We start from the raw sequence: 72089 nt of genomic DNA, 5'->3' as shown, positions 1-72089 counted from the left end.
GACCCAAAAAGAATTGGGTACCTAAAGATGAATAGTCTAAAATGCAGGTGAACCTGAGATGCGTGGAGAAATCAAAACTGTGGTATATAGACAGCGCATGCTCGAGGCACATGACTGGTGATGAAACTCAGTTCATCACACTAGAGCTTAAACGAGGTGAAGTTTAAGCTTTGGAGACAATAAGAAGGGTAAGATAGTCAGCTCAGGTACTAGCGGAGGTAACCCAACTATTGAGTCAGTCTCCTTAGTTAAAGGTCTAAAATACAATCTGCTGAGTGTAGCTCAGCTTTGCAAGAGTGGCAGAAAGGTTGTATTTGATGATACTCAGTGTCAAATACTCGAGGGAAAAACAAACAAATTGATTTTAACTGCCCCTCGTGTAGACAATGTATACATGCTGAGTTTAGAAAAACAGTTTTCTAAAAATATATGCTTAGTGTCTAAAGAGGATAACTCCTGGCTATGGCATAAAAGACTTGGTCATGTAAGCATGGACCTTCTTGCCAAATTAGCTAGAAAGCAACTAGTTGAGGGATTGCCCAAACTTAAATTTGAAAAAGATCAATGGTGTAATGCTTGTCAGCAAGGCAAACAAACTAAGAAGTCATTTCAAAGTAAAAATATTGTCTCAACCAAGAGACCATTGGAATTACTACACTTGGATCTTTTCGGACCTGTCCAGCCACTCAGCTTGGGAGGTAAGAAATTTTCCTTAGTCATTATAGACGATTTCTCTCGGTACACTTGGATCATCTTGCTGAGTAGCAAGGATGAAACATTTGAGATGATCACAACATTGATTAAGAAACTTGAAAATGACAAAGACCTAAAAGTAGCTCATATTAGAAGTGACAATGGTGGAGAATTCAAAAACCAACAGTTTGATGAATTCTGTGAAGCTAGTGGTATTGACCACAATTTCTCTGCTCCTAGAACACCTCAATAGAATGGGGTTGTTGAAAGGAAGAACAGAACAATTGTCGAAATAGCTAGGACAATGCTGAGTGAAAATAGGCTTCCGAAGTATTTATGGGGTGAAGTTGTCCACACAGCATGCTACATTCTCAATAGGGCTTTAGTTAGACCTATTCTTAAGAAAACCCCATATGAACTTTGGAAAGGACGAAAGCCCAACATTGGCTACTTTCGTGCCTTTGGGTGTAAATGTTTTATACTCAACACAAAAGATAATCTTGCAAAATTTGATGCCAATGAAGCGATCTTTTTAGGGTACTCAACTAACAGCAAAGCATATAGGGTGTATAATAAACGAACTCAGGTTGTAGAAGAGTCTGTCCATATTGAGTTCGATGAAGCTGACCCTGTAGGAAAGTCAACTCAGCTCGATGAAGATGAACCAAGCTCAGCTTCCGCTGATCAAAATGGAGCCTCTGAGTCATCAATACAAGGGCTGACCAAAGGTAAGCAAGAAATTGAAATAACCTTTGCTGACCAATCTATTCCTGCAGAGATTGTAGAAACACCTGTTCCAAACAACTCAACATTGCCCAAAGAAATAAAAATTCCAAGAGGACATTCGAAGAAGTCCATTCTTGATGCTGCTGACAACAAGCTGATGACAAGAGATAAGCTTAGAAAGTATCTCAGCAATGTTGCCTTCGTCTCAATGCATGAGCCAAAGAATTTCGCTGATGCTGAGCACGATGAATATTGGATCAACGCTATGCAAGAAGAGCTTGATCAATTCACAAGAAATGAGGTATGGGATTTAGTACCTAAACCTAGGAATCAAAAGACCATAGGAACTAAGTGGGTCTTTAGAAATAAATTAGATGAGCAAGGCAACGTAGTCAGAAATAAAGCCCGACTTGTAGCCCAAGGCTATAGTCAGCAAGAGGGCATTGACTACGGTGAAACCTTTGCACCCGTTGCTAGGTTAAAAGCTATATGAATACTGTGTGCCTATGCTAGTTTTATGGACTTTAAATTATATCAAATGGATGTTAAAAGTGCATTTCTTAATGGCTTTATAAACGAAGAGGTATATGTTAGTCAGCCTCCAGGGTTTGAAGATCCAAAACTTCCAAACCACGTTTATAAACTCAAAAAGGCCCTATATGGCCTAAAGCAAGCTCCAAGAGCTTGGTATGAGAGGTTGACCAAGTTCCTGCTGACCAGGAACTATGTCAGAGGCAAAGCTGACACAACCTTGTTCATTAAGAAGAAGGGTAAAAATACCCTACTTGCACAAATTTACGTAGATGACATAATTTTTGGTGCTACTGGCGATTCTATGTGCAAAGAGTTTAGTAAACAGATGCAAACTGAGTTCAAGATGTCTATGATGGGCGAACTCAACTTCTTCCTTGGACTTCAAATCAAGCAAGGTAAGAATGGGATCTTCATTAGTCAGTCTAAGTACGCCAAAGAAATGCTAAAGAAGTTTGATATGGAAGAATGTAAACCCATATCAACCCCAATGGGTACTGACACTGTCCTTTGTGCTGACGAAAAAGGTAAGTCTGTGGATAGCAAGTTATATCGAGGTATGATAGGCTCTCTACTCTATCTTACTGCTAGTAGACCTGACATTCAGTACTCAGTATGTTATTGCGCAAGATATCAAGCTGACCCCAGGGAATCTCATTTAATAGCTGTAAAAAGAATTTTCAGATATTTGCAGAGCTCAGTTAATGCAGGTTTATGGTATCCAAATAGAAATGACTTCACACTGATTGGATATACTGATGCTGACTATGGGCGAGATAAGCTAGAACGAAAAAGCACTTCAGGAGGATGTCATTTTCTAGGAAGCTGTCTGGTTTCGTGGTTTAGTAAGAAGCAGTCATCAGTAGCCTTGTCTACAACTGAAACTGAGTACATTGCTGCTGGAAGCTGTGTGGCCCAAGTCCTATGGATTAAGCAATAGCTTGAGGATTATGGCGTCAAAACAGAAACAATAGAGGTCAAATGTGACAACAAGAGTACCATTGAATTATCTAAGAATCCAATCCAGCACAGCAGGATGAAGCATGTCAGCATAAGACATCACTTCATCAGAGATCATGTACTCAAGGGTGAGATCAAGCTGACCTACGTATCAATAAATGAACAGCTTGCGGATATCTTTATGAAGCCCTTGGCTCGTGAGCAATTTAACATATTAAGGGAAGCTATCGGTATGTCTAATCCTCTTCAATAATTCTATGTGCTTAATTGAATGTTGAGTGATTACCATGCTGAGTGATTTGTGATAAATTAGTAACTGTTACATGCTGAGTTAACAATGACATGATATCACCATATGCTGAGTAAACATACATGCTGGGTGATTATCCTCAACTGAGTTACTAAGCCCACAAACAACTATCCTACGTAAAACTGACTACTCAGAATCTCAAACGTTTGACACTCTTAATGCTGAGTAAAACATATTTAAAACATTAAATGCTAGCACACGTATTAATAGCCACCTAGGATAACGTAAGCAATAATGAGAAAACCCATGCGCCGAACGTGTCATAAATGCCAGAATCTCTGTCGGTTGATCATCTCGAGGTTAAACGGCTAGTTCAACGAATAAGATCAATTCGCACCTCTATAAATAGTGGAAGTATCCCCACTTATCACTCTTTACATTCAAAATCCTTGGCATTCAAATCCCTCTCTCTCTCTGAATCCCAAAATCCTCTCAAAGAATTCGTAATCATGACGAAATCCCAAAATCTTTCCAGTGGCGGTTACAACGACGACCACATCGACGAAAACCCTAAGTCTCCTCCTCAACAAGGTCAGCATGACCTAACTCCAAACAAGAACCCTAAAACTGACCTCGCAACCTCTTCAAAGAAGAAGAAGAAGGACAAGCAGCCGAATGAGAAATTCTTTGTTAAAGTGTACCCGAGCGTAAAGAATCATGAGGTTATTAGATGTCGATGGTTCTCTCCGAGCTTCATAATAGATGAGCAACCGTTCTGTGAATGGATTGAGAAAAATGAGTGGGCTGGACTCTTTTCACTTGCTGGTAGAACCTACCCTAGGTTAGTACGGGAATTTTACTCCAACCTCTGCGTTGATGGAAATGATGCTGACCACCTGGTAACCCACGTTAAAGGTAAGAAGCTAACGATTACCCCATCCTATCTCGCAACTTTGCTCAATCTGCCAAACATCGGAACGGAATTCAAGACTACTAAGGAAAAGCTTGACCACATTACAACGTTCTGTAAACCAGCGATACACAAAGGAGAAATACCCAGTACATGAATGGGTCAAAATCAAAAGATGGCTCACTATCTCCTCACTAACTTCATTTTCCCAAAAACCAACTCAGCATCATCAGCTTCAAATTTCGAGCAGTGCTTCATTTGGCACATGCCGACCTATAGCCCTCTGAACATGCCCGTATTTTTGATAGAAGCACTTCAACGGAGTACTATCAAGCTCAGGCTGGGTTCTCTTATTACCAGAATCCTCGAGGATCATCAAATCGACTTGATTAATGAAACAGAAACCTGGGGAACTGAAATCACAGTTGCCTTGTTGTTTGGGTTAGTATATGACCAAGCCATCAAGCCCAAGAAGGGAAAAGGGGTCATCGAGGAAGCTCAGGAGGAAGCTGATGATGAGCAACCTCAGGAAGAGAACATCGATGTAGCCGAAACTGCTGACCAAACCAAGCGAGAAAAGAAACGCAAAGCAATCCAAACCAGCTCAAAAGATGTTAATGCTGTCCCCAAGAAAATCCGGGTTGTCTCAAAGGGGAAGAAAGTTGATGCTGATCAGGGTAAGTCAGCAGAGAAAAGAAAGAGGCAAGATGAGCTTGATGATCTGAAAAGTGAGGAAACCCCTCTGAAGAAGAAGAAGAAAACTTCTGATCTGAGTCCAGTTGAAGCTGTCCCTCTTGGCTTTGCAGTTCCTGATGATTCCCACTTCATAAGAAGCCAAGAGATTGAACTTGAGCAAATTCCTGCTGATCAAGAAGTAGAAGAACTGAGCAATAATGAAGGTCAGCATGATACTGATAAGGATGTTGAGCAACATCAAGGAGCTCATGCTAGGCAAGAACAAATAGGAAATATTGAGCAAGTTGAAAGTCCAGCTATACAGAATAAGACAGTTGATGCTGAGCTCACAGAGCAAGAAATGGAGATGGAAGGCCTCAACACTGATCTCGGGGTAGAATCATCTCTTGATTCCATTCCTGTTGAGCCTTCTCCTCCAAAGACCAAAAAGATGAAAAGGCTTAAGAAAAAGGCCTACAGATCTCCAGTCATTGATCTCCTAGATGATTCGCCTCTGAGGGATCAAATCACTGACCTCACCGATACTCAATTTAAGTTCTTCTCAACGCATCCTGAGCCCTCTACACAGGAAAAACAAGCCTCTGTTACTCATACCGAGCAACACGCCAAGACTCCAGAAAATCCAAACCAAGCCGAGCAAGAGCTCGAAGTCCTAGCTGCTCAAGGAGACAAGCAAGCTAAGGAAAATCCTGCTCAACTTGAGGTGCCTCCTCCTGCACCAACTCAAGTCCATGTTGAGCAGGTCAATATCTCTGCAAATCCACCTCCTTCCCATCACATTTCGCAGAATATTGAGCAGTCAGTTCCTGCTGCTAATCAAAATCAAAGTCCAGCTGCTGACCATACTAGCACTTCCACTCAAGGACAGCACCAAACCCCTCCTCAATCAGGTGCTACTAGAATCCCGGCCACTGAGCTAAATCCTGAGGCACAATTTGCCTATCTTCATGCAACTGAGTTTGGACGTCGCATCATTGACTCGGCTCAAAATCTTCTCTAGGATTTAAACACTTCTCATGCCAATGATGCTGGGTCTGCCAATGCTGAATCACAAGAATTCTCGTCTGTCACTCAGCTTCTCAATGAGATCAAGAATCTCAAAGATTTAGTAAGTGTCATGACCTCGGTCCAAACACAGCAACCCAAGCAAGAATCATTTGTCAAGCTGACCGAGCTAATATTGATGATGGTGAATCACATGAATTCACTTCAGGGACAAATCAACGCTCTACCTACAGTCAACATGGGCTATGCTACCTTTGCTGAGTTAGGTCATTATTTTACCAAGTTGTCTTCTGAGCTGACTGGTACTCGTGAACTTCTCTCCTCATCTTTCCAATGTTTGATGGATGAAATTAGCGAAGCTGTCCGTCTTCTAAACCTGAGTAAAGAGGAAATGGAAACTGACTTGGTGAAAACCAATACTATCCTCCAGACTACTCAGAGCTTATTTAGACATGTGCGTCATACAAACGCTCAGCGTGATATCTACGACAAGTCTGTACTTTGAATGTACCATCAATCGTATGCCCAGCTAACTGACGTAATATCTTGGCTAACTAAGTCACAGGAATACATACTTAGCATGATCAGCGCATCTATTCACGTCCATGGTTCAGTTCTGGATGATGGAGTCCCAATGCTTGATGGGTTATTTGAAAGCACGAAACGTCTCAAGGCATATTCGGTCAAGCTAACTCGTGCTGCTCTCAATGATACCTTCATCCCTCCTCTGTCTGATGGTGGCAAAACGGGGGAGAAAGCACAAGCTGATGGAACTCAGCCATCGGCAGGAGAAACTTCAGGTAGTCAGCAAAAGAGGAAAGCCAAAGACAAAGGCAAAGGGATAGCTCAAGTCAATAGAAAATAGATTAGCCTTTAGCTTTAAAATTGACTTGTGTATTTTGTGCTGACCATTTATATCATATTAAGCATCTTTTCATTCGTACTGTTTTGTTGATAAGTGATGCTTACTATTATACTATATGCTGATCTGTCGAAAATTGAACAAACAAATAAATTCTAAATAAAAATATACTCAGTACATATTAACACTGATACATCCACACATAAACTCTGATACCAAAACTATTCATATATCAAACTGAGTAAACATTGAACTCTTCTGAAAGTTGACCTAGGCGAATTAGATCTTAGAAAGTCTAGGATTGAACTAAGTCAGTATAAACATGTCTTCCCTTATTACTCAATTAAATCTTAGAAGGTTTAGAGTTAAGTTAAGACAATGTATGCAACCCTTATGGGGGAGTAATTTCAGAAGAATAAAATGTAATTCAATCATGGGGAATTTCAGTACTGAGTTCCATAAAGTAAATATTTTGCCAACATCAAAATGGGGGAGTTTGTTGAAACACCTTTCCATAAGATTTTGATTTGACAAAATCATTTAAGTTTAATCCATGATTAAGAGACAATTAAATTTAAGTGCTTTGATTTAATTGTACTAATCCGTTTGTTCAATATTGAGTATAAACACAAATGCAAAAGGAAATAAAAATTAAGACAGGACAAAGTCAGCATGAGAACACAAAACAAGCTGAGTGAAGAACAACTCAGCATAAGAGAAGATAAGTCATCTTCAAAACAACAGCTTAAGGATGAAGCTGATCAAAGAAGCTGAGTGGAATGAAACTCAGTATGAGAATTGGTGACAATCAAAGACAATGACTAGCGAAGTGAAGCTGAGTGATCTTCAGGACAGCATGAATGATCCGTTAGCTAAAAGACAAATCCGACAATTGTCTGCACCAATAATTGAAGCCTTGGAATTACGCAAAAGCCAATTTTCGAGATGCATGGGTCAACTTTTCGTTGCTATAAGACAAACTGCCGCAAGAAGACAAAGCCTGTAGGAAGAAGACAAGCCTGACATCTGAAGAAATCAGAAAACAAGATTGGCCTGCACATCTGAAGCTGACCAAAAGCTTGTCCCCCAAAAGAGTCGTTTTGGATTCAACGGACAAATCAAATTCAAATCATTTGATCCTCAAAGTTCAACTATAAAAGGACAAGCAATCCTCTTGGATCATTGCCGAATTACAGAAAATACAAGAGAGAAAAATACAAGCTCAAAGCACTCAAAAACAAGAAAGAAATCTTACACCAACTTTCTATTCCTGTGTAAATGCTAGATTGATTGTTTTGTAATCATCTAAAGTGTTCTTTATCTGAAAAAGAGCAAGTTGTATCAATTGTGAATTGAGAGTGTTGTGCTGAGTATTTGGTTGTAAATACTCAGTGGTAGAGAAATCTAGGTGCTGGGTTGTAGCACTTAGTAGGAGTTGAGTAGACGAATAGAGGAAGGTACTCTTGCATATTCAACTGCCTTGTAACCGGTTTGTGCTCTACCTATAAAGAGCTCAGTATTGGATTCTAAAATCCCGGAGAAGTCTGGGGACTGGACGTAGGCGGAGAGGCCGAACCAGGATAAGTGATACTGAGTAATTTCTAACTCTCTTAAAATATATATATGTGCATGTGTTGCTTGTTATATTTACTCAGCATATATACTGTTTAAAGCTGACACTGAGTAAATTAGAGTGCTGAGTTGGAAGCTGACCACTAACGTGTCAATTCCCAACTCACAAGTGAAACAGTCTTAGTCAACATCTGACTAAAGCTGTCTTACACTAATATCGGCCAAGCTGAGCAAAGCTGAGTTAATAAACTCACCAAAATCATCAAATCAGCAAGATTAATTAGCGAAAAAGTTACATTAGTTCCTAACCCCCCCTTTGGAACTAATCACACGGGACCAACACTTTGTTCAACATTGTTGATGACTCTCCACCTAGCGAGGATATTGTCGACCTCACTGATATTGACTTTGCTTTCATCACTGATCCCCCTCTCACTGAACAAAAAGTTGATGGAAAACAAGCCTATGTTTCTGGCACTCAGGAACATGCCATCTCTGAACCCAACTTGGGCAATCCACCTTCCGACACTGTTGCTGCCACAATCCACACTGAGCAAGTGATCATGCCACCCTTGCTCAACGGAACACTGAGCAAGTAAATGCAACACCTGCTCAGCAACCAGCTGCCACTAAGCAAGTGACTACCGAAACTGATGCTCCAACCACTTCCCAATCTGAGCAGTTAGTAAACAAGCCTGCTAATTCTGCTGCTGCTGAACATAATGAAACCTTGAACTCTGAGCAAGCATGGAATGATATCCAAATCACTGTCCAACAAACTCCAATTCAGAAACCATTATCGGACAAGGAGAAGCAAAAGGCCGATGAGACTTCTTCTGGGCATTATGAAGCTGACCCGCTATCATTTCTGAATGCCAATGCATCCGGGCAGAAGGTCCTCTTCTCGGCTTTTGCCTTAATGACTGACTTGGAAAAGTCTCAAGCCAACACTTCTGCTGCCCCCTCTACTAAGCCTTCCTCACTGACCACTGTCATGCATCTGCTCTATGAAATCAAAAATCTCAAGGAGTTGATGAATGTACTGACTGCCTTGGTCTCTTAGCAGAAATCGAAGGAATTCACTGATAGAATGGCCGACTTGCAATTCCACATGGTCAAGCATATGGATTCTCTTGAAGGGAAAATCAATGCCATTGCTGCTGCTAATTCTAATGTTGCCACATCTACTGAGGTAACTCAACACTTCCAGCAGATGACTTCTGAGTTGTCCAAGGCTCAAGATTCTATCACGTCATCATCCTAGTGCACGATTGAGCAAGTTGCTGAAGTCGTGCGACTACTCAACATCAATCGTGAAGAGATGGAGACAGAACACAAAAAGACCTCTGCTATCTACACTTACTCAAAGAACACATATGAGCATGTCAAATACTAGACTTAGCAGCATCACATTTATGACACCTCTATGCTGAAAGTGCAGCACCAAACCCTTGCCAAGCTCACTGACACTGTCTCTTGGCTCGGGAAGGCACTTGAGTTCATACTCAGCAGCATGAGTATCACATGCAAACTTCCTACACCAACTATGACTGCTGGTCTACAATTCTTCAAAGGACTTAAGGAAAGTACAAGTGCTCTCCAGTAGTTCTCAAATAAACTAACTCATGATGTTAACGCTAGTCAATTCTATACTTCTATTCCTCAACCCAATGATGTTGGCAAAAAAGGGGAGAACAAAGAGAAACTCAAGGGAAAGCAAACTGACGAACAAACAACCCAACAACAACAAGGAACAACCTCACATCCAACTCAATCACAATCACAACAAAAATCTAACCAAGTCCAAATCAACACAAAATAGATAGACTGTTTATTTTGTTAGGCTCTTGTGTTAGTTTTTAAATATTTTCTGATGTTGTGTTCCTTTATTTGCTATATTGAGTATGAGAACGTATCTTGTTCATACTTTGTCTATATTTAATTGCTTATGTTTTGAACTGCTGTGTTGAACTTATATTGACCTTTCTCATAATGTCTCTTACTGTATAATCAATTGAACAAACAACTAAACTTATGAACATAAATTTTTTACAAGTATTGGCCACTGAATAACATTACTCAGCAACCACTAACTTACTCAGTAACTCTTCAACACTGATAATTGAACTTACCCTCTATACAACAAGTATCAGTAGTAAGTAAAGTAAATATGTTCTAAGTGCTGACCTACTTTTGACATTGACCTTAGACTTACTTGATTAAGCCTTGAAATGTTTAAAGTAAAGCTAAGTCAGTGATTCAACCCTTATGGGGGAGAAATTCAGAAGTTAAGAAATGGTCATCTATCATGGGGGAGCTCAACACTGAGTTCCTACTTTAATATTTTTGCCAACATCAAAATGGGGGAGTTTGTTGAAACACATTTCCACAATGATTTTGATTTGACAAAATTATTTAAGTTAGATTTAAATTCCCATGATAAATTATTCTAACACATTAAATTTAAATGCTTTGATTTATTTCATACCGTTTGTTCAATCTTGAGTTATTTAATTTATAAGAACAAAAGACAATAAAAGATTAAGGCCCAAAAGCCCACAAGATAAGGTCAAAGCCCAAGTCAACAGATTAAAGCCACACGGCCCAGCAGGAAGAAACCAAGCCCAGCAGCGAGAAGGATCGAGAAGCCTTCTCAATTGCTTCATGCTGAAACTGCTGAGTTGAACGGATAGAAGACAGGTCAGCAGTTGACCTGAGTAACTTCCAGACAAAGTTGTTCCACTTCGGGAAAGTTTCAGAAGACGCAGGAAGCTGTCGGGGAGACTTTGCCAAAAGAAGAGGGACAATCTGACACCTGCCGACCATACGTACCTGGCAACTGAAGAAGGTAGAAGATGCAACGCTCTCATTGGCCGAAGGCACTGAGCACTGACCAAGCGAAAGCGACTGTGTGTCGTTTCCCTCCAACGGTTATTTCGAAATTTGAAATAACAGGTGCCTCAGATGTCACTATAAATAGGCCTCTCAAATGCTTCATTCGATGCAGATCTTCACCAAGTCGAAACGCTGACCAAATAGCAACTTGAAGTTTCTGTCTTGAAAAGTAAAGCAAATCTTACACCAATTCTTATTCTTTGTGTAAAAGCCTAGATTGTTAATTCATCTAAAGTTTTCTTCAATTTGTTAGAACAAACACTTTATCAATTCTAGAGTTTAGAAGGAGACGCTGAGTTGCTCGGTTATAACACTCAGCAGTAGAGATAGTATTGAGTAGAAGAATATATGAAGGTACTCTTGTATACTCAGTGACTATTGTAAGAGGTTTGTGCTCTACCTAAAAGAGCTGAGTAGTGGATTCAAAAACCTCGGAAGGACTCCGGGGCCTGGACGTAGGCAATGAGGCCGAACCAGGATAAGACTGCTGAGTATTATTTTCCTAACCCTTAATCCTTATTTACTTGCTTTGTATTGTGCCTAGTAAACTCTAAAACACATTTACTGAGTTCAGGAATAGTCTTAATAGTTATCTCCTGACTCTCGGCAGAAGCAGTTTAGTTACCAGTTAACTAAACTTGCCTCTCATCTTACTTAGCACCACTGTGCTAAAAGACTTAGTAATAGTCTTAAACAAAAAGAAGTCAGCCTTAACGTGAATTTTTTTAAAATAGTTCCTAACCCCCCCTTTGGAACTAACTTTGTCACGTCACACGGGACCAACATCATATACATAAGATATTAAGCTAAACAGCTTATGTGCCTATTACAAAAAAAAACTAGAACCTACTTAGACTATTTCGGAGGTCTAATATTGAATTTAGGTGGGTTATGGTTCTTAGGTTTGCTTGGAGGTGCTTCTGGTTGCTTATTCTTCTCTGTAGCTTTCTTCCCCTTTTTGTTAGCAGAAGAAGAGGGCGGAGAGGAAAAGCTATGAGGGATATGACTTGCGTTCAACTAAGTTGTATATTGCTGAAGACGTTCAATGCTCTGATGTAAGCTAGTATAGATTTCTTTACTCATGCGTTGGCCATCAGGAGAGAATGATCCATTCTTACTCATCTCAACAAGAATAAGCTGAATTAGCTTAGTATTCTAGATGGCAGTATCAGAAAGAGTAGAAGTGTACTTCTGATGGATACGTATAAGAGCATGATCCAAAGTCGGATGTTGATTGGCAATAGATTGCACGTTTTGGTGCAAAGTTTGATGATGAGCTTATATGGCGATGACTTTTTGATCTAGAGTCTCCATTACAGTTCTATTGATATTCAAATGATGAAGAGCATCTGAAAAAGATTCAACAATGTGTTGGTCTTTAGATTGTTCAAGATGACCATTCATTTTTCCAAGTTCAGTGGCAATCTTTCAAAACTCAAAGGAGAAACGATTTGATACTTCTTGAGCAGTGGCAGAGCCAGAAGGAATAAACTGTATGGCGTTTTCAAGAGCTAGCACATGTTGAATCATGTTGCGTTGTATAGAAGCCATTCTATCAGCATAGGTGTGAATTTCTTGTTTAGAGACCAGAGTCGCGACTATATGTAGCAGACTTTTGATGCTGGCCAAATCATTCAATAGATACACGAGAATCACTGGAAAATTTTTTTGTTTGGGTTTTATTAGACCTGATGTATCTTTTTTAACCCAATAATTAAGTAAGTACTTAAATGCTCTAACAGAACTTCACATGACAATTGCCATTCATGTTCTTAGATACTTAAAGGGTACTGCTTCTTTGAAGTTGTTTTATCCTGCATATAATGATCTAAAGCTCACTAGTTATTGTTATGTAGATTGGGGGAGGTGTAGGCAAACTTGTAGCTCCGTTACATGCTATTGCATTTTTCTAAGAAATCCTCTCATTTCTTGGAAATCTAAAAAGCAAACTACAGTTAGTACATCTTTAATTGAGGCTGAATATCAAAACATGGATACCACGGGTTGTGAGCTTAAGTGGTTAAATTATTGGTCCCTAATGAGGTTAGATTAGTTCCAATGGGGGGAGGGGGGGTGAATGGAACTATTGGTTAATTTTAACCTTTAATAATTTTTCTCTTTTGGTTCAATAGCAAGCACAGAGGCAAGTTCAGTTTACTGAGCTTGATTCTGCTTCTAACTTGTGCGCTCAGAGGACTGCTCTTTTAGTAAAGCTTCTGAAGATTCTTAAGATAGATAATAGTTAATGTGCGCACAATATTCTAAGTTTATATATGAGATAAATAGTTAGAGCAACCAATATTCAGAAGTAATAAAGGCAGAGTTAGGAGAGAATATACTTAGCGGATTTATACTGGTTCGGTCTCTTGTCTACGTTCAGTCCTCAACATTCTATCTTCTGAGCTTTGATCCATTATTGAACTCTTTCACAGGTAGAGCATAACCTTTTTTACAATAGTTAGAGCTTAAGTAAAGTACATTCCTTTACAACAACACTTAGGTATCTACTCTTTTGTTACTTGCTTATAACCAAAGCAATAACAGAGCTTCTAATTTACAATAAAAAAGGTTCTAATATAGATATCAACTGAACTACTCTATCTCTACTGAGTTGCACAAATATGAAAATGATTGTGTATAGAAATTTGCTCTAGTTTTTCACTTGAAAGCTTTATCTCTTTTTCGCGTGAAGATCAGTAGTGAAAATGAACTTTGGAGTTGGCTTTTATAGTAGAGCATTTGGAGAAGACCGTTTGAATTTCAAAAGGTCCGTTTGGAGGGAAACATCTTTTGTCTTTTATCTTCCTTCTGACCACTGTGCCAATTTATCCATATAAAGAAAGTTGTTGTTTCCGAAATCAGACTTCTACCGATCGTTGAGCCATGCGTCAATAATCGCCTTCTGACTTCGCATATTTTCAGTCTGTGTCTTTCCTCATTTGGTTGATAGAGAGACGTTTGACTAACATGGTCTTCTATATTTTTACTACTTTTGGAACATCTTGAGTTATATATGTCAAAAGCTTCTAATCTTGGGTTCTGAGCCAGACTTAAGACTTGATCTTTAATTGATTTAAGGCCTTTTAACTTGTCTTTATTTTATGCTCCAGGTTATAATAAATATTTAACAAACACATTAACATAAAAACAACTTAATTTAATTCTGAAATTAAATATCTTGAGGATCTACTTCCTTAATTGTTATTTTTGTCATAATAAAAAATTGTATTTCAACATAAACAACTTGTCGGCAGAGTTTTTGATTAAAGTACCTTTGTCTATTTCACTAAAATGTGATAACCAAGCTACTATCAATATTGCAACTAACCTTGTATTTCATGAACAAACAAAACATATTGACATTGATTGTCATGCAGTTCGAAATCTTTACACAGAAGGTTCAAACTCGTTTTGTTCCCACAGATGAACAATTGCTGATTTTTTTACTAAACCACTATTAACTTCTCAAATGATGCATATTCTATGCAAGCTATAGTCAACATAGTTAAAGGTAAAGTTGTAACAAACATTATTTGAGTTGTAAGGTTTAGTAACTAGTATAAATAGCGTGTATTGTATCATCAGTCAATAAGAGAAATAACAAAAGCTTTTCCTCTAAATATATGTGCTATTACCCTCCCCTAAACATTTAACACGCCATGGTTCTTGGTGAGAAATTAAGCACCAAATTGCTTCAACAACCATTTCTTCAGGAAATCCCATTCCATGAAAATAAGCCATCACCTTGCAGATGTAGATACAAAATGCACAATGCCCAATTTTGATCATAGAGTGTTTGGGGAAATTCCATAGTAGGATGCTGCAGAACTGCAAGAGAAAAGGGTTTGATTGAAACCATGTCTAATAGCTGAATTTGAACAAAAGAAAAAAATTGGATTGTCATTTTCCTATTAGATAAATATGACTTTTTAAATGGATTGTCATTTTTACGTGAATCTTTCTTGGAGGAGAAACATTTTCCGATGGAATAAAATCAAAATTCATAACTTACTGGGGAGTGCCCTTGCACTGAAAAACTAAATTATATTTCACACTAGTTGTGTCGTGGGTGGTTCAACCAGCAAATGCTCAGAGTGAGTATCATTAGGAGAGACAATAATGATAACAGAATGTTGCAAAGTTTTTCTCATATTTAAATAGAATCCACACCTCGGAATCATCTTCAACACTTGCAAAGAAAGACACACCAAGTACCCACAAAATTCAATCATTCTCCGATCACAACATAACAAACCGTCTCAACTTCAATCATTCGAGCAGTTTGCAACAAAATTCGCAGCAGTATTTTAGATGACCGTTGGCTAATTTGGACCACTAGAATTAACTCAACTGGTCAATTTAGTAACTATAGTTAGTTATACAGGCAAGGAAGCCATCATTGATTTGTCATTTTAGAACAAATGATAAATAAAACTCGGAAATAACAATTACTCCTAAAATCATACACCCCACCAATCAAAAGAGATATGTATACTACTAACTCATAAAATATGATCCATGTTACATCAAATGATTTATAGGCTAATGCAGATTCAAATATGTGCAGTGCACCGAGAAACTTGCATGCCAAATGCTGATGAAAATATGGAATCAAAACCTCTATTTTCAACCACATTTTTCTCCCTTCCCTATATAGTCAACTTTCTTCCCAAGTACCAAGTAAAGCCCTGAACACAAAAATTAAGGCTCAACATACATTGCTACAAAACAAGGTCAAAATTGATGTACATTTACATCCCAATTCTAGATTCTAATCAGACCTCCAACAAAAAAAAAAATTACTATTTCAATGGCCTGTGATTGAATCAAAACTCATGTTAACCTCAGTAAGCTTCATTTGACTCCGGTACCTTCTAGAGATTTCGCCAGTGATCTTCTAACAGTACAGTGACAATTGCACTCTGTGTGATTGCAAGTTGAAACTGGAAACCAGAGATGGAAGGAGGATTGATCACAATCAAGCCAGAGTAGTCTCCACATATTCCATTGCTTTTTGCTTCACTGACTCTATTTTTTCTTCATCACCAAGAGACTTCTCATACTCGAGATATTTCTTGAATAGGAACTGCATAGGCCGATAATGAATGTATAAGAACATAGTGACAGCAAAAACAAGAACATCATGCGTAGGAATGGAACATACTTTCATCTTTTTAGGTGGGAGGCTCAGACTAATGGCCCTCTCAAAGAGAGCACGGGTAACATCTGCATCTCCTAGTTTGATCTCCTGTTATCCTCAGAATAAGTAATAGAGCCAAATAAGATTTATTTCAAAGGTACACATAGTTGAATAACCAACCAAAGTAGATGATCTTACTTGATCGATATACACACTCCATAAATCTGTTCTTTTCGGGTACTCGCGCAAAATTCCTTCAAACATGGACCTCCCTCTATCAGGAACCCCACATTTGAATTCAAGGATGGCTGTCTGTGAGATGAATTTGATGTGTTTATGGCGGGGAAGGCTTAACAGAGCACGCTGAATAACAGCCTGAATACCTTCTTGCTCTTGCTTCAAAAGTCTATGTACCCGCCTCAGCCATATCTGGAATTTCAAGGAAAGCTTTGGTCAAATGATCTGCCAGACAATCCTCAATGGAGGAAACACTTACAAATAAAACCACATGTTACCTTGCATGAAGTTCTGAACTTTTTGACCATTCTGTCAAGAAGTTCATCAGCCAATTTATGCTGCTCGGTCCTTTCATACATTCCCAAAAGTGCTAGATGGACCTTTTTGGGATCACAATACTGTAGTGCTCTTTGAAAAACTTTTTTAACATCTTCCTAAAAAAATAACTAATATAATTATGTTTTTTTATTAATATCAGTGAATAACTTAAGGTAGTTTACGCACCTCTGGAGGATTTCCATGTTCATTTTCCAAATTGAAGTAGGCTAGCCAAATGTTAAGCTTCTCATGTTCTTCCCGGACATTTATTGTTCTCAAAGCCCTTCATAAGTAAAAGAAACAAATATTGGAAGTTAATTATCAATCCAGGACAAATGAAAAAATTGAAGCCTCCCATAATGCATGCATTCCGTAATGACCTGATATTCTGATCGAACAACAATTTTCAGGACTGTTACAGAGCTTTAAAAAAAATAAGATTAAAAAAAAATAAAGGTGCAGAGGAGGAAGAAGGCCAGCACTTTGCATACCGTTCAGCAATTGAGCGAGCTTTCTCAATGTCAGCCAACTTAAGCAAGAAATCCAAGTAGTTTATCCAAATAAAACTGTTATTAGGAGAGCTGCGGATCAGTTTCTCAAAATCATCAGCAGTACTTGGTTTATCGTTTTCCAGCACTCTGTCTTCAGCAGCACTAATTTCTTTCTCCCTGCAGGGATAGTTTTCAGGATCAGAATTACCAAGTCAAGATGGAAAAAGAAGAGAAGTCTAAAATATATCCAGACTAAATAACTCATCACATAAAGAAACAACCAAGCCTTAATCCATTAGATGGAGTCAGCTGTACGGGTTCCTCCTTTTCGTCCATCTCTGCCTAAATAACCCATCTCATAAGAGAACTTTAGACTTGTAACTATGAGATTAGAAAAAAAAAATGACCTTTCTTCCTTTGCTTTCTTCTTTGCCCATCTATTGTTCTTCTCCTCATCAATATGCTCTTGATTTTGATCAACTACGTCATCTGTGTCAGACTGCTCCACATCATCAAGGGTGACATCAAGTGGAGGAACTGAAGCCCTTGATTCTGCTTGTATGAAAACTGAAGGTTCTTCATTTTCAAGTTCGAAGTCCATGATTTCTACACCATGTGAACTGCTATCAAGTGGCTTATTACCACCATCATCATCAGTACCACCATCTTCATTAATGGCCAGACTAGTCTCTTTTTCTGAAGGGAGAATTCCAACATAATTCCCATTTTCCAACTCTTTCATTCCAAGAGATATTCTATGTCTTTCTTCGTCCACCTATGAAACGGCATTGATGAATCAGTGAAAATACTCAGCACATGCCAAAAATTTCTGATAAGAAATACAGGTCAAATTTCATTCCACATATAGCATACAATTGCCCTTTTATTTTACCTACCCAACCACCCCCCACCCCACAACCCAACAAAATTATCAGATTGTTACAACCAATCTAAACAGAGTGATATAATCTGCTGATGATGGAGAACCAGACCATATATATTGAATGTGGTGTTCAAGATCTTGAAAACCACTACCTTCAAAATTCTTGCAGTGACCTTCTCCCCTGCTCTATATTTAGCTTGAATGTTGTCCACGTGATCATCTGAAAGCTCTGACACATGGCATAATCCAACCTAGGCCATGATTGAAAGAGCACAAAAAGTCAGAATGCATAAAGGGCATTGTTTAGATTAAAAGGCATACAGAAAAAAAAAAATCTAAGCCTGTCCGATTTATACAGAACTCAAGCAAGATATCTCAACTGGGGGCACATAAATGCTGGATAAATTCAGAAAACTATTGTCGAGTTGTTTATTCCATTGGGAAATTTCAAGATAAAGTAGACAGCCCAGGATATCATTCACAATTGCCACGATGAGGCTAAAACTCCATTTAAAACCCATTTACTTATTCAATATATATACAACTTTTTTAAAATAACTTATTCCTTACCGAGTTTGTGTGATCAATTGCAATAAAAAGACCATATGGTTCCACCCGTTTAATCCTGCCAGAAATTATATCTCCAACATGCAGATGACTCAAATCAATAGGTCCAGATTTTGCAGCACTGCATGCACTCGATTTTTTCAAAGTGACTTCTACTCGCTTAGATAAAGGTTCCACTGAAACTACTCTGAAATTAAGTTATTTTGGCACATTAGTTAACAAATTATCACCCACGGGATGGGAATATGTGTGAAATACACCTACCTGCCTATTACAAGTTTGCCGGTGGGAAATTCCTTTTCAGGATTTTCAATAAATTCATCAGATAAGTGTGAGATGAGAATTCTGGCATCAATCTTCCTCGAAAGCAAAATGAAGCAACCTTTTGGTGTCACATTCTTGACATAACCCTGTCAGGCAGGGAAAAGAAAAAAAAACGAAAGATGATAAGCAACAAACATTTGATTAATGGATGCTACAGAACAATAAAAGAATTAACTGAAATTAGCACAACAAGCCTCAGACAAGAATATCAACCCAAGGTATAAAACACTTCTTCTAGAATCACAATATATTACTATTACATAACATTTTAAATTATACCTAATTACAATAAAAGACGAATTTAGAATGAAGAAATGCACATACAGAACATTCCCCCAATATAGCCACCCACCATGGCAGACCAGTTTTTCCGTGAAACTTTTCATGGAATTGTTGCTCAATCAACATCTTGCACATTCTCAGGGAATCTTTCTTTAATGACACAATTGGTATGAACACTTCTAAAAATGTATCAATGAAAGCCTACACTAAAATATTATTTGTTGTACTGATTCAAGGACTCCCAATTTAACCTATTGATAATTGATTAAACTAGGAAGATATCAATATTCTAGACGTGCAAGTGAAAGCGTCCTCATTCCGAGAAGGTAATGTCTTCTTTTTAACTATAAACCATATCAAATGCAGAAAAGTGACTTTTCAACATGATGTACATTTAGTCTCTAAAGAGATTTTCCTTAAAGCAAATATATGATCATACAAAGAATGTAGAATTTAAAAAGATATATTTTATTCCATCCCTACATGTTCCTGAATTGCATTCAATTACTGCACTAATTGACCTCATCTATTAACTGATAGTGTTGCTGAGAAATCAGATAATTTTTGGCTCACATGAGAATGCATTAAAATATAAGTGCTTCCACACTAAAGGTCTGGAGAACAAAATAATGTTTTATACCTGTACAACTGTATTAGGATGCAGATCCTCAACCTTTTCAACACGCTGGCTAGGAGCATCCCTACAAATCACAAGGGAATATTCAGTAAACACAATGCTATAATTAGAAGAAAATGACCAAACCTGGGGAATCCCATGAAAGAGAAGTAAAACAGTAACATATATATACATATAAACGTTCTCTTGTCAAAAGTTTGCATTTCTTTTTCTTTTTCCACCAAACTTTTTTACTTGTATAAAAAACAGAAGTCCTTGCATAATTCATTGAAGCTTGCAAGATTTGGGTTCAGAAATTCTTATTTATGTCTATTCAAGCACAGATAAGCGCCCTCTAAGCAGAGATGCCACATGCCTCATGGACAAACTTGAGACAAGTAACATGAAATTTTAAGAGAATAAAATATGATAATAAGAAAAGCTTTAAGACGTACACATTCTCTGAGAGTTCCGTCGAATTCCGACTAAGCATGCCATCTAATGAGGAACGTAATGAGAGATCCACGTGAATAGTTCCCTGGACAGAACTGCTAATCTCAATTACCTTGCATTGGACAAACTGCCCTTCACGATAACAAGATAATGGATCAGACACCCATGAGTCCTGAAGTTCAGTAAAGTGAACTCTACCATGTAAATGTGGGCCAATTTGCACAACTAATCCACCAACACCAGGAAGTATTTTGGAAATTCTTCCACCCACGACTTCTCCTTCATGAATATGGCTAGAACCAAAATCATGTGGAACATTCTCTAGAGCCTCATTCATATTCTTGCCCTTGCCATCAAAATGTTTACCAGACACTACGCAAAATGGATGCAGACCCAAACGCAACAATTTTTTCTCCTTGTTATAACTTAAAGCATTTCCATTAACAGCCTTTCCCACAAAAAAGCGTTTCTGGAATTCTTGAAGTTCATTGGGCTGATTTCCACTATCGAGAATAAAAAGTTGTGCTTTTACATTTCGAGATACTGTTATCCAGGCCCAATCACTATCCACTTTATACACATAACCCGAAACATGTTGTCCAAGTGAAAATTCATGATTCTCGGAAACAAGCTTATCCCCTAATTCACAAAAATCTGCAATGTAATCGGATTCAATTAAGACATCATAGCCGCAAATCAAGTAAGCATCCTTTTGTAAGCATTTATTTATATACGTGCAGACAATTACAACATTGGATCTGGACCAGTTCATGATCACGCATATTTTCTTATTAAACTTCAGCTGGTTTAGTAAAGTTAACAGAAAACATGTGAGAAAAAAGAGGGCAAAGGGGGGGTTCATATTAAACGAAAGGTTGCTGCTAATTAAGCAATAGAAATGGAAAAGTCATGTAGGAAAATCTAATCTCACAATACTAGAATGAGCAAGTGCAGAAGTTTAAACAAATTATGAACCAAATAGACAGCCTTATGGTATTTCAAAAGCTCTACTATGGAAAAAAAAAAAAAAAAGGATTCTGTAACAACTCATTTTTGTGTTAGGTTCTGTTCCTGTTAGACATATGGTTATTAGTGACATTACTTTCCTAGTTATCTGTTTCTTACACCAATATGAATGTTCACTTATAGAAATTCTCACATACGACTACAGCATGAATAGGCAAGATCTATGACTTGTAAAATATTACAGGAGAAATTACGATAGGCATTTCAAATCCACATGAAAATATAATAGACAGATTTATAGAACAAGTTAGAATGGTTATTTATGAGTTCCTTTTACTGTGGTACCCAGCAAGATACTGTATATAATACCACAAACCTTAATAAAGTGAAATAGACTTTAGAACACTAACAAATCTTAATAGCAGATGATCAAAAACACAAAACCATAACTGTTATGAATTATGTTGAGCAAAATGAAATGATCTCAACATCAAGTTACATGAAAGACATAAACCAAAGTTCCATTTAGTCTTCTTGGCAGTTACATTTCAACCCATGGAACACATTTATACACTACCTTAGCCTAGGGACAATCTCAAAAGACAACACAAATAAATAAAAAATTTGCCATATTTTACCTACCTGTAATCATTTTTGGTTTAACAGACAGCTCCCAGAGCTTGTTTTTATCTGATTTACTAGCTTTAGCAACTATCCTTGCAGTGACAGTTTGGCCGATTCTAAATCCTTTGAATGGGTTCTCTACACAATCATCATTCACCTATCACATGAGATGAATAAGAAAATTGTGCACAACTCAGAACAATGAGAAATATTTTAAAGAGGAGCATTTGAAAGTTGCTCACATAAAAGCAACATTAATATCTACTTAATTTGAGCATTCACCTCGGTTATAGAAATCCTCCCCCGGAAACCAATACCAAATTTCAACCTCATTTCAAGAGACTTCTTTTCAGTAATCTGGAAAATAACATTATGATAGCACACACATAATTTTCAGCCAAAGAAGAGAAGAAGAAAGCAATTATAAAATATTAATAAAAGATATTTAAATCTTAGTCAGTGCTAGCTGTCACAATCATTTTACAAATATGTCAAGAAAACATCAGTAGATAATAGATATCAAAGATAATACCTCTGCCTGAACCAGGGATCCAACATCATAGCTGGATTTCTTTTTTGCCTTCTTTGAACTCGATGTCTCAGTTATCTCGCTGATTGATTTGAGAAGCAAAAGCAGCTTCCCTGCATTTGAAGGACTAGGGATTTCCATCACAGTTGCAATTACACTGCACCAAGCAAAATACTATAAGCTGGACTACCAAATGTAATGCAAGAAAAGTAAATAAAACACCAACTAAACCTAAACTAGTAGCAAAAGAAATCTTACAAAAATGTATGATTAGCAGTCTATTTAGCAGTGAAGAAGGGAGAGGGAATGACAAATTTGAAGGGAGAGTAAATAAATTTACAATCCACTAGTTGGTTCGAGGGTGAAAGAAAATGGAAAGAAAACAGAAAAAAAAAATGTGCACCAATTTATTTGAGGTAAAGGGAAAAGATTCCTTTCCCCTCCATTCTCCTCCCCTTGAAACATAATGTTAACTGCCAATCAGCAACTAATTCAAATAAAACTGAAGATGGAATTCCCATGCATACTATTAAAAAGAAAAGTACACCAATTAAGGTTGGCTTGAGTGGTTCAGGGGAACAAGCGCTTAAGCTAGAGATCTCGAGTTCGAGTCCTAGTGTATGCAGTAAACTTCAATAGGAAGAGGATCGACCTAAAGGTTGTTTGACGAACCTCGAACTGATTAATCACATAAAACTACCAAAAAACAATTAAAAAAGAGGAGTACAAAGACTAACATGCCCAATGCCCATACAATAAAGAAGAGATGTATGTACATAATATGTACTGTCTGTGAAAAGTAATAATCAACCTTTGTCCGTTCAAAAAATGTTTTTGAGGAAGCTTCTGTGTGTTGTAGTCTGATACGGATGCATATCCTATAGCATAGTCGTGCTCAGGAATTGACAAAATCTGTTTTGCAGGGAAATCATGAGTATGAAGAAATGTGCATGTCCTTTGAAGTATTCTATAATCAGGAAAAAGAAAATCTTGCCAAATAGTTCTCTTTCACAATCTCCACGACAGCATTTACTGTTTGATGCAACTCCAACTTTTTAGACAATTCTCTTTTGCGTTTCTGGAATAAAAAAAACAAAATCATTTATGAAGTTAATGCACATGCCATAATACAGGAAAGGCTTGAAAGTATTTCACACGAACACTGTATTATAAAAAGGGTACAACAAGAAATTGTTTTATCTACTTTCTAGGAAGTTCAACCTTCTGAGCATGGTTCCAATAATACAACCAGGGTCATAACATCGACTCCTAAACAATGTTTATTACTCTTTTCTAAACTTCTCATTGTCTATCATCTAATTACGGTTTACAAAGCACATACCAAAAAAAAAAGGACAAAGTATCAATGCTTTACCTTCTTGTGAGTAAGACTGTTTGATCTTTCCTCACTGGATTTATCAATAAACTGAGGTTTCAAAGACAACTCCACAAAACGATCACTCTTGAGAACATCAAGAACTGCAGCTCGAACAGTTGATCCTGTTTCTACCACTATTTGGCCTACTGTTGCAGTTACAAGTTTAGCAATTGAAAAAATTACTCTATAAACTATCAAATAATAATAAGGATAAGAACAATAATCAAAACTTACACTGATAGTGTGCAATAAAACCAACAACACCATTATATTTATCGAAGGTAACAACAATTCCAACATCCTTAGATTCCTTAACTTTTGCCTCGATCACACTGCCAATTTTAAAACCTTCAAGCCATTTCATGTCAGGACTTATTGAATCTGAAACTTGTAGAATCTGGAGAAAAGTGAAAGATGATCAGAAATAACATGCAGAATGATACATTTTAGCTGAAGATGAAAATATTAACAGAATTGCAACTGAGAAGATAACATTGACCCTTTTAAATTTTAAAAACAATATTATGTGATCCAAAAAAAAAGCAAGCACAGCATACAACTTCTTACCTTATCCTCCAGACGAAAATACGATTCAAGAAAGGATGCATCTGTTGAAAAACATGATGATTGCTTCATTGACACTGTTATTCTATTTGTTTCACTGTTTACCTAAAAAATGAAATTAATGGAATGATCACTGGACATCCTTGAAATCATAATTTTGGAAATTAAAGTCTTAGCTAGCCCACTAACATCAATTATATTGCTCCTAACGGATTGTCCAATGTAAAAGGCCTCTGCAAGCTGAGCTTTCTGGTCATCCATTGTCTGCAAAAATTAAAATAGATAAAGTTGTACAAAAATGTAATTTTCCTTCATTCTACTGTTTCATCAAGTTCTCAACTATCAGAAGTGGTTCTGCGGCGCAGCAGCCTTTTAATATATGTTGAGCATATATTTGTTCTTACACAACAAATATATGTTCGGTGTTCACAAACGGACTGCTTTATTGTGCATTTGCACTACAAAAAATTTGGTACATACTACCGGAACTCAAACCTATTACGAGGGCCCTCACCTACAAGGTGAAACTTCCATGTAGAATGATTCTTTCAAATATGGTCCTAAAATTTGCACACCCTTTAACAAAATTTCAGAAACTACTATTAACATAAAAATAAACAGAACTTACCTTCCTTCTAGGGGAGAAACCGGTCAAACGCCCGAGAAATCGAACAAAGCAGCCTGTTTCAATTATGTTACAGATGTAACCCTGGTCCAAAAAAGCAAATTGATATTCATAAGTAAAACACACAATCTCAGGGTTAAATGCACCAGTTGGTCCCTGAACTTACATGGTTTTCTCAAAATGGTCGCTCACTTCAATTTGTCTCAATAAAGTCACTCAACTTTGAGTTTTGTCTCAATTAGGTCACTCCAGCAATTTCAATGGTTAAAAGGCATCAGAATGATGCCATGGCTGACACAACAGCATGAGTCAACTCAGATTTCTGACCGAAATGACACGAGGCAGCCAGGTGTCGGTTATTTTTATGAAAAAAAATTCAGTTTTGTTTTTTTTCATAAAATTAACCAACATGTGGATTCCATGTGTCGTTTTGGTCAGAGATCTGAATTGACTTATGCTGATGTGTCACCCATGTCATCGTTTCAAATTCAGTCCCTTTTAATCACTGAAACAGCAGGAGTGACCTAATTGAGGCAAAACTCAAAGTTGAGTAGTTTTATTGAGACAAATGAAGTTGAGAGCCATTTTGAGATAACCATGTAAGTTCAGTGATCAATGGTGCATTTAACCCCACAATTTCATTGACTGCTATTGCATCTATTGTTAACAAAATATAGCAAATCCAATTGCAATAATAGTAAATACATGTTAAGAGTAGTAATATAACTTTATTAACATAAGTAGGAAGACCATGGTACTCACATGGACAACTGACTGAATGTTAAGAGTAGTAATATAACTTTATTAACATAAGTAGGAAGACCATGGTACTCACATGGACAACTGACTGAGGACAAATCTGGCTGAATTCCGAGGGAATCTGACAAGCCGAGTTGATCAGAGAGTATTTTGCAGACAGAACCAAACTTTTGCTACCAATATCTACATCAGTATGTACAAAAGATTAACAATTTATCATATAAGACACAACAAGACAAAATATCAGAAAATAACAGAGCAAAGTACAGCAAATGTCTAAGATGCTATGATTCCCCCAAAACACCAAAACAGCAGCATGGTGCTTGCTCGCATGGAGTGCCATAAATTTCAAGGCCACATGTTTGGTAATTTTGGCAGAGGATTATCTTGTCCATATTTGGCGTAGATAAGACGTAGGATTAGGTGACGAGGGTTGCAAATAATATTATGCTAAATATTTTATAACATTGAAATAAATACAACTATTTGCAAAACTATCAGAAAAAAATAACTAATATTATCCATGATTACGAATGATCAAGATCGCTCAGTAAAATAATTAAGCTTACACTTGACCTTGAGCTCAACTTCTTTTATTTAGAAAATGACCTCAAGCAAGCATTTTGACCAACCAAAGTTGGACATAGATAACAGCTTGGCTAACGTATAGCCGCGCTCTATAGAAATAGTTTATTACTAAAGGGTAAACACACGCTTCAATCCCCTACACAGCTACACTGCTTAATGGAATGTAATATTCCCCCCTCAACAAAAATGAACCCGACAAGGGAAGAGACTGCAGGAAAGAAGATTTTAGATTCTCCTATGTGTATCAGAAGTTAAAAGACAAGGGCGGCCAGGTGCACTACGCGTCCCCGCTAAGCGAGGGTCCGGGGAGGGGTCCCACCACAAGGGTGTACTGGGGGCAAGCCTTCCCCTACCATTTTTTTTTGGCAGGCCGCTCCTAAGACTCGAACCCATGACCTCTCGGTCACATGACAACAACGTTTACCGTTGCGCCAAAGCTCGCCCTCCTAGAAGTTAAAAGACAAAAAAAAAAGAGCTCCCGCTCGAGGCATAGTTGTTGGCTGTGAAAATGCATAGCACAGTGTGAGATCTAGAATTCTGACCAGAGAATAATCAGAAATGAGGTAGAAGAATGAGATAAGAAGGAGAGAGAATAGAGAGAAAGAATAGAATTAGAAAGAGAGTGATTTCATTAATCATTTGCATGAGTAGTCAGTACAGAAATATTCTCTTTATATAGAGAATAAGACAAAAGAATTGGTTACACAGCTGTACTATAAGAGTACCATAAGACAGCTGGCTAATAACAATTCCTAACAGACTATATAACTCTCAGAGCTATTTAGGGAATTCAAAAACAGAAGCAACAAAATACAAATAAGATATTAATTAACTGATGCAATTCGACCACTAACATAATTGGTAAATAGCTGAACTAGTCCTTCTTCTTTCTTCGGACATATGTGACACACAGCTAAGAGAACAACTTTATCTCACAGTGGTGACAGTCATAATCTATGAGCATGAGGCCTTTTTTTCTGTTCTGATTAGTCATGGGAATAGAAGATGCATTTATAGTACAGCCCTACGATTCTAAATTATTTTAAAAGGAAAAAAAAAAATGGGAACATAATAACATCCTTCACAATACAATGCAAAAATACCTAACACCAAGAGTTGATCAAACTCGTATCCCGGCTTTAAGACCGACTGCAGCTTATCAGCTTGTTCTGCATAATATAAAATTAAGATTGGCAACTGAGAAAAACTTGCAATAATAGGAGGCACTACTCACAAAGCAAAGATCAGTACCCTTGTAATCAGCCAAATGTTCAGTTGATATTGTGCCCCTCATACAACCTTTAGAGTTGACATATACTACTACAGCATGGGGCATTACTTTCTCGACAACTCCTGCAACAACACTGCCCAACTTCACAGTTTCTTCTTCAGAAACCCTGTCATGGCAAATTGATATAATTGCAATAAAAATAATTACCAACAGTCATGAATTAATCAAATAGCCAATACCATGAGAAATATTGATCATAATCTTATTTCCATTTTAATAGATAGTTTAGTTTGAGTAGAACTTGGATAGCAGCATATATTAGATAAGTCATTAACAGAATCATTTTCAGAACCATGAACTTCCAGCTCAGAACTACCCCCATCCGAGGTTTACAGTCACTCAAGTGTATGCAGGGTTTGAGAAAAGATTGAAGATTCAAGCATCTAGTTGAGACAACCATGGCAAATCACAATCTCATAAAATAATATATTGAGAATGCCTAATTATGTTCTGTAGATGTTTACACAGAGAACTGAGTAGAAGAATAAAAGCAACAATAAAATAAATAAAACAAACAAACCTTGTGGGCTTCATTGTGAAACTAAGGTTGATGCGGCGCGAAGCAGGAATAGAACTCACTACTCTGCATTTGATAACTTGTCCAACTTTATACCCTGCACTTGCATCAATTCCTGGCTCTAATCCAAGCTCAGATCTGGTTTAAAATGAGAAAAAATTCAGATCCAATGATGCAACTCAAAACGGGAATCTAAATAGACCAAGAAAATGAATTCAATAGATTCAAGGGAAATAACATCAGTGCAAGAAAGAGATCGATATGCAAACAAGTAGATAATAATTGTGACTATAGAATAAATGCATCAATCCCACCAGCTTCCCACCCACAACAAAGATCAGCATTGATGAGTGTTAGCAAGTAATTTAAAAATTAGTATCCTTCAGTATGAACCTGTATATAGCTTTCAACCTGATCAGGTACCGTAACATTAATACCTCTGATCAAAGTAATTATGATTACAAATTACACAATATCACAACATGAAATATATAAATATGGTCTGCTTGAAATACAATAACATGGTGTTGTTAAAAGTGCTAGATGCCTTTGAGGCAACAAGACCTCAAACTGCCCAATGCACTAAGCTTTGGTCCAAATAGAATGAGCCTAAACAAAACAAACCACTTGAGCTACCACTTAAGTAAAATGGGTAAAAACATAAAGAAAACGACATCAATTTTTTATGACATAGACTTAGTCATACAACATATGATGATCGTCATATTCAAGTCTCAAGATCGAAAAAAGAGCAAAAGATATAAAATGCACAAAGCTAAATAATAATAAGGGTAAATAATTTATTAGTCACTATATTTTTACTTACACATATTTAGTCCTAGTATTTTAATAATGCATTGTTTAGTCCTTAACTTTTGTTCTACTCAACAGTTTAGTCCCTCAAATATTTGAATTATTAAACAGTTTAATTCCCTCTACAAGGGACTAAATTGTTGAATAGAATAAAAGTTAAGGACTAAACAGTGTATTAGTAAAATATGAGGACTAAACATTTAGATAAAAATGTAGAGACCAATAAATCATTTACCCTAATAATAATAATGATGATGATAATTCTACATTCTCAATCCAAGAAATAAGAATTGAACTTGTACATTTGATCTTCTCCAAGTTTACTCAATCAATCTTCTTCTTTTGCTCTTATAAAGCCAGTTGTGTTTTCCCTATTCCTTGTATTTTCTGTTTTTTATGAAGCTGCAGTTTTCTTGCCAAAGTCTGCTGTCTTCCTTCTTAATGAAAGAGGCAAGGCGACTATTTCTTCCCCAATTAAAGTTATGCAAGCTGACTCTTCTTATCCCCCCACTTTCTCGTCTCTTGTAAACCAAATCAATATGTATGACGCCATTACATTAAATCATATATTTCCTTTTCTAGGTCCTTCCAAGTTCCAATAACTAATCTTTCCTACTTTCAAATAGCAATGAAAATCTATTGAAAAAAAAATCAGAAAATTTGCAAAAGCACGTCTTCTCCAAGCCCATCACCTGCACTGAGGCACCTAACTGAAGGTGCCTCACCCAGAGAGGTCTGAGGTGAGAGTGCCCCAACTCCCATCTCTTGGGTTAGGCGAGCACCTTGGCTCTTTTGACATCATTTCAGTACAATTTAAAAGTTACAGTATACTTGGATGAATTTAGACTTATATGGGTTTACATGACAACAACGCGATGTGCCAAAACCTAATACTCAATGAAATACCAAAACCAAATAGCCTTGTTCTCCTCTAAGGAAAGGAGAAAGAAAACCCTCTGAACCAGCCTATCTCCATGCAATCTTCTGGCACATGTCTTCATTTTACCTAACTTCTGATGTCAATATGATGCTTATTTCTTCCAATTTCTAAAAGTTACAGCATTCTTTTACATAAAAACAAGTGTACACTACATGAAAGTAATTTTTAGAGACAACAATGAACTATAAGTTATATTTTTCTCAATAAATTGGATAATAAAAAATAAAAAATTAAAATAAAATTTCCTATATACACTATGAACACATTTTTTAAGAGTATTATCATGTCTAGTTATTATTTCATTTACCTAGAAAAATTAATTATGAAATAAGGTCTTCTATAATTAGTAATTTTTATAAGTATAATTTAGCCTACATAATATAAATTCACGTCCCCTTCCAGCTACCAAGACAAAACTCCAACATTAGCATCTGGGAAAGGCTACTCGGTATTACAAGAGCAATCAGCACACTCAAATAGCTAAAAACCAAAAACTGCATTTTTACCGCTATGTTAATTCTAATACTCGTTATAAAAAAAAAGAATCTAATACTCGAGGAAATGCCAACACCAACTAGTCTTGCTATCCTCTAAAGAGAGAAAACCCTCTGAACCAGCCTATCTCCATGCAATCTTTTGGCATGTCTTAATTTTACCTAAGTTACAATGTCAATATGATGATGCTTACTGGTTCATAATTCCAATTTCTAACAGTTACAGCATTCTTTACATGAAAACAAGTGTACAGTACTCCCTAGAAGAAAAACGTACAAGAGGTAATGTTTAGAGACAATAAACAACCGTCAAGGATTTTTTTTTTTCTAAACATATGTTAGTAAATCGTAAAATTTAAAAATAAAATGAAACTTTTTATATCAATATATGCACAAATTTTTAAGAGCATTATCATGTCTACTTATTATTTGCAATATTTTAATGCTTAATTAAATAATTTTATTTATCTTGAAAGATTAATGGGCGGCCCGGTGCACTACGCGTCCCCGCTTAAGCGAGGGTCCGGGGAGTGGTCCCACCACAAGGATGTACTAGGGCAAGCCTTCCCTTGCCAATTTTTTGGGAAGAGGCCGCTCCTAAGACTCAAACCCATGACCTCTCAGTCACACGACAACAACGTTTACCGTTGCGCCAAGGCTCGCCCTCTTATCTTGAAAGATTAATCCAAAAAAAAAATGTTTTACAATTAACAATTTTGTAAGTATAGCCTAGATACAATATAAATTCACATCAAAAGAAAAAACTACAAAATTAGCATCTTGGAGTAGCTACTCAGGGTATTAGAAGAGCTATCAGCACACTCAAATAGCTAAAACAAACATTCGTCATTTTAACGCCACATTAATTCTATCCAATTGAATATTATACAAACAATATATTAAACCATGTAAAATTCTAAGGAGAATTTCAAGACATGTACAAAATATGATGTCCACGACTGTTGTCCCATGTGAAACACAGGTAGAGGACTAGTTCATACAAACCATGATGAGAAAAACTGGCAATTAGCAGTAACATAATCATCTGAGCACATTTCTTGAGACTAACCTGGGAGCAAACCCTTGGACACCATTATAGAAATGGACAAAACATCCATGCTTTTCAATTTTTGTTATCCAACCATGTGTGATTAACCCATCTGATGCATCAACATATGAACTTAAAATTGGAAGTTTGGATTTGACCTGTTTAAAAAATAAGTAATAAAGATAAGGAAATTAAATAATGAAATACAACAAACGAGTGCATACTTTTACTCATTTTTTTAAAATGTCAACTATCTTTACTAGACTTGGATTCAAATCAATAAAAAGAATCACACACTAATAATAAGTGATACTTGCTTAAGATGAATAGAATGTAGTAAGAAATAATAATCTCCTGATACACATCAAGAATTATAAACTAGAGTCGTTCACATATATTGAAGACAAGCAGGTAAAAAATCAAACACAATATGAAATTGAGACATGATTGAATATTCCACGACATAGAAAGGTGATAGTAAACCTCAATAAAATATAACGTACATCAGAACAGTATCCAAACAATAATAATGGCAGGGGCTGCGGTGAGTTTTATTGTGATTAACTTTAGTCTTCCAAAAAAAAAAATACTACTTTCAGTTATCAAAATTACATGTCTAGATGATGACATATATCAAGAAAGAAAGAACATACAAGAGTTTTCTTGTGCGTCACAGTTATCATCTTTTTCTTGCAACCAAGCACACGGAACAACAGCTCAGCTCCAACCTGGATCACAATATAGGCAAGGTTCAAAACCTTTCTATTATACAGAAAATGTACACCTCAAAATGAAAATGATTTCAGGAAGTAACCTTGAATTTTTTTCTAGGCTTTGCAATTTCAAATTCGGACATATGGCTTAGAGGACACAAAGCCTTCAACTGACCAGGAAATTGCACTGTAGCACCAAAACTCTTAACAGCTAAGATTTTCGCCCTTACCACCATCCCTGGTTTGACATCTGAGTGGGTGAATACAGTGCCTTCAAAGGCACTTGCCTGCGCGATGAAAAAAAACACAAAGAACCAACCAAATGAAAACACAGCATAAGGTTGGATCACCAAAGGCCATTTGAGCTCTGAACACCTAACATAATGCATAGAAGTTATAAGAACATAGAAGTACACCACTGACAGAGAGGAAAAATTATCTGAGAATACAGTTTACTTCAAACAATAGATGCACCAGCAAAGAAGTATATTCAAATAGGATCAATAGAAAGTATTTAATGAACAACAGCTTGTAAGTACACAAACAGATAAAGAATCCATCTAGCATATAAGAAAGTGAATTAATTGAGCGGGCTTAAACAAAGAATTATAGGTGAAGATATACAATGTCCTTAAAATTGGAGATGAGGGGCATCTCAAACCGAAAAGGCAGAATGAACTAAGGTATAGTAAAAATGCATACGCTTTGTTAAGCACTGTGATTAGTCATGTCCTTAGTTATTCATCTAGCCAATATCTTGACATTAATTGTTATGATGATTTAATAATGTGTGTTTCATTATTATGTCCCATTATATTGTTATATGCTAAATGTTATTACTGTCCCATAATATTGTCAAATGTCAACTTAGGCACTCTGATAAATGGTTTGATGCTTTAAGGACGGTATGTATGCTAGATTGCCACTATTTGATTATTACATACCTATTTAAAAGATTGAAGAAAAAAATTAGTAATGATTAAGAAGTTAGTTGTTCCCTTTTGGTTTTCAAAAATTATATGGCATTTGTACTAGTTATTGATGGATTGGCTGAAAATTCATGTTCTCTTCAGTAACTTCTACTCAAATTTTTAATGCAGTTACATAATCCTATAATTGTTATTTTTTTCCAGACACTTTTTTCAAAATTTCTTGGAAACCAATTCAACCTCCATCCCAGTTCTAAAATTCTCAGTATATGAGTAAACATGAAAGTCACACTGGATTAGAAAAAGAGAAGAAAACAGAAATAACATATTCAATAACACCCACTGGAAAAGAAAACAACAATTTATCATATGGATATGTATTTCATTTATCATCTTATAAGGTCATTCTCATATATAAGGAGTTTGGTTGGTCAATAACTTAGAGATAGTGGAAAAATATTAGAAAGCTCAATGAGGCCATAAAAAATAGTTTTACAAATAAGGCATGCACTATTTAATATTGTGATAAGCACAAAATCAAGACAAATAATGGACAATGTTGAAGCAATCTAACACCAGCAAATATATACAAGTATCTCAAAAATAAGACAACAAAAGGAACAAAATCAAGGGCTGTATAAGCAATTGGACAAAGCCTAAATGGTACAACTGCCAAAGGTAGGTGGCATACCAGTGTTCAAGCCCCAATTCTAGCATTATACTATCTTCAAAATAAATGGACAAATCAAGTTTACTTGAAAATGGGAGTACCCCTTACCTATTTTTATATGTTAAGAAACACAAAAACAAGACAACAAAATTTCAACCTCTTCAAGGCAAAACGGGAATGAACTTCACCTCTATGCTGGCATAGATCTCATCACTAGTTAAGACATGATTATCTTTTGAAATTCACATGTCATGGTCCCCACCCACCCTTCCCTCCCCTTCCAGCTTACTTTAACGACTTTTTACAATGACAACAGATGAAGGATCAGAACTGAGCTCTCCATAGGAAAACAATCAAAGATGATAGGAGACAGAAAATTAACCAGAATACAACCTTATGATCATAATCAATCAATTTATTGTTTTCTGCTGACAAAGATGCTCATTTTTACTCAGAATATTAGGTATACCAGTTTAATCAAAGAGCAGTTTGCTGTTTGCATTATAGAAGTACTTTTCGCAAAAAAATAAAAATAAAATAACCTTCAAAAGCCCAGTAGCAAGCCCTTCCAAATGCCTGTAACCAAGAATTCGAACACGAACTTTACTTCCCTCCTTAAACTTTTTCTCAAGCTTATGGACTTCATTTTCAGCCACATCAGATATCTGTAGTTGACAAGATATTTATTAATGAACAATAAGTTCCAATCAACTTCAATGGTCTAAACATTTTAATAAACAAAGAAGAGAAAAGAAACATACGCTAACATAAGCTGGAGTTGATACTGGATCAGAAGGAATCTCAAGCAGAAGACCCATGCCTTTATCTACCCTGACCACTTTTGCACTGTCATAAATATCCCCAATATTCACATGCTGCATTTCAAATCAAATATCAGTTCCAAGAAGAACCTGAAGGAAAATTAATAAGCAAAGCTTGAGATGAGATGATATCTCAAACATATGCAGAGTCTCAAGAAGCAATATTCATCAAAGAAAAAACTCAAGATTAAGCTAATGCCACAAACCAAAAGATCAGAAACAGGGTTTGGAGTTTAGTCAAGCCTGCAGAAAAGATTAGACAGACAGACAGACGAAAAGCAAGAACAGGGGCACGACAAAGCTCAACCATGAATGTACATTTCAGCCGGCACAGCATTAGGCAACACATATTGGTAACATTCCGGCCTACAATGAAATGAACAGTGTACTAAAAATCGGCACAGGCGGCCGCCTAGGCGGGGATTTTTAGAACACGGTAACGATTTCCTCAAGTCGGTTGGCATAAGTCGGTTTACCGATTTTTGGCCGCCTAGGCAGCTCCAGGTGGTCGTTTTCTAAAGATTAGCCCTTGAATTTTATGTCAATTTTTCAATTTTAAATAAATTATTAAATAACCAAAAACTAAAAGAAAATACCTAAAGCTATCAAATGTTATTTTTAAGGATATAAATGTTATTTTGTTGGGAGATTTTTATCTTTTATGGGCATTAATATAACAAATATTAAAATATATATGTTTTTCTATCTTAAATATTTTATATTTATATTATTATTTTTACATAGTAGAATTCATATTTTAATTGTATTTATATAATAAATTTATTTATGAAAAATTAAAAAAATATATATATAAAAATACAAATCCGACCAATCCTCGATTAATCCCCGACTAATCCCCAGGGCCATGTCCACCCGACTACAAACTTGGAAATGAAAGACAAATAAAAATGGCTTTCCCCATGTATGTATCTCTTTTTTTTAAGATTGGGACTGCAATAATTTAAAAGGTTTCACTTTAAAAACGTAAAGTGCATCAATAATTGTTGGGGAAGTCTCTAACTGCAAAAGGTCAGTTTTTAACGAATATAATAGATTTCCCATATATGTCTGACAGGCATACCATCGGAGGAGCATGATTGTGAACAAGATGTTGATTGAGAGTCAAGCCAACAGCTCTAGTTGAGGGATCAATAAATAAAATCCTTGCAGTAACCTGAACCAAAATAGTAGAGTTGTATCTTAGTAATATCAACAAACACATTGGTGGAAAAAACTCAACATGTTACTGGAAAAACAATATTAGCAAATATTGAGCATGACAAAGAAAGATACACAGCAATAAATAGTCCTATTGTTAAATTAAAGAGGGTCAAAAGAAGGTGTCAAGATTAATTAATGGGTGAAAGTTACAACACCTTATCATTGTTGCTATAACTATCTTTCCAGTTTGAAGCGGAGAATTTATTTTGTAAATGAAACATATCAACCTGTCAACAGATTTAAAAATAAATACAATATATATCTAGATCAATGTAAAAGAATAAATGAAATCAAAAGCCACCTATATATAACTAGTTTTAAGTTCTATAATCCATTTTCCATTAGCTGATGTGGTAAGATTGCAACAAACTTACAGTCCCAGCATAAAATGTAAGGAATGATAACATAATCCCATTTTCAAGGGTTGACTGTACACGGGCGTTAACCATCATGCCTGGAACAAGAAGATCCATTGATATTCCCTTAAGATCCTTCATCTGATAAGAGATTGATAATTAAATGTTAGAAAAACAGAAAAAACAGGAGAACCTGAAATAATGGAAAAACTACACATACCACAAATTTAGAAACTTCATCAGAGTTAGAACTTAAATGAACCATATTCACATCAATTCGTTTAACAATCCCTTGCACCAGTTGTCCAATTTTTAGTTCCGCAAAGCTGCTGTCTACAACCATCAAAGGACACTTGCTATAAGTATTATATAGATTTCAAAGCATGATATCACATGTGTGTGTGCCGTGCACATGGTGATTCTATAAAAAGAATAGACCAATATCCTGCTATCTAAAGGATATTACATAGACTTAATATCCGAGATTGACAGAGCGCCAAATTGTTACTTCAAGCAAGTGCTGCTTCAGGGGCTAAGAGCCCCTCAACAAACATTGAAAGCAGTATATAATGAAAGCAGAAACTCTATCAAACCAAATTAATCTGTTCTGTTAGAATTAACATCCATACAGCAAAACATTGTTACTTGGACTCTGGGAATGGGCGTCTAATAAAAGTAAATATCTGTGCATGTCGGGGTGAAACTCAAATACCTTACTCTTATATACCCAAAAAACATACGTTTACCCATGTCAAGTAGAGAAATGAAGAAACTATACCACAGGAAACAATATCAGATTTCCAGAACTTTCATAAGAGATAATAGATTGAAAACTGATGAACAGAGAAGTGCTTCTAGATGCAACTCATTGCAAACGGAAACTCAATAACTAACTTGTCAAAGCCAGATTTCATTGACTTTGCCCAATAGGCAAGAGTATGAATCTCAATCATGTTAAAATAAAACAGAATAAATAGACTTTAAAGAGACATCTTAACAAGGGACCAGCAGGAAAGGGGACTTTGACAGATAGGGAAATCAAGCAACAAAAAATATGTTAAATGCGGCATTTTATTTTTTATGCAACTCTGTAATAGCAAAGAGAGGTGATTCTGAAGAGAGAGAGAAACAAAGGTTGTAAAAGCTGACTTCTATTTAACCATGAAATAGCCATCAATGGAATTCAAAGACAAACCAACACACGTAAGACCAAGATAGGAATGTTACACAAGATACTCAGACCAAGAATGGATATAAAAGGCGACTTTTGATATGACAATATAATAGCTAAAACAAAATGTATACTTGATGGTACAGATAACATAATAATGGTTAATTGGGTAAATTCTCTTCTTATCTACAAAAGATACATGCGACACCTTTTAGAGTGGAGTCTCAAAAGGTCCTGAATGGTTATTATGGCCAAGAAAAATGGGTTCTCTACAGAAAACAACTCGTCCTGAGCCTAAGTACAACTTGTTAACCATTTTCAAAGATGTGAAATCAATATACCATCTACGCATCGGTTTTCTCTAATGATTTTTCACACTAGTCTCAAAATGAGATCATGAGAAACAATAAATAGCAGTTTCCAAGTCCTTAAAACAAAACCTTCTATTCATTCTCCGTGACAAGTTCTTAAAGACAAACTCAAAACAGAACCAAATAAAGTAAACAGTTCTATAAGGTTCAGTTCAGAGAACAATTCAGCAACCTAAGCTAAAATTTGGGATGCCCTCAAAATTTAATTATCTCAACCTACAGATAATTACTCTAGTTCTTGATGCATAATTGTCATTGACAACATCTTAACATTCCATTTTAAGTGCTCAACTTATACTCTAGCATTTAGGTATGCATTGCTGATGGGGAATTTTTTTTCCCTTTGACATAAAACAGAAGATTAAAGCTAAGATGCACCAAAATGGCAGTAATAAATCATATATAAAATCAAACTCGGCTTACAAGAGCATGTAGGACAAAAAATTCAAGTTACCAAGCCATCTATATAGGAATATGGAAATGAGGATTGTATCCCTGTTCTTTCTTCCATAACTCAAAAGAAGAACATAAGTGAGAGGGATCAACAGTAGATGGTTGGCTAGCATATAAACAAGAAACCTGGAGGGACAACCCTTCCTTGTCTAATCTACAAGGAATGCACATCTCTAACAACCACAAATATACAAGTCAACACTCTCAAATAGCTACAGGAAAGAAGACTAAAACAGAAACCAAGGTCAACTAACTAGAATATTAGTCGTGAAAACATGATAAGATACTAAAAAAACAAGTCACACCATCAAGTCACTAAGAAGGAAGATAGTTACCATTAGGGCTGTTCTTTGGCAGAAAACCCTTCAAAGAAGGCAATCCAAAATGGAGCATGTAGCCGTGATCTTCAATGCTTTTCACATATGCAGTGAGGACCTGTAACCATGAAGATTGGCTGGAGATAAGTAGAAACAGAAGAAAAGAAAACGGAAGAACTCTACTTATAAGAACCTATCACCCCTCATACCTCTAGCAGTTATACCTTGTATATGCTACTCACAAATTGGGATAATAGCCAAATTTAGCCCTAATGTTTCAAGGGAAGTACAGATTTAGCCCTAACGTACAGAATGTCATAAATTTAACCTTAAAGTTTTCAAGCAAGATCAATTTTAGCCCTACGTTACAGAAAATTTGCAAAGATTGGTTTGAGTGTTATTTAACGGTCACATCAGACCTTCCAAACAAGTTTGTCAATAAACTGAAGCAATTTCGTGCACTTTGTGTTGTGTATTTGTAACAATATTAGTAACACTGTAAATATTTTAGACCTTTGACAAAAAAAAAAGTGTTTAACTTATATGTTACGGACTTAGTTGTTAGCATTTTAAGAGGTTTTTTGTAATTGTGTTAATAACACACTAAATATCATAGACATAATTGATGTTAGGAAGGTCTGGAATGACAGTTAAATAACAGTCAAACTAGCCTTTTCAAAATTTCGATAGGCTAAAATTGATCTTGATTGTAAAAGTTGGTGTTAAATTTGCACCATTTTGTAGGTTAGGGCTAACCCTTAAAATGTTCAAATTTGGCCTTTATCCCCTTACAAATTCATATACCCACAAATAAGTTGGAAAAAAAAAATGGTCTATCAATATCTGTTCAAGGTGGTAAGAACCATCATTCAACATGCCCACTTTACAATAGCATGTCCTCTCAGATAACTCAACCATAGCATTCATCATCCAATATGAGATTAAGATAATGAAACTAAAAGTTCTTCCATATTTTCATCATACCATCCCTTCTTGAATGGAACTTAACAAATCCTTTTGCAATAATGAAAGACGCAAAGAAAGCCAGATTTTTCTTTTTCTATTATCTTTCTTGTCATCATCCAACTGCAAGACAATGCAAGAAACTAACTGCCCGACATCAAATATGCTTCCAAGGTTAACTTCGACGCCCTGAAAGGAGGAATATGACAAAACGATGAAGAAATGATGGACTTAAAATGATAAAAAAAAATAAAAAAAAAAATCAAAGAAAAGTTGAGATAATATATACCTCAACATCATGACCTAAAACAGGATCAAGGGCATCAATGGAGCGTACTAGTCCACGTAAGCCCCCAGGAAGACTAATGACAAGGTCCTTCTCGTTTACTTCTGCAACAACTCCCCATAGCTTCATTCCAGCAGAAATATTCTACATAAGCAGCCAATGAGTTTTTGACAATTAATTAACTTCAATATTGCAACTGGACTACTTGAGAGATAAATTGCTCAACAATGAAATCAGAGAGAGAAAAGATATGAGAAATTCTACATATATCTGGAACTTATGTTGTTGAGAAGAATTGATACAGCTGAAACAAATAGAAGTATAATTCCAATAATCAAGACCTAGTTACGGATACACCTCAAATACATAAAAGAGAGCCGCCCACCAAACAGCCACAAGAACATTTAGAGAGAACTTAACAAGATAAATACTCAGCTCTATGAATGACATAAAACTTATTACTGAACTTCCAACCACAAAACAAAACAATACAAAAGTAAATAAAAATCCTAAACCTACAAAGATCTTTGTAAATGGCATCACAACCTGTCCACACCAAACTTGGTAATCCAGGGTGAAGTTGTTCCGAGACAGTTAGCATTTACCTAGCATCAAATCTAACTTTCAGCATTTTATCCCCCAATTTAAAAGCCCATCAGACACTTGTAAAAGTTAGTGGCTAAGGTGCTCCAGCGGTCCTGGAGCCTAGGTGCAACAAAATAGTCTAATACTAAATCATATCTAATTATTCTTAATCTTAATCATAAATTTTAGCATGAAATAAATTCCAAATTAACTACTGACTCTTACATAATCATGATTCATGATAATAAATTCTAAATCTAAAGACTAAAATTCAACCAAATTCTAAGCTAATGAACTAATAGAATAGTCTAATAACTAAAGTATCCGTAGTCCATATTCATCAATCATCAAACTTGTGATATATCTTGCATTCAAAGCTTCGTTCCTCTTTTGTTTATTTCTTTTTATCCTAATTAAATTTCAATCCTAGATGATATAGATACGGAAGGCTTGAGATTAAAATAACCCTTTGATTTTATCCATATCAATTTTTTCTATTAGCATACAGCATTCACTTGATATTAACCCTTAAATACTAATGAGCTCCATTTAAGTTGATGAGAACATAAAACTAGACAATAATTCCAATATTTACCAAATTGAAAATTCGAAACCACCAAAATTAAGTGATGATATGAGATTATACTTCAAAACCTATATAGACAAACAAAGGGAAACAAGAAAAAATGTAAATAAACAAAAGTCGCAAAGAGAAGAGAGTAAAGGGGTGGAAGATGTATAGAGAAAGCAGGCAAGATTGAACTCAAGTCAGTACCTTTGACGTGATCTTATTTGCAAATCTAGGAAGTTTTCCGGTTAAGCGGTCACCAAAAAGAGAACCAAAATCATCGGCTTCAGAATGACTTTTAGTTTGCAATTTCTTTCCCTTCTTTTTCTTCATCAAAACCATCTCCGGAGCCTCAAATCCTGCATCAACTTCTGCACGAATTTCCTCACGTTCTCTGTGGCTCAGTGAGCTTCCTCCACCTGAATCAAAATAGTGAAGATTACTTACGTGGACATTTTTATGTGATTCAATGAATGCATATAAATTGCAAAGCTTCGTCTTTTTTTCTTCGCACATCAGGAAAGGACAAGATTTTTGGCTATCTATTGAATATAAGTCTTCAATTCAACTTAAACAAATGTAGTTATGCACCTTTTGCGGGGGTTTTTTTTTCTACAACGAAGTCCGCTATTTACTAACAACATTCAAAGATTAATTCTGTATTAACTTAGTTTCTCAAAAGTCAAGCAGAAAAATAGCAACATCAGAATTGAGAAAACCTCTGGGAAAATCGGGGGCGTCATCCTCAATCTGCAGAACCATGGCTTGAGTTGCCGTAGCTTTGTCAACACACTTCTTCTTCTGAGTTTTAAACGGCTTCTTCGATGCTTTATTGAACTTCTGGCCATCTTTGGACTTCCCACCCTGAGATTTCATCTTAGAAGGAGCTGCCATTTCCCACTAAGCTAATAAACTCAAAACCCTAGGGAAGTTTTCCTTCTCTTTCAGATCAGTACACCACAAGTTAGCTCAAGGCAATGAGGGGTTTCGAAGGGTTTTAGGAAGAGAGAGTTCCCGTATTACTACTCACTAGCCCTAATACTGGCAGTACCTACGGCCTTTTTATACATAATAATTACCCATAAATACTGAACCGAAAGAAAAAGAAAAAAAAAAAAAAAAAAAAAACACTTTTTATACCAATTTATGGGTAAATTACATACTGAACTTTACCCATTTTCATATTGTGGCTACTGAATTTCATTTTTTCCCGATATGGCCATTAAACTTTACAGTTTATAACATCGATGGCAACTGTTGACCATCAATTGTAACCTTTGACTTACACCTTTAACCTGTTATCTCTCTCCTTCCTTATTTCTCAAATACTTTATACCAGTTTTACCCTTTTCTCATTCTTCTCCATCTTCATAGATCATTTCTCTCTCTACAAACTACATCTCTCTAATTATCCTTTCTCTCTCCAACACCATTTTTAATTTCTGCTAATACTAGTAACTGATTAACATTTTTAATTTCTAATTATAAACTACTGATCATGATCCTGGACACTCATTAATTTGTTTTTTTTAAACAAAAAGGGTTATTAAGATGCAACAAGAGTTGCAGCCTTAGATGGGCAGCGATATCTCCCGCAAAGAACAGATAATGATATAAAGAATTATTGGAATAGGCTTCAAATACTCAAAAAGTTTGAATCCTCAGCTTCATCTACTTTGGATCCTCACTTTATGTCAAAAAGCTTCAATTCTTCTTCTTCTTCATTAAAAAACCTAGATTTGAGTCACAACTCCTCTTCCTCATCTTCCACGGCAGCTCCGGTGGCGACGCATGCATCAAGCACGGAAAACATTTCGCGGCTTCTCCAAGGGTGGATGAGATCGTCTCCTCCAAAGGAAAACAAGGATGGAAATTCAGTGGCTGCCAAAGCTGAGGAAGAAGATTGTGGCCACTGTGGCGGGGATTTGATTTCTCATGAAGAGTTGGAGTCGATTTTATGTTTGAGAACTTGAGTAATGTTGCCTAGGGTAAAACTAATTTAAAAGATAGTGAAAATGAAGAGAAAAAGCTGAAATCGGAAAGCAATAATCCATGAAGATGAAAGGATATTTTTTTTTTTTGAGAGAGAAATGATCCATTGAAGCTAGAGAAGAAGGAGCAAAGGGTAAAATTGGTATAAAATCTTTGAGGAAGTAGGAATGAGAGAGATAACAGGTTAAAATAGTGAGTCAAAGGTCATAATTGGTGGTCAACGGTGATAGTGGCTACCAGTGTTACAAAGTGTAAAGTTCAATGGTGGAAGAAATGAATGTGAAAATGGGTAAAGTTTAGTGGCCATGGCCCATGGCCACTGAACTTTACCCATTTTCACATTGTGGCCACTGAACTTCATTTCTTCCCAGTATGGCCACTGAACTTTACACTTTTTAACACCGGTAGTCACTCAACGCTTCAAAACGACCGTTGATGGCTAAAAATAAAAAATTCAAAGCGTTAATAATATTCTAAGGAACTTTAATTCTTGAAAAATTTCGTTTTGAGGTCATTTAGGTGTTGTTTGTTTAGGAGAGAGAAAATGAATTTTTAGAGAGATAAAACTCTACAAAATGTGATTTTCGAAAATAAAAAAATGTGTTTTCATGGTAAATGTCGTTCTGAACAACTTTAATTCTTGAATATTTTCATTTTGAGATTGTTAACGGTCATTTTGAGAAGATAGTTAAAATTTAATGGCCACCGGTGTTAAAAAAGTGTAAAGTTCAGTGATCATACTAAGAAGAAATGAAATTCAGTGGCCATAATATGAAAATAGATAAAGTTTAGTGGCCATGGATATAATTTACCCCTATACTATATATAATAGCGGAAGCAGAGAGAAATGAGTAGAAGTGTTTTAAAGGTTTTTTTTGATGAGTTGTCAACGTAGTAAAAAATCAAAATTAAAAAGATTTAATTAATTAAAAATAACAGATTTATATTTATAATATATTAAACAATTACTAGCTCATTAATTAAAATAATAAAAGAAAGTAAGAGTTACATGAAGATGAAAAAACACAAAGCAAAGGAAATCCAAAAGTCACAAATAAACTTTTATATAAAGCTTGATAGATAGTATTCCACCATTATGTTCATTGGTCATGATAGATAGTATTATGTTTCTGAAGATAATTATTCGATTTTTTTCATATGTTGAGGGTTGCGGTAGGTTTGCGGCGGCCAGCGTAAAACTTAGTCACATCTTATGACATGAACCATAATATGAATACCGTTGGGGCGTTCCCTACTCAGCGACGCGCTGCACTTCATAGACCCGGGTGTAGTGATAAATGTGCAAGGGTTGCTAGGTCGTCGCCCCGAAGCGGCGCGCCACCCCAGGACCCGGGGGTGGTGTCAAATATGCAAGGGTTGCGGGTAAATAAGCTAGTCCACGGTAATGGTAGGGGTAGGGGTAAGGGTAGTAGGTTACGCTTTGGGACATGGAACATAGGTTCTTTGACAGGAAGATTAGCTGAAATTGTAGATGTTATGAAGAGGAGGAGAATAAATATATTATGCCTACAAGAAACCAAGTGGGTTGGAGCTAAGGCTAGAGAGATAGCTCCTTGGGGTTATAAGCTTTGGTACTCAGGAAAGGATAAGGGTAGAAATGGAGTAGGTATTCTTATTGATAGGGAGTATATTGATGAGGTAGTAGCGGTGTCTAGGAAGAGCGATAGAATTATGAGTGTTAAGCTAGTGATAGGGGATGAGGTTGTGAATGTCATTAGTGCATATGCGCCACAAATAGGATTAGATGTGTCTATAAGACAAGCTTTTTGGGATGACTTAGAGGAAGTGGTGCAACAGGTTCCTAGGGATGAAAAAATGGTACTAGGGGGTGATCTCAATGGACACGTGGGTTCTAGGCGAGATGGGTTTGAGAGTGTTCATGGAGGGTATGGTTTTGGAGATAAGAATGAAGCAGGAAATGATATTTTGGAATTCGCATCAGCCTATGACTTGAGTATCATGAACACATGGTTTATGAAGAGAACATCCCACTTAGTGACTTATCGGAGTGGCGGTAATGCGAGCCAAATTGACTTCTTCTTAGTAAGGAGTGCTTGGAGAAAGAGTTATATTGATTGTAAGGTGATCCCTGGTGAGAGTACGACAACCCAACATAGAGTAGTGGTGCTAGATTTTCGAAGTAGGAAATGTATAAGAAAACAAACACCTCAAGTAGAGACTAAGATTAAGTGGTGGAAATTGCAAGGGGAGAATCAACAAAAATTTGTGGATGAGATGACCAAAAAAGATATTTGGACTTGCAATATGGATTCAGATATAGATTCGATATGGAATAAGATGGAGCATAGTATAAGGGAAGTAGCGAAGGAAGTTCTAGGGGAATCTAAAGGTAGCATGCCACCGGGTAAGGACACATCTTGGTGGACAGAAGAAGTACGACAAGCAGTAAAGAGTAAGAGAGAATCCTATAAACTATTGGGGAAATGTAGGAGCGACGAGAACTACGAAAAATACAAAGAGGCTAAAAGGGAAGTAAAGAAGGTCATACGAGATGCTAGAGCAAAGGTGAATCGGGATCTGTATACAAGATTGGATACGAAAGAAGGGGAAAGAGACATATATAGAATTGCTCGGATGAGAGATAGGAAGACGCGAGATCTCGGAAAAGTTAAATGTGTGAAGGATGTGGACCAGAAAGTCCTAGTTGGAGATAAGGATATCAAGGAACGATGGAGGTCCTATTTTGATGACTTATTTAATGGAGATCGCCAACAAGATGTTGGAGATATAAGTATCCATCACGATATGATAAATCATGAATGCCTGCGGAGAATTCAAAAGGGTGAAGTCAAAATGGCATTAAGTAAGATGAAGTTGAAGAAAGCAGTAGGACCTGATGGCATCCCTATTGAGATTTGGAGATGTTTGGGAGAAAGAGGAATCGAATGGTTGACGACGTTCTTCAACAAAATTTGGAGGAACAATAAGATGCCATCAGAATGGAGGAAAAGTACCTTAATCCCTTTATATAAGAACAAAGGCGATGTCCAAGATTGTGCCAACTATCGGGGAATCAAATTAATGAGTCACACTATGAAACTTTGGGAGCGAGTGATTGAACAAAGGCTAAGGAGGACGGTGAAGATCTCGGAAAACCAGTTTGGCTTTATGCCGGGAAGATCAACTATGGAAGCCATCCATCTAATGAGACAATTAATGGAGCACTATCGAAATAAGAAGAAAGACTTGCATATGGTTTTCATTGACTTGGAGAAAGCATATGATAAGGTACCAAGGGAAGTACTTTGGTGGGCCTTGATAAGGAAAGGCATTTCGCGGAAATATATTGACATCATAAAGGACATGTATGAGGGAGTATGCACGAGTGTACGTACTAGTGTTGGGAAGACTGAAGAGTTTCCTATTACGATTGGAGTGCATCAAGGTTCCGCACTAAGCCCATTTCTTTTTGCCATCGTTATGGATGAACTAACAAGTTCACTTCAAGATGGTATACCATGGTGCATGCTGTTTGCAGATGATATTGTGTTGGTTGATGAGACGAAAGAAGGAGTGGAGATGAAGTTGGAACTATGGAGGCAAACTCTAGAATCTAGAGGCTTTAAGTTGAGTCGAAGTAAGACAGAATATTTGGAGTGTAAGTTTAGCGGCCGTAGGAGTAGGGAGGCAGGGACAATCATCCTAGATGGGAGAGTTGTTCAGGCCTCGGATTGCTTCCGGTATTTAGGATCTATTATCCAAACGGATGGAGAAGTAGATGGAGATGTTGCTCATAGGATTAAAGCTGGTTGGTCGAAGTGGAAGAGTGCTACGGGTTTCCTTTGTGATCCCGGCATGCCTAATAGATTGAAGGGAAAATTCTACCGGACGGCAATTAGACCAGCATTGTTATATGGTACGGAGTGTTGGGCAGTGAAACACTGCCACATCCATAAGATGTCGGTGGCGGAGATGCGTATGTTGAGATGGATGTGTGGTCACACGAGAAAGGACCGGGTGCGTAATGAAATAATTAGGACAAAAGTAGGGGTCACATCTATTGAGAATAAAATGAGAGAAAACCGACTAAGGTGGTTTGGCCATGTGAGACGTAGAGCGCTTGATGCGCCGGTTAGGAGAACCGAAGAGTGGCAAAGGGATGTAGTGGTGAGGGGTAGGGGAAGACCTAAGCAAACTTGGAGGAGGGTGATCGAGAGTGATATGAGTTTATTGGGAATTGAGGAAAATATGGTAGTGGATAGGACGGAGTGGAGGGAGCGAATCTGTGTCGCTGACACGACTTGATTTTCACGGTTTTATATGATGGTTCATGTTAGCTGACCCGAATCATTTCGGGACTAAGGCTTTGTTGTTGTTGTTGTTGTTGTTATTTTGTTCTCAATTGTGTTGTCGTTATATTTTTATTAAACAATAGTTGTTATAGTTTCATCTTTCAGATCCATTTCTGCTGTTACCCATGTTCTATACTTCTCGCTACCTTATCCATGTTTTCTTTTTTATTTGTCTTTTTTTTTTCAAACTGATATCTCCAATTGAAGAAATCCGATAGAAATAGAAGATTCATGGACAACTAAAATCGGGAAACACAAAGGTATCAAAAATTACAAAAATTTCTTATGTTTCTCGAGGTAATTACTCGATTTTTTTCATATGTTAGTGTTTGGCTCTTTCGTGGGAAATTGCGGGCATGCCAGATAATTATAGTATTATCAAACTATGGAATGAAATTGAGTGCGCTTTCTAACTTCTAATTATCAAAATGATTGTATGGAATAAAAGAGACCGTAAAATTCCAAAGATTCGATTATCAAAACGATACCGACCTTACAGAAACGATTGAACAACAAATAAAATAAAAATGTATTGGGAAATGAATGAACTTTAGATCTGAAAATTGAAACTAAGGGAACAAACTGAGAAATCTAAAGATGCTGAAGTCTAAGGATAATTTGCTAGAGTTTTTGCTTGGGTTTGTTGATTTGGTTCATCGGGCTTTGTTCATCGTGATTCTTTCCTTTTATAGATGTTGGAGGTAACTTCCTGCTTCTTTCCACTAATCCACGTTCTCCACCACATTGAGTAACCGCTCCACTTTGACTTCAACGATAACATTGCGCTTTCTAACTTTCATGCATTCTAATTGGCTCACAAAAATACACGTTAAAATATTAACTAGCCTTCTGATATCCCTTTGATTTACCTTAGGTTCCCCTTGAGGTTCATCCTAGAAAATAGTTTTCCCCCGTATTGTCAATTGGAAAATCTATTTAGATGTAAGTTAGGCCAATTAATATATTAAAAATAATTAAAAGCCAAAAAACTAAATTATGGTGTACACAACTGCCCCCACAAGCATGAATTTGAGAGTCGAAAATGTATGCTTGGTCTAACAGAAAAATCTTTTAAACTAAAAAAAAAAATCAAAATGCATAGAGGAAAAAATAAAAGGCTAGGTATTAGTCCTCCAATTGAATTAGGACTTCTAAAAGAAAAGAACTAATCCTAATCTATAAAATGAAATAAAAAATAAATTGTAAAATATATGTATATGAACCGGAAAAGAAGAGGATTGAATTTTAAAACAAGATAAAAACAAATCAATCAGATGAATCAAAACAAAAAAAAAAAAATACCAATTTTGAGAATGTTAATTGCACTTAAAAACTATTTGGAATAGCATAAAAAATAGGAAATAAAAAGAACAATAGAAAAAACCTACTAAAATACAAAATGACACGTGCAAAACTCTAACTTAGCAGCTTACCTTACCTGTGGGTCTTCTATATACAATTTCTTTTCTTTTCTTTTCCCTTTGAGTTCGCGAATTCACTCTTTTTGATTCAAATCAATCTCTTCAAACAACAAACTCTATTTATATTTGCTTTCTTTTCTCCTTTTTGTTTTCGACTAATCACAGCAACAACGGTATTTCTAATTCCAAAGCCATGCCAAGAGCTCTCACCTCGACAAAAAGAAATATATAGTTCTTGCTGATCTGACTTTCACTCAGTTCATTTGTGTGTTCAAGAAGAGAATAAGATCAGTGCTGAGAGGACAATACTCATCTCTGTGAAGAATGTTTTGCCGCCAAGTGCCGTCATGATGTCTCTGGATCTTATTATTTCCAAGAAAAGAGGAGGCAAAGGAGGCGGTGTATCTATGATTTCTTTTCTTTTCCAATTGAAGATGACTATATGATTTTGCTTTTGACGGTGGACCATGTTGCAGAAACTTCAGACCACCGACAATCAATTATGTTGGCCAAAGATCCCCGACCTTGCTTTACTATCGGCTTTCATTCGATTTTCAACTTCAGTAGCGAAAAAGAAACATGATACATGGCTTTGTTGCATTATTTCCCTTTTTTTTCGGTGTAAAGAATTATACTCAGTACTTTTCCTTTTGATAATCTGCAGATTGAAGAATGATTTTATCTGTTGCATCTTCTTGAATCGTGATCGTGATTTTTGACGAAGTTGTTCCTGGGGCTGCTGTGTATATTTTTACATGTACAGTCCCTATTGTCACCGGAAAGCTTGCTAGTATCCAAGATTAGAGGACTGATCAATCATTGATCGGGTTTCTTTAATCGTGGTGCTACCAAGTTGTAAGTGCATCACCAACTCTTGTTGACAAAGTTTCCATATGCCAAGGAGTAGAGGCCGAATCAATCAATTGATCAATGCTCATGATTGCATCACCAACTCAAGTTGTCAATGAAGCTGTTGTGGACATCGGTGCGCTACCAATCCTTATTCCGACGATGGGCTTGCCGGTGCCAATGAGTAGAGAACTTGTCAATGAAGCTGTTGTAGATATCAGTGCACTACCAATCCCTATTCTGATGATGGCTTGTCGGCGCTAAAGAGTAGAGGCTGAATCAATCAATTGACCATTTCCTTTAATTACAAGGCTACCAAATTGTTTGTGTTGCACTACCCAGTATTGTTGATAAAGATTCCATCATTCAGTCTGCTTGCACGTTGGATTAGAGCTCTTGAACATAAGTCCATAACCAGTCCCTGTTCTGACGAAGGGTTTGCCGGTGCCAAGGAGTTAAGACCGAATCGATCAATTGAAGTGCAACCCATTTCATCAAGGTGCTAACAAGTTGCTCGTGATTACATCACCAACTCAAGTTGTCAATGAAGCTGTTGCAGACATCGATGGACTACCAATCCCTATTCTGATGATGGATTTGCCGGTGCCAAAGAGCAGAAACCGAATCAATCAATTCAATGGAGAAAGAGAACTTGTCAATGAAGATGTTGTAGACATCAGTGCACTACCAAGTATTGTTGATGAAGATTCCATCATTCAGCCTGCTTGCACGTTGGATTAAAGCTCTTGAACATAAGTCCATAACCAGTTCCTGTTCTCACAAAGGGTTTGTCGGTGCCAAGAAGTAGAGGCCTCTGAACATAAGTGCACAACTAGTACCTATTCTGACAAAAAGTTTCCTGGTGAGAAGGATTAGAGGCCGAATCAGTCATGATCGGTGCACTACCAATCCTTATTCTGACGATGAGTTTGCTGGTGCCAAGAAGCAGAAGCCTAATCAATCAATTCAATGGAGAAAATCAACATGATTCCATCAAGGGGAAAGGTAAATTCTCCCCAGAGAGATTTCTTTGTTAGATAGACTTGATAGACATTGCTTGATGAATAAATTGCGGCCTTGAGGCCTGCTATTATTGCAACAAAATAGCAGCTATAAGCCAGCTTTACAATTTTCAAATTGAAATTGCTTTGCATTACATCAAATACAGATTGCCTACATCCTATGGCTGATTCTCCCTTAGTTCCCAAAGGGTGGGATATAATTTCTTGAGGTACTTTCCATTGATGAACCTCTTATGTGGCTCCCCTTGCAAGCTGGCTAACCAATAAGAGTTTCCTTTTAGAACTTGGAAGACTTTGAATGGTCCTTCCCAATTTGGAGACCATTTTCCATATGCTCTATCTTTACTTCCAACTGGTAAGATGAGTTTCCAAACCATGTCTCCTTCTTCAAAGGTCTTTTTCTTCACTCTCTTATTGTATGCTTTGGTTACTTTCTTTTTCTAGGCGATCATTCGATCAAGTGCTTGCATTCTAGCTTCATCAGATTCTTCAAGTTCCATCATCATAGCTTCTGTGTATTCTGTTGGAGTGAGTTCATTTTGTCTGGCTACTCTAAGGGACGGCACTACTACCTCCATAGGAAGCACGTCATCATGTCCATATGTTAATGAGAAAGGACTGACGCCTGTGGCACTCCTTTTTGATGTTCTGTATGCCCATAAAGTTTCTGAAAGTAAGATGTGCCATTCCCTAGGGTTATCTTCGATCATCTTTTCAAGGATGTTGATGAGAACTTTGTTGGAGGCCTCAGCTTGACCATTAGCTTGTGGATAATGAGGAGTAGAGTGCAACAACTTGATTCCATAATCTTCCATGAAGTCCTTCATGTCATCTCCGGTGAACATGGTTCCTTGGTCTGTGGTAATTGACTGAGGGATCCCGTACCTGTGAATGATGTTCTCCTTGATGAACTTCACAACATCTCTCTGGTCCACTTTCTTCACTGGTAAGGCCTCTACCCATTTTGTGAAGTAGTCTGTTGCCACGATCATAAAGTTGTGCCCTTTTGATGATGCAGGATAAATTTTCCCTATCAAATCAATTGCCCATCCTCTGAAGGGCCACGGCTTGACGACTGCGTGCATCTCATCTGCAGGAACTCTTTGAATCTGCCCATATATTTGGCATTGGCGGCATCCTTTTGCATAAGACATACAATCCTTCAGCATAGATGGCCAAAAGTACCCATGTCTCCTGATGAGCCACTTCATCTTGATGCCTGCCTGATGAGCTCCACATACTCCTTCGTGGACTTGTTTCATAACTTCCATGCTGTCGGAAAATCCTAAGCATTTCAGCAAAAGTCCATCTACATTTTTGCGGTACAAGTCACCTTCCATCAATAAGAAGTTCAATGCTCTAATCTTGAGGGAATAAGGTACTCGTCTTCCTGGGTTCGACAAATACTCCTTGATGGGACTCCTCCAGTCACTAGCTAGATTGACATCTGTATTGAATGTCTCCACTTGAATTCCTCTCTCCATTATGGAAGGATGTCTGATCTTTTTGATCATTATCAACTTATGGGTGAGTAGATAGACCAATCTCTATTCCGAAGATTCAGCGAGAAGATTTAGTAGAGGATTCGCCCCAGGAGCCTGACAAACTCTAAACGAGGTTCAAGGAAAGGATTGACAACCCGTTCACTTGAAAGTCGTCGAAAGCTTCCATGCTTCTTATTCTCTGTAAACTTTTATCAAATTCATACTTCATCTAATAAAGTTTATTTTATTCGATAGATTTTTATATAGCACTTATGGTAAATGATCCAAAGTGAGTTCTGGTGTTTTCATTAATACGTAGTTGAATTCAAAATCTTTACAAGGAAACTTTGTTGAACACTTAGGCAAATTGGTATCTTGGATAAAAGTATCAATTCGGTTAAGGAAGCAATCTAACCAGTTAGGGGATTGTTGCGTTCAAAGCCTTTTAATTGAATGAGTTCACGTTATTACATTTATATAATTTGTATACAAAGTTTGAAGTTGTTTTCTTTGCTTAATGCAAACGAATACATTTATTCACTTTTCTAAAGCACTAAACGTTTCTGTTTTGTAAATTCATCCTTAAATCAGAAGTGATTTCTAACATTCTACATACTCTAGTCTAATTCTTATTCTAGCAAATTCAAAACCAAATCCAATTAAACGATTTTCCATATTATAGACCTTGAAAGTAAATCAAACCGATTTAAAATAAGTTTTCGTTAAAAAGCGTTCCCTGTGGGTTCGATATCTTTTATTACTACAAGCGTATACCGTGCACTTGCGAAAATCGCTCAACAAGTTTTTGGCGCCGTTGCCGGGGAACGTCACAATTTTTAACAAAAATTTAGATTTTTCGTGTTTTATTTCGAATCTAGGTTTACACATACTTATTCAATCTTTTATATTTTATTTATTTCAAATTACTAACATATTTATTTTTCAAATTCTGTTTTGAAGGTAGTTTCGGTTCGTGCAAGATTTCAGGTTCATGCGCAGTTCTCGAAGTTCAGGCACTACACTAGACCCTATAGACCCAGAAATTGAAAGAACCCTTAAAAAGAACAAGAAAAACAAGAAAAATAAAAACAAAACTCCATTAAAAACTAGAGATACCGAACCAGAAACTATGGCTACACTTATGGATTACGCTAGGCCAGGAGTGGCCGGTGTAACCAATAGTATCGTTAGACCCCAAATAAATGCGAACCAATTTGAAATTAAGCCAACATTGCTTAATATGTTGCAAAATAATGTAACATTTTACGGGTTACCTAACGAAAATCCTAACACCCATTTGACAAATTTCCTTGAAATTTGTGACACTTTTAAAATAAATGATGTGACTGCCGAAGCAATCAAAATTCGCCTCTTTCCTTTTACTTTGAAGGATAACTCCAAAGAATGGTTAACTTCTATGCCACGCGCAATGTTTGAAACTTGGGACCAACTTGCCTAAGCATTTTTATCAAAATATTTTCCTTTAGCAAAAACCGCAAGAGTCATAAAAGAGTTAACATCTTTTTCTCAACATGATAACGAAACTCTTTATGAGGCTTGGGAACGTTTTAAAGAACTTCAACGTTTATGCCCACACCACTAATTGCCCGATGCACTTTTAATGCAAACATTTTACAATGGATTAAATCCTACAACTAGAGGTTCATTAGATGCTATGCCAGGAGGGTTATTTATGAAGAAGACATCAGCCCAAGCAAGAGAACTTTTGGAGGAAATGGCGATTAACAGCAGTATATGGCCCGCAAATCGTGGACATATACCAGTGGCGAAACCATCATCCTCGAATACATCATCGTTTAAAGGTATAGTGAATCTTGATCCAGTTGCGATGTTACAAGCCCAATTTTCTACCTTATCGCACAAAATTGATAGGTTTATGGTACCGTGCGACTCTAATGGTAATCCAATCCAAACGGATGTGGATTATGAAGGTATGAGCGAGATTGAACAGGTAAATTTTGTCCAAGGGCAAAACCAAACTAATAACCCTTATTCCAATACTTATAATCCCGGATGGAGAAATCATCCTAACTTTAATTGGAGAGATAATAATAATAATGCTAATGCTAATCAAAATCGTACCAATAATTATCAAAATCAATCAAGAGATACGATTAGCACTTTATCTTCTAAAATCGACAAATTTATAGATGCTATGAGTGGAAAAATAAGTAATCACGACGATGGTTTTAAACCGATCGAGAATAAATTCGACCAGCTTATTAAAAACCATTCATCTAGCATCCATAATTTGGAGGTTCAAATTGAACAACTTGCTAAATCAATTCCATCCCGCAAAGAGGGAAGTCTTCCCAGCCATACGGAGGAAAATACGAAAGAGCATGTAAAGGCTATCACTCTTTGTTCAGGGAAAAATTACTTAGGTCCGGAAATGCCCGGAGATTCAACTTTACAAGGAACTGATTTACCAAAATCCAAAGAAGATACATTAAACACTAAAAGTTCACCAATTGACTCAAGTACAAAAACTTTTGTACCCAAACCACCTTTTCCACACAAAGTCCGAAATAAGGACTATGACAAACAACTTTTAACATTTTTAGATAAACTTAAAAATTTGCACATTAATTTGACATTTATGGATGCAATTACACAAATTCCCAATTATGGTAAATTCTTAAAAGATTTAATTTCAAAGAAAATTAGTTGGGAAGGGATTTCATCCATTTCACTAACTGAAGATTGTAGTTCAACAGTGTCGAGTAATTTGCCTACTAAACTCAAAGATCCCGGATGTTTTACTATTCCGTGTAAATTGGGAGATATTGAATTCCCAAGTTGTCTTTGTGATTTAGGAGCAAGTATAAACTTAATGCCATTATCTATTTTTAATAAGTTAGGTTTAGAAGAAGATATCAAACGTACCAATATGGTTTTGCAATTAGCGGATCAAACCACTAAAAGACCATATGGTATAATTGAAGATGTTTTAGTTAAAGTCGACAAATTTATTTTCCCTACCGATTTCGTTATATTAGATTTTGCATATGACGTTAATTGTCCACTAATTTTTGGCAGACCGTTTATGAACACGGGACGTGCTCTAGTTGATGTGTCGGAAGGGAAGGTAGTTTTAAGGATAGGACAAGATAAGATTGAGTTTGATATGAACAAAGCGATGAAATATCCTATGGAGGAATTCGCCTGTATGAAACTTGACTTAGTTGAAGAATGTGTTAATGACATTATTCAAAAAGAAGAAATAATAGAACCAATAATGGGTGAAGAATTAGAAGATAAGGACCCAGAGCCTTTGGTCCGAGAAGATGGACCAGTTCCGCCTTTAATTGTAATTCCCCCTAAATTAGAACTTAAAGAGTTACCAAACCATTTGAGGTACGCTTTCTTAGGCGAAGGCGATTCTCTACCTATAATTATCTCTAACAAATTAACACATGTTCAAAAGAAAAATTGAAAAAAGTTGTTAGAAATAGAATAGGAAGTATGGGATGACAAATTTCAGACTTGAAAGGAATTAATCCTAGTATTGTAATGCACAGAATTCACTTAGAAGAAGATAAGCCACCTAAAGCGGATAGGCAAAGACGCTTAAATCCGAATATGAAAGAAGTAGTAAAAAATGAGATTACTAAACTGTTAGACAATGGAATCATTTATCCTATCTCGGATAGCGAATGGGTTAGTCCAATCCATTGTGTACCTAAAAAGGGAGGCATAACTGTTGTAAGGAATGACGAAGGTGAATTAATACCTACGTGAACCACCACCGGTTGGAGAGTTTGTAAGATTATATGAACCTTAACAAAGCAACCAGGAAAGATCATTTTGCTCTACCTTTCATTGATCAAATGATCGAAAGGATAGTTGGTCATGCTTTCTATTGTTTTCTAGATGGTTACTCCGGATTCTTTCAAATTTATATTTACCTGGATGACCAAGGTAAAACAACCTTCACATGTCCTTATGGAACATTTGCATATAGGAGAATGCCCTTTGGTCTATGTAATGCACCAGCAACATTTCAACGTTGTATGACTGCAATTTTTAACGATTTCATTGAAGATATCATGGAAGTTTTTATGGATGATTTTTCAGTATACGGAGATTCTTTCGATGCATGTTTACAGAACTTGGATAAAGTTTTATCTAGATGTGAAGAAACGAATTTAGTGTTAAACTGGGAAAAATGTCATTTCATGGTTGATGAGGGAATTGTTTTAGGTCATAAAATATCTGAAAAAAGGATTAGAAGTGGATAGAGCAAAAACCTCAGTGATAGAAAAATTACCCCCTCCAACTATTGTTAAGGGAGTAAGATCATTTTTAGGACATGCAGGTTTTTACAGACGATTTATTAAAAACTTTTCTGTAATTTCTAAACCACTTACTAATTTACTCATGAAAGACTCAACTTTTGATTTCAATGAAGATTGTGTTAAGGCCTTCGAAACATTGAAAACATCTTTAGTCAGTGCACCCATTATTGCTAAACCCGATTGGGATTTACCTTTTGAAATCATGTGTGATGCAAGTGACTTAGCCGTCGGATCAAACTATACATTTTGGAAAAACAGGATGAAAAACTTTATTCAAGCTACAAACATGAGTGCGTGGCTTGCAATAGTTCAAGGCCCATATGTGCCTTACAAAACAGTAGACAACGAAAAAGTTGTCAAGAGTGAAACTGAGTGGTCAGAAGATGACCTCAGAAAATTACAAAATAATGTTTCGGCTATCAATATGCTTCACTTTGCGTTAGATGCTGCAGAGTACAATAAAATTTCAGGTTGTGAGTCAGCACAGGAAATATGGAAGAAGCTGGAAGTGACCTATGAAGGTACCAGCAAGGTCAAGGAGTCAAAGGTGAACCAACATATGCGATTATACGAGCTGTTCGAGATGAATGAGAATGAAGACATCTCGGAGATGAACTCAAGGTTCACAAATATCATAAATGAGCTTAAACGACTCGGCAAGATCTTCACAGAAGAAGAGCAGGTGAAGAAAATCTTGAGGAGTCTACCCAAGAGCTGGCAAGCTAAGAAAACAGCTGTGGAAGAAGCTCAGGACTTGACCACGTACAAATATGACGAGCTGATCGGATCTCTGCTGACCCATGAGATCTCAATGAAGAATTTTGAAGCTAAAGAAAATTCAGAGGACAAGAAACAAAAATCACTTATCATGAAAGCTGACTCAACCGAAGCTGACTCGTCAGATGATGAGGAAATGGCCATGTTTACAAGAAAGATGAAGAAGCTGTTCAGAAAGAACGACAAGACCAGCAAGAGGTCTTTGAGAAGAAACGATAAATACAAAGCTGAGCCCATCGACATCAAATATAAGAAGGACAGCTCAAAGTCTGTCATATGCTTTGAATGTCATCAAACTGGGCATATTAAATCAAGCTGCCCCACACTGAAGAAAGATAAGAAAGGTAGCAGAAAATATATGGTGGCAACATGGAGCGATAGTGATGAGTCTACCTCATCAAAAGCTGATGCCACTAAGTCGGCGAACATCTATTTTATGGCTGACGAAGCTACTGACCAATGCCAATCTGAGCAAGCTGACCTCTCAGATGACACTGACCAAGAGGACCACTCCAATGAGGTAACATCTTTACTCTTGCTTAGGAATGAAATGGTTAACGCCCTGAGTGATTTATATACACTGACTAAAAAGTGTAACAAGAAAATAAAGGCACTCAGCAGGCGATGTGATGAGATTGAAGAGGTCAAACTGAGTAACCTCTGATATCTTCTCCAAGACAACACCAGGCAAGATGAAAATCTAAAATTCATGCATGGTTTTGTCTCGGAAGTCCAAACTGAGTCAAAGAAGCTGAGAAAGGACATCACAACCATACAGAACCAGCTGAGTAAATCGGCTAAGAAAGGGTTCTATCCGAATGCTGAGTATCAAGGTACTGGTCAGCATAGACGGTTCACTCAGTGTGAATGTTGTGGGAAAAGAGGAAACACCATTGATGTGTGTTGGTATACTCGGTGGAATATCCAATGTGACTTCTGCGGAAAGAAAGGCCATACCACTAAGGTATGTTGGCATGCTCAGCACAATCGTGCTGACCATAAACAAAACCACCCTAAAAGGGTAACTTATTGTGACTTCTATGGTAAAGCTGGCCACACCACAAACATATGTCGTCACAAATTAAAATATGATGCTTCACCTGTTCATGCTAACAACCGAGGACCCAAAAAGAATTGGGTACCTAAAGATGAATAGTTCAAAATGCAGGTGAGCCTGAGATGCGTGGAGAAGTCAAAGCTTTGGTATATTGACAGCGCATGCTCGAGGCACATGACCGGTGATGAAACTCAATTCATCACACTTGAGCGTAAACGGGGTGGAAGTGTGTGCACTGTTACGATTTTAGATTTGTTGGATCATTTTTTGTTTGTCATTTTTCTTTTTCGAATCAAATAAGGTTGTAGCAAATATGAGAATGCCTATTTGTATTCTTCTATTTTTTTCTTCTCTTGTACTAAAACTAATAAATCTTTGATGGTTAATCTATTAAAAATAGACGTTAATGATGATGAAATAGCAAGAAGATGAAGGTGGTAATGAAGGATGAGAGAATGAAATTCATATAGATATGACATGTTTTTATTTGATGATTTTCACATTCAATTTCAAGTTTTTTATTGGCATATTAAGCATTTATATTTAGATCTTTAAACAAATTTAGGGACTAACATGGTACCTTTCAAAGCTCAAGACCAATTAATTTTTTTCTGGACAAGTTTAGCCGATTAATATATTAAGTCTATTGTTATTATTATTGTAGTTGTTGTTGTTTATACAGGCTATTATCTATAGCAGTATCCAGGTCCATGAAGTTGCTTTTATAAAATTATTGGTTTTAATTGATTAATTTATGGGATGAGTTCAACAAGAAGATGAAGGTGGTAATGAATGATGAGATAATGAAATTCATATAGATATGACATGTTTTTATTTGATGATTTTCACATTCAATTTCAAGTTTTTTTTATTGGCATATTAAGTATTTATATTTAGATCTTTAAACAAGTTTAGGGACTAAACATGGTACCCTTTAAAGTTCAAGGCCGATTAATTTTTTATGGACAAGTTTAGCCGATTAATATATTAAGTCTATTATTATTGTTGTTGTTGTTTATGGAGCCTATTAGCTATAGCAGTATCCAGGTTCATGAAGTTGCTTTTATAAAATTATCGGTTTTAATTTATTAATTTATGGGACGAGTTCAACTTAATGAATTCAGAATTGCATTTAGTGAAAATTAAATCTATTAAATGTAATATTTAATTATATAATTTTGATATGTACAAATATTTTATAGTTGAAAAACTAGAAACAAACAAGAGAATCTAACAAATTTATGTACAAAATCAATGATACAAATTTATCAAGAGTTAGAAACACATTATTTACAGTAATTAAATGAAAATGAAAATTATGAACTATAATTTATTACAGACTTTTCAATAATTAAGTATTCATAAATAGGGTTATCAAAGACGTTTCAATAATTAAAGACGTTTTAAAGGTATTTTTGATGAGTTGTTAAAATAGTAACAAAAGAAAATTGAAAAGCTATATATATATATATATAATTTATTATCAAAAGGCGGGGGAGGAACGAGGAACGAGGAACTAAGACGAACCAACTAGGTTAGCACACCAATGAAGTAACGAACCAGAACCCGAAATATATAAATCAAGAGATAAAGAATACAAAAAATGAGTGAAAGTAGCAAAGACAAATTAACGAAACCTATACAAATCAAAACCATTTGCATTTTTCCAAATAAATGATGAACAAAAGGGAGGATAAGAGCTTCGCCAAATCTCCTGCGTGCAGGTCCGACCGAAATTAGCAAGGGCGTCCGCCACCTGGTTCCCTTCGCGGAAAATGTGAGAGATTGTAAATCGCATAGAAGACAATAACACTTGGCAATTCTGTCATTCAAGATGAAGTTGCCAAGGAACCACCACTAGTGGATCACGGAGAATACGCACAACATACAATGAATCACACTCCAACCAAAGCGAATGTCATCCCCGATGAAAAAACTGTCGAATTGCAAACAAAGCAGCTGCCAGTTCAGCTAAGTGCACTAATCGAAAACTAATCGGAAAAGAATAAGAACCAACCACTCCCCTATTAGGAATTTGGAACACGCCACCATAGCCAGATGAATCCGATAAAACTGAAGCGTCTGTATTAGCTTTAATCCAATCCAAAAGAGGCGGCATCTAAGAAACGCGCAAGATCTGGGGAGCACGAGAATATTTGGAGTAATATCATTGAAAAAACAATCATTACGAACCCTCCAAACCACCCAGATTACGTGAATAATAACACTACACCACAAAGCCGACATCTGAGAACTGAACTGCTGTGAGCTTGCCCAAATTAAAAGCCTAGGGAATGAAGACTGTGTCACAAAGCGACGCCCAAATAGCAAGGAGATACAATGCCAAAGAGTTGCTGAGAAAGGGCAATCCACAAACAGATGCAAAGATGTCTCACAATGAGCTTGACAAAGACAACAACGTGAAATGAGCAGTAACCCACACACTCGGAGGGCCTCATGAGCCGGTAACGATCAAAAAAGGTGCGCCAACAAATAAAAGAATGGGACGGTGGAATGAATTTCCGCCAAATAAATTTAAAGATCGGTTCATTTGATGGTGGCGGGCCTAACCAGTCGTAGAAAAGTTTGACCGTAAATAAACCCTTGTCTGCAGGTTTCCAAATGCAAATATCCTGAGGGAAGTGAGATGGTTTAACCTCAATTATTGCCTGTAAAATTGACTCTGGTAACTCTGGAAAATCAACCCACTCAGAATCATGCAAAAAATTTGCAAGGGGGTAGATAATTGACGCTGAATATGATGCGGAATATTCATTTGATCAACGACTGATGGAGAGATCCATTCTAACGTCTAGAATTTCAGATGCGTGTCTGTTCCAATAACCCAAAGGCAATGTGATAGCTCCCATTTGTATAGGGTTTTTAGACCTCTTTTAGTTCATTTTTGCTTTATTTCCTTTCAGTTTTGTTATCGTTTTGTTAACTTTTAGTTAAAATAAGTAATTTCTAGTATTCATGGCGTTTTCTGTGTTTTCAGGTGTTTTTAGGCCTATTTGAGCATTCCCAAACCAGACCCGAGCCTTTTGGAGCAATTCCGGACAATTCAGGGACCGTCGGAGCACTTTTGGGATTCATCAAGGACCATTAGAGCGGATTTCGGAAGCCCAGGGACCAAAACGGAGAAAAACCAGCTCTTTTGCACCATCTGGATGTTTGTCTCGTCGAGACAGGCACTATCTCGTCGAGACACTATGCTGTCTCGACGAGACGAGACGAGACGAGAGAGGAACAAAAACGCCTCTCCCTTGTTGGAATCTCGAATTTAAGCCTGTGGAATACCTATTTTAGCACAGGAAATGACCTCTTTACCCCCGGAGACCTAGGTGATCTGCCTACGACTATAAATAGGCAGCTTAACTCAGTTCTTCGGGGGGATTAGATAGTTTTTATTTCCAGCAAACTTTACATTCTATTTCAGCATTTTAGTTTCAAACAGTTTGTAGTTTTAGATTTATTTCTTTGAAGAACAGCTCAAAGGGTGGAGGATCTACCTTGTTTACATTGTAATGAGATGAATGGGTTTTAGAATCTCTTTCTCCATCCCTTAATCTTTATTACATTTATTCAAGAATGCTATCGTTTATCCTCACTTGCATGTTTTATATGATTGGTTTGTCTATGAACTAATCCCCATCCAATCTAGGATGTGGATGAAATTGGTGGAATGATTATGTAATGTTTAGGGTTTAGGGTTTAAGGAATTCGCTTTTGATTCGATCAGTTTATGCATGCGTTATGGCTAGATGATGTTAGGAACAAGATTTATGCTAGAATGAGCATTGATAATGATCAACTAGCCTGTTTATGTATATAATGTGCCTAATGCCTGTGACCCTGACATTAAATAGATTATAGATAGATGAAATCCTGACCACGGAATCGTCTATACCGAATTTGCATTAACTTGACTTCTCTAGAGACCACTAGGAATGAGGCTTTGTGACTGGGCTACGACTTTAGTCTTATTTGTCAATAAACCTAATGTTTTGCATGACCTAGGGTATATGCCTAATCAAGCCGTCACCCGAATGCATGTGAATAGGAAGGACAATACTGATCACATTAGTCTTTCACTTGGGACAATTACCTTCAATCATTAGTTGAACTTAAACCTGAACCCCTATAAACCCATTCATAGGAATCGACCAATGGATTCCCCTTTCTAGGTTGTAACTACCATTAATCACAATCCACCCTGCGGCTAGTTCTCTTTACTGCTTTCCTAGGTTAGTTATTTATTTTAATAGTTTAAACAAATTGCTTTTTGACCCTGCTAAATAGATAGATTACCAATTGAATATACTAATTAGGATAGTAGTCCTTGTGGTTCGATCTTGTGCTTAAGCACTGTATTTCTTGTTGCGATAGGATACACTTGTCCTATTTATTGCTATATACTTTACGAGCATCAAGTTTTTGGCACCGTTGTTGGGGACTATTGTAATTTTGATTAGTTTAATTTGATTGATATATTTGTTTGTTTAGCTTACCATGAACCGACGTTCTCGGAGTCATTCTCCATTATGGTTTGATCCTGATATTGATCGTCTTTCTTGCAGGTTAAGGAAAGAACGCCAGACAGCCTTGCTTAGACAAAGAGCCGATGAGAACTTCAACACAACAATCCCCGAGGAAGTTTGTGAAGAGGAACCAATGGCAGACAGGTCTATTATGGAACTACTCAAGGCAAAGAGGCCTACTGCGACCTCAAGCGTCCTTGATCCCGAGATCGCGAGGGCTTCTTTTGAGATCAAACCGGCAATGATACAGATGATCCAGAACTCGGGTCAGTTTGGTGGGGATTACCATGAAGATCCCAATGCACACCTCAACAAATTTATGGAATACTACGGCACCTTCAAGTACAAGGACGTGACACCAGAACAGGTTTTCATGAAGCTGTCTAGATTTTCTCTGAAGGATGATGCTGCGAACTGGCTAAGTTCACTTGCACCAGGTTCTCTGATGGATTGGGACGTCACAACGGCCGCATTCCTGGCCAACTTCTTCCCGCCATCAAAGACTGCACAGTTCAAGAGCGACATCACTTCGTTCCGGCAGTTTGAGAGTGAGAACCTGCATCTGGCCTGGGAGAGATTTCAAAAGTTGTTGAGGAAGTGCCCCCACCACGGTTTCGAGGTGCACCATCTTGTTGACCTGTTCTATTCAGGGATCACTTCTGCTAGAAGAGCTTCACTAGATGCAGCAGCGGGAGGTAATTTGTTCAACAAGACGGCATGTCAAGCTTACAGCCTGGTAAAGGAGCTGGCCGAGAGGAGTGCACATTGGCAGATAGAGAAGCCAAGTCAGAAGAGGGGAGTGTTTGCAGTCGCTGCCCCAAGTACATCTGCAGAACCTGATCCACAAATTACAGCACTGTCTGAGAAGATAGACCTATTGGTGGCTCAGTTTCAGAAACCTGAAGTAGTGGCAAAGTGTGAGCTTTGTAGTGGTGGGCACAAGAATGCAGAGTGCCCGATGGTCATCGAGTCTGTGAACTACATCAAATAGTTTGGACCGTACAACACTTCTTGGAGGCAAAACCATCCAAGGTTCAGTTGGTCCAATAACCAAGCAGCTTTGGGACCACCAGGATTTGTAGCTCCTCCACCTAAGCAGAACCAGAGCCAGAATCATGGGAAAAGTCCCAAGAGTGGAATGGAGGATAAGATCGATGCTATGGTGAAGATCCTTGGAACAAGGGAAGGCAGGTTATCCAACAACGAGGCCTTCTGCAAAGGCCTGGAAACTCAGATAAGCCAACTGGCTAAGATTAATTCTGAGCGAGCTACCGGGCAGCTACCACCTAATAATGAGCCGAATCCAAGGGAGAGACAACCACCAGCACCATGAGGGGGAAAGACAGTCTAAAGCTCTATAGACTTTAAAATTGAGCGATGTTGGGAGGCACCCCAAAGATGAGTACAATTTTGAACAATTCTTTTTGTTTCATGTTAATTTCTTATCAAACTATCTCATTGATTAACTTCTTTTTATTAGGATTTACTTATCCTTAGTTATTTTTCTCTCTTAGTTATTATTGAAATTTAGTTTTCATTAGTACATGTGTATATGTATATATGAATAGAATTAGAATAGAATAGATTAGAATAGAATTAATTAATAAAAATAAATAAATAAATGTGCAGGTTTCGACTTTGTCTCAGCGAGACACAACCTGTCTCGCCGAGACAGTGGACTGTCTCGTTGAGACACGTGATGTCCCGACGAGACAACCTTGGGGGACTGCGATGGCATTTCTGCCCAGCCGCAGTGTCTTGTCGAGACACATAGTGTCTCGACGAGACGAGCCGCCTAAGGCTAATTTTGGGCGGCTCCTAAATGGGGTTGGCCGAACCAACCCCTCTAAAATCCCCAGTTTTACCTAACCTAACCCCTCTTACCTATTTTTCTATCCTTTCCTCTCCCTACCACCACCATAACTCCTTTTGGACTCTCTCTCTCTTCCAACTTCATTTGCTCTCTCTCTCACTTCCTAATCCCTAACTCTCTTCTTCCATCCCTCACTTTCCACCCATTCAACTTCCTAACTCCATTCTTTTCATCTCCCAAGCTTTAAAAAAAACCCAAAATCTCTTCTAATTTCAAACTATTTAAAGCTTTCACCCCTTCAAAACCTTCTCCACCCATCCTCATCTCCCTTTTCTTCATTTCATTCCATTCTCTTCAAGGTTTTTAGTTGGTGAGTTCTCTTTTGTTTTCATTTTTGTGATTTTGGTTGATTCTACTTGTTGGTTTCTTGATTTGGGTTTGGAAAACTAGGATTTTGCATGATTTAGAGATTGCCTTATTGGTTTCTTGATTTGGGTTTGAAAGATTAGGATTTTGCATAAATTAGGGATTATCAATGTTTGTCTCTTGGTTTGATATTGTTAGGATTAGGATTTGGTTGTTTAAGAGCTAATTTTGGTGAATTAGAGATTTGATTATTTTAAGGGTTAATTATGGGCTTTTGTAAATTAGGGATTTGAAAGTTTTGAGAGCTAATTTTGGTAAATTAGGGATTTGACTGTTTTTAGTGCTAACTTTATTAATTAGGATTTGCATGTGTTAGAGCTAATTTTACTAATCCCTTTTCAGGCATTTCATTTTTGATAGTGTTTTGTGCTTTTTGTTTTAGGGGTTAGTTAATTTTGGTTTGCTTAATTTTTCTTTTAGGAATTTTTGTTTGATTTCGGCATCTAACTTCGGTTGTTGTTGTATATTCTTTTGTTCGTGTTTGTGTTGTTCTTTTGTAGATTAAATGGAAGATCAACCATGTCGTCGCCGACGACGCACCGATACACTCCCCGAGGAGGTGGTGCCTATTCCCAGAACCATTCGTGCACGAATTGTAGATCCTCCTCCTGCCCCGGCACCAAACGCCAACCTCTACCACTCATGCCCCCTATCACAAAGGTATAAATGTCCTTTCCTTTTAGAGTCTGTTGATGAGGGTAAACTTTTCAAGAAAATCAAAAAATATCAATGTGCAGTCCCTCGATTTTTGATTGGGAGTGGTTGGAAAAATGTGGTTTTCATGAGCGTGTTCACGCTTTTATGTCTGATATGGGTTGGCTAGTGATTGATAGGCGTCGTCCCCCTCTGTCTCCCTCTTTTATTTTAGAGTTCTACACGACTCTTAAATTGGAGACAGACGACAACAGAGTTAAAACTTTACATTTTCGCCTTAATAACACTGCGCGTGTTTGGGGTGAGGAGGACATGAATCAGGCCTTCGGTTTCAAGGAGGCCGATTCTCGGTGCAGAAAATAGCATCAGCTGATAATCCAGCTGATCCATTTACTAAGCCAATGGCTCAGTCATAGTTAGACCATCATCTTGAGAAGATAGGTCTTGAATATTATACTGAATGGCTCTAGTGCTAGTGGGAGATTGTAAGTGTTGTATGCCCTAGGCCATTCCTTTTGTATATTATACAGGGTGAATTTTGTATCCAAATGGCAGTTAATAAAATATGTATTCATGTGTAATTATTTGTATTGTTTAATTATTTAATGAATATATATATTAGTCCAAAGATTATTTACAAAAAGATAATATTATTAAGAGTTAATAATAATGAGATATATTTCTTTGGTGAAATAATAATCTTAAATGTTCATAGTCAGTGGATATGAATTGGACACTCATCTATCCTTAGACCATCACCTCTGTTTATTTTCTCGATTAGTATGAGATATTAATCTGAAACAGAAAATCTCATTATGTTTGATATGATGATATCGGAATAAATATGTGGACATTCAAAGAGGTGAATGGTTCGAACTGTGACGTTAGAATTGCATAAAGGTTTACTCCTAGTCAACATAATTATTATCTAGGTCATAATAGTGCATATAGTCCTTTGACTTGAGGAAACTTAGTTGTTCTTGCACAGGTAATTATAGTTTGTTCCTGCTTTGTACTAGGATCTTAATTCTGGTAATCCGACAGTGAATCGCTATAGTTAGTTGAGTAGTGTAACAAGAGTTTGCTAATAGATGATTCATTACTCTAAGTAAATAGAGATAAATCCTAAGATAGTTATTGATTGGTTTTTTGATGGAATGAGTTCCTGGCCAGGACAATAAGACTCATCTTATGAGATAAGTATCAAGGAATGGTTTCTTGATGTGAGTCTTATTTTATCAAAGACTTAATCAATATTTCTTAGTATCTTGACAATTAGAGTTTGACACTTTGTGATTCTAGTCAAGATTGGGATTTTTAATGAAAGGACTTTAGTGCATGGAAATTATGATCGATGGTTCATAATTAGTTTAATTATAAGTTTACTTCAAGTAACTTCATTCCTTAATTGGGACGTCATGGCGCAGTGTGTTAGCTGGAGATCATGACCTTTAGAGGACTATAAGTTAATATAAGTTAAGCTTATATAGGATACACTTATAGTATAAGGAATTGGATTCCTGACATACTTACTAAGAGTTAGTATTATGTCTCTAATGCCAGTTAAAGATGAACCTAGAAAGTCACACACTTATAAGTTGTCTATATCAAGCTTTAGTTAAATTGATTAATTAAAAGTGTTTTAATTAATTGATTAACACAATTGAATATGTCAATGAGATTGACAAAACATTCTAACACTGTTTGATATTCAATTGAAATGAGGAAATTATAAATAATTATTCTTGCTCAATTTAAATTGATGTTTTTTTCCGAATGCAATAGTCAAGTGTTGACTGTTAGTGTTGAGAGGTGTCTTGAATTAGCTCATCTGAGATTTTATAAAGGATATAATAGTAATTAATTAAGTTGTTAATTAATTATTATATATATTATATATTAATAATAATATAATTAATTATTATTATTTTTTTGAATCAAAAAAACAATGGATTAATGAGCCAAATCATGGCAAAATTGTAACAATGAATCAGAAACATAACTCGGTAATAAATTAAAAAAAGAAGAGCAAGTGGATAAACGAGAAGACTGTGCTAACACATATGCCATCCCATTCGCTTACCGCTGTATCCATTTGACTGAGTAAGAGTCATTTGATGTTAGGATCGATCGTATTTGAGTAATTCTATCCCCAAATTCAGAATCATCAATAGAACTAGAATTTATTGCATCAATCACTTGTTTAGCATCAGATTCGAAAACCACATTCCTTATCCCATCAGCTTCTAGCCATTGCATAGTATGTAATAGAGCTTCAGCCTCACATTCTCGTGTTGTCGGACAACATAACAAACCCGCACATCTCCCCATTACAAACTGTCCATTTGCATCTCGTACTGCTGCTCCCATCCCTACACGACCATCAGCGTTAAAGCATGCGACATCAACACAACACGAGAGAAATCCTTCTGATAGTGGATGCCAAGCCGTGCAACCAGCAGATGAAATATTTCCTGCTACTGTATTTCCGATCCACTGTTCTCCCGTACCAGTCCGATTCCTCAAGGCATTAGCTTCTGACCAATCATTAAGTACTGTGCAAGCTTGAGCCACTATTTGATCTGTTGTGCGAATCTCATATTGCCAAAGACGGGTATTTCTAGCCTGCCATAAACTCCAGAGGTGCATCAAAAATGTTTTTACAATTTGTTCCGGTGCTGCTCTAATTATATTATGAAACCATGTTGTCAGGTTCTCAGCCAATGCCGCCTCCGCATTAATTCGTTCCAGAAGTCCCGCCTTCTGCCACACTCTTATAGCTCCTGCACATTCAATAAAAAGATGCCATCCATCCTCCCAAGGTTCATTACATATCACATAATTACTACATACCTGTAACCCACGAAATTGAAGATTCGCACGCGTTGGGAGACAATTGCGTGCTAATTGCCAACCAAAATGCCGGACCTTTTGTGGAATTTCAGCATACCATAATTTTTTCCAGGCTCCCTGAACATGAAATCTTTCACCTGCTTCCATCGTTGTAGCCAACCGGTAAGCACTTTTCATTGTGTAGCGTCCCAAAGAATGGAATTTCCATATTAATCGACCATAGGGGTTCGTATATAGCCATCATCCTCATTACGTAACCATCTCTCACTCCACACATTTATTGATTGACCGTTTCTAATTTTCAATCTAATTCCTTCTCTAATGATTAGTTGAGAACTCTAGATACTTCGCCATATAAAACTTGGTGAATGCCCCAATGAGGCCCCCATAAAATCCCCTCTTGAATAATATTTAGCTTTGAAAACTTTACTAACAAGCGAAGATGGATTGGTAAATAACCGCCATCCCTGTTTTCCCAACATAGCAAGATTAAATGCTGTGAATTTTGGAAACTCAGTCCTCCCATTAATTTTGGAGCACATAATCTGTCCCATGCCATCCAATTCAGTCATCTCTCACCTGACTTTTTATTACCCCACCAAAATGAATTCAATATTCGTTGTAATTCCTCAGCCGTCGATATAGGGAGCAAGAATACACTCGTGAAATAGATTGGGATGGCTTGCCCTGCTGCTCGAATAAGTGTAGCCTTACCAGCTTTTGATATTCCTTTCCCTCTCCAGCGTTGTAGCCGCTGCCATAATCTATCTCTGAAGTGTACAAAGATTGCTCGTTTCGTTCTGCCCACCAACGATGGAAGACCCAGATACCTTCCCGTATTCAACGGACTAGTAATACCCAAAATGCTAGAAATTCCCATACCTTCCATATATATATATATATATATATATATATATATATATATATATATATATATATATATATAGAGGAGAGATCAGGTGTGACACATTTCTTATGGTGTGACAACCCTTATTGTGTGACAATGACCAATTTTGTAATTAACCAAAGGAAGGTGGCAAATTTGTAAATAAAAGGAAAGAGAAATTTGGTTTATTTCTTTTCTTTAAAATGCATTTTCCCGACTTTTTCAACCTTATTTTTCAAAAAAAATTTATACTGTTGGACTCGTCTTAATTAGGCAGTCATTTTAAGATCCCAGAAGCTCGGGTAAAAAAAAATTCCATTGAACGGAATCCGGCGATCTATTTTTCTGTGAGAAAAAATGTCCAGAAAATTCTCAAAAAATTCCAGAAAATGTAAAACATCATTATGAGAAACTTTAATTCTTGACTCAAAGTGATATTTCTTACGGTTTAATCCCAAATCAACGGAATCCGACGATTAGATGGGCGTTTTCCGGTGAGAAATCCAAAAGTGCCCAGAAAATTCTCAAAATATTCCAGAAAATGTAAAACATTATTTGGAGAAACTTTAATTCTTGACTCGAAGTAGGATTGCTTACGGTTTAGTCCAATAAATTGTTGAAGCATGTAAAATGGATAAAATTAAGGAACAAGTTTTATTGGGACTAAACCGTAAGAAATCCCGTTTCGACCCAAGAATTAAAGTTTCTTAGAATAATGTTTTATATTTTCTAGAATTTTTTGAGAATTTTCTGGTCACATTTTTTCTCGCTAGAAAACGACCACCCGGATTCCGTTCACCGGAAATTTTTTTACTTGAGCTTAAGAGATTTTAAAATGACCGTCTAATTTAGACGAGTCTAATAGTATAAATTTTTTCAAAAAAAGAGGTTAGAAATGTTGGGAAAATGTATTTTAAAGAAAAGAAATAAAACAATTTTCTGTTGGAACAATATAAGTATTATGTTGGAACAAATAGTACACTGATTTGGAACAAATGGTACACTGATTTGGAACAATTTCGTAAACTGTCGGAACAATGTAAGTAGGACAAAAAACGTGCCCAGAAAATTATCAAAAAATTCCAAAACATGTAAAACATCATTTTAAGAAACTTTAATTCTTAGTTCAAAGCGAGATTCCTTACATTTTTTACCCAACAAATTGTTGAAGCATGTAATGGATAAAATTAAGGAACAAGTTTTATTGAGACTAAAACGTAAGAAATCCCGTTTCGACCCAAGAATTAAAGTTTCTTCGAATAATGTTTTACATTTTCTGAAATTTTTTGAGAATTTTCTGGGCACTTTTTTTTTTCATCAGAAAACGCCCAGTCGGATTCCGTTCACCGGAAATTTTTTTACTTGAGTTTCAGAGATCTTAAAATGACCGTCTAATTTATACGAGTCTAATAGTATAAAAATTTTCGAAAAACGAGGTTAGAAATGTCGGGACAATGTATTTTAAAGAAAAGAAATAAAACAATTTTCTTTTGGAACAATATAAGTATTATGTTGGAACAAATGGTACACTGATTTGGAACAAATGGTAAACTGATTTGGAACAATTTCGTACACTGTCGGAACAATGTAAGTAGGACAAAAAACGTGCCCAGAAAATTATCAAAAAATTCCAAAACATGTAAAATATCATTTTAAGAAACTTTAATTCTTGGCTCAAAGTGATATTCTTTACAGTTTTGACCCAACAAATTGTTGAAGCATGTAAAGTTGATAAAATTAAGGAACAAGTTTTATTGGGACTAAAACGTAAGAAATCTCGCTTCGACCCAAGAATTAAAGTTTCTCAGAATAATGTTTTACATTTTCTGGATTTTTTTGAGAATTTTCTAGGCATTTTTTCTCTCACCAGAAAACACCCATCCGGATTCCGTTCACCGGAATTTTTTTTACTTGAGCTTCATAGATCTTAAGATGACCGTCTAATTTAGACGAGTCTAATAGTATAAAATTTTTTAAAAAACAAGGTTAGAAATGTTTTGCCACACCCTAACCCCTTGTCACACTGGATCTCACCCCTATATATATATATATATATATAGGGGATGGATCAAGTGAGAACCCTCCCCTATGTGAGAACCACCCAAAACTACGTAGTTTTGAGTAGGAAAATAAAATAAAAAACGCTGCTACCTAAGGGATTCAAACCTGGGTCTCTTCATCCACACTCCATATTACTTACCACTGAGCCAATTGCTTTTTTTGTTTATAATATCGCGCGCTGCTTAATATACCACGGTCCTTTTAGCTTCCATTATTTAGTATTTGACGCATGCACTTATTAATATCGATTAAATATGCATAATAATGAATTATGAATAGAAAAAAAGTGCATAATAATGAATTATTAATAGAAAAAAAAAGAAATGTGCATAATAATGAGTTATTAATAGAAAAAAAATCCAAGAATATGCTCTAATTTCTTATTTATTTAATTCCTATATATTTTTGTAATTTATGTTATATAAGAAAATATATTTTTTAAAACATACCTTATAACATCCAATGGTGAAAACCACACCAAGTAACGGTACTTTGTAAAAAACAAAGTAACCATAGCGAACACCACGTTATAACATATATTTTAACTTTTAAAACACGAACTATGAAGTTTAGAACGTACGACATATTTTTTAGAACATACGTTATGTTTTTTAGAACACATGTTATGT

The 72089-nt window shown here is 36.6% G+C and overlaps 1 protein-coding gene, 2 long non-coding RNA genes and 1 other non-coding gene across 4 annotated transcripts; 1 reads left to right on the top strand and 3 right to left on the bottom strand.

Moving 5' to 3' along the window:
* Positions 1-15575: 15575 nt before the first annotated feature.
* Positions 15576-42036, bottom strand: LOC136209234 (rRNA biogenesis protein RRP5). Its single transcript, XM_066000655.1, has 40 exons — positions 41691-42036; positions 41179-41390; positions 39822-39962; positions 39554-39721; positions 38588-38687; positions 36478-36590; positions 36276-36398; positions 36057-36128; positions 35762-35854; positions 34621-34734; positions 34402-34524; positions 32362-32547; positions 32201-32275; positions 31569-31705; positions 28256-28390; positions 27696-27841; positions 27548-27613; positions 25933-26039; positions 25101-25181; positions 24662-24736; positions 24476-24577; positions 24143-24305; positions 23906-24054; positions 23525-23608; positions 23342-23442; positions 22534-22687; positions 22284-22358; positions 22020-22158; positions 20414-21065; positions 19983-20043; positions 19001-19146; positions 18740-18923; positions 18322-18420; positions 17694-18061; positions 17287-17463; positions 16982-17078; positions 16756-16911; positions 16439-16669; positions 16265-16348; positions 15576-16186 (listed from the first exon to the last, which is right to left on the bottom strand). Exons 1-40 carry the CDS (start codon positions 41863-41865, stop codon positions 16079-16081), a joined length of 5772 nt encoding a protein of 1923 aa, XP_065856727.1. The 5' UTR covers positions 41866-42036; the 3' UTR covers positions 15576-16078.
* Positions 42037-47746: 5710 nt separating this feature from the next.
* On the bottom strand, positions 47747-48807 carry LOC136208506 (uncharacterized). Its single transcript, XR_010677187.1, has 2 exons — positions 48731-48807; positions 47747-48102 (listed from the first exon to the last, which is right to left on the bottom strand). It is a non-coding gene; the product is annotated as an uncharacterized lncRNA (long non-coding RNA).
* A 113-nt stretch (positions 48808-48920) lies between these two features.
* On the top strand, positions 48921-52329 carry LOC136208505 (uncharacterized). The gene is made up of 3 exons (XR_010677186.1): positions 48921-50944; positions 51034-51535; positions 51608-52329. It is a non-coding gene; the product is annotated as an uncharacterized lncRNA (long non-coding RNA).
* A 1242-nt stretch (positions 52330-53571) lies between these two features.
* On the bottom strand, positions 53572-53678 carry LOC136210140 (small nucleolar RNA R71). Its single transcript, XR_010677848.1, has one exon. It is a non-coding gene; the product is annotated as a small nucleolar RNA R71 (small nucleolar RNA).
* Between the last annotated feature and the right edge of the window lie 18411 nt (positions 53679-72089).

Source organism: Euphorbia lathyris, chromosome 10 (genome assembly GCF_963576675.1).
Source record: "Euphorbia lathyris chromosome 10, ddEupLath1.1, whole genome shotgun sequence".
NCBI lineage: Eukaryota > Viridiplantae > Streptophyta > Magnoliopsida > Malpighiales > Euphorbiaceae > Euphorbia > Euphorbia lathyris.
Note: the sequence above shows the minus strand (reverse complement) of the source record. Positions and strands in the feature narration are given on the sequence as shown.

Coding starts and splice junctions, on each gene's coding strand:
- LOC136209234 (XM_066000655.1), bottom strand. CDS start 41,865: ATGGCAGCTCCTTCTAAGATGAAATCTCAGGGTGGGAAGTCCAAAGAT. Junction 22,359..22,533: donor GATCCCTGGTTCAGGCAGAG/GTATTATCTTTG, acceptor GTTATTTTCCAG/ATTACTGAAAAGAAGTCTCT. Junction 20,044..20,413: donor ACGGAACTCTCAGAGAATGT/GTACGTCTTAAA, acceptor TGTGATTTGTAG/GGATGCTCCTAGCCAGCGTG.